The sequence below is a fragment of the Apium graveolens genome, chromosome 10 (genome assembly GCF_009905375.1).
Source record: "Apium graveolens cultivar Ventura chromosome 10, ASM990537v1, whole genome shotgun sequence".
Taxonomy (NCBI): Eukaryota; Viridiplantae; Streptophyta; class Magnoliopsida; order Apiales; family Apiaceae; genus Apium; species Apium graveolens.
Genome location: NC_133656.1, coordinates 70825328 through 70897416, shown reverse-complemented (window position 1 = coordinate 70897416; position 72089 = coordinate 70825328). Strand labels below are relative to the sequence as shown.

General features: G+C 34.3%; 2 protein-coding genes across 3 annotated transcripts; one reads left to right on the top strand and one right to left on the bottom strand.

Annotated features, from left to right (window-relative positions):
* Nucleotides 1-18530: 18530 nt before the first annotated feature.
* On the top strand, nucleotides 18531-19052 carry LOC141690649 (uncharacterized). Its single transcript, XM_074495430.1, has one exon. The coding sequence runs from the start codon at nucleotides 18531-18533 to the stop codon at nucleotides 19050-19052; it is 522 nt and encodes a 173-aa protein (XP_074351531.1).
* Nucleotides 19053-20443: 1391 nt separating this feature from the next.
* Nucleotides 20444-27826, bottom strand: LOC141692388 (oxysterol-binding protein-related protein 3C-like). Of its 2 annotated transcripts, XM_074497204.1 has the most exons (10): nucleotides 27522-27817; nucleotides 25820-25913; nucleotides 24361-24477; nucleotides 24205-24277; nucleotides 23990-24108; nucleotides 23706-23827; nucleotides 23130-23306; nucleotides 22612-22756; nucleotides 22228-22406; nucleotides 20444-21070 (listed from the first exon to the last, which is right to left on the bottom strand). In XM_074497204.1, exons 1-10 carry the CDS (start codon nucleotides 27617-27619, stop codon nucleotides 20824-20826), a joined length of 1371 nt encoding a protein of 456 aa, XP_074353305.1. In that variant the 5' UTR covers nucleotides 27620-27817; the 3' UTR covers nucleotides 20444-20823. The 2 variants fall into 2 exon arrangements, with proteins under 2 accessions (XP_074353305.1, XP_074353306.1); XM_074497205.1 differs by lacking the exon at nucleotides 22228-22406 and having other exon boundaries at nucleotides 20884-21070; nucleotides 27522-27826.
* Nucleotides 27827-72089: the final 44263 nt, after the last annotated feature.

The window sequence follows — 72089 nt, the reverse complement described above, 5'->3', positions numbered from 1 at the left end:
TTTTGCTTTGTTAAAAATAAATCATACTTGGATTGGATTACTTTAAGGGTTCACTTAATTGTTGCGTGTCAAGTGTAATTTGTTGATAATTATAATCACTAATCAAACTGCACCCGAAATTCTGGACAAAAAAAAATGGAGAGAGCTTCAGTGGAGAAGTTGCAAATTTCGTTATTAGAAAGCTTGCAAGACCTCGAACATAGCATTCAAGTGTAAGTCAAATGGTAAAAGCTATAATGAGCTTATGAATTTTAGGTACTTATAATGCAATATTAGTGTACAGTGTATTGCCATTGTTTATCTTTTGTATTTTAAAGAATATATCGCTAACCTATATCTACAAGAGATTGGAGGAGTATAATAATAGTTTGCATGATTACGCTGGAAAAAACTTGCTACTATTAATGAAACCCTTAAGCGGTCAGAAAAAGAAAAAACTAAATAAAGAATAATCTATTGTAGTGGAGAAATTGAGCAACTTAAGGAGTCACTATAATTTTTTGCAGGATTAACTTACTTCATTTAGAGTGAGTCCCTTTCTTGATCAACCCCCACCCAAAAATTAGAACAACTTATTCATTCTTAAGACATTTATATGTCATCATTGTGTATCGATTAACTAGGTTGACTTCTTTTTTTTACTAATTGATTACACACGCACATGCAGGAAGTCGAACTTCTGACCTCCCGCAAGGGGATAAAAGAGTTCAACCACTGCACCGACATTTTATTGGCTTAAGTAGGTTGACTTGGTGTCCATTAATTAAAGTTGATTTAGATTTTGGTTTGAATTTTATAAATATTATATACTTTTATGATTTAGTTTTATTTCGCTAAATTATGATTTAATTCTGTACTGGCTATCACTTCGTTTGTGTATTAACAACAAGTGTTCTTGGTATATAAAGAGTATGTAAACTAAGTTTGATTTTTAAAACTTTAGTCTAAAATCTAGATTCTTAACCTGATCAAGTGGTTGACATTAATTTCTTTAATCTATCCAGTGTCGACAGAAGTGAAGAGAATAATATGATGTATTGTGTTTGATATGTGCAGTTTGAAACGTAGTTGTATTTTTTTCTGGTTAGACGTACGCGAGGCTAAAATTAAATTTGACCTGCATTAGGGAATTTTGATTGATTGAGGCTTATTAAGTTGTGAGGTCTACTTAATTGTTTGAAATATACATACTCCAATGGCAATCATGAGTCAAATTTATACCAGTTTAAAATATATTGTATGCATTGCTAATGAATTAACAATAACCTATTACTAGCATTCACAAAGTAAGAAGTATGGTCATCATAAGCAGGAAAGCTTTGACTATTCAACAGATACTTGGCTGCCTGGTGCACATCTTGGAATTGATGAGAGCCTGCGCAACAAAGGATGGCTCATCACTGCTTGATAATTTGACTTTAGGGAGTTCACCTTTGGGATGGATTCAAAAGGTATCTCTGAATTTATTATGTCAATGGAGAATACATTTATACAATGAACGTAAATGGTTCAGTTTGGGTCAACAACCGGAGTAACGTAGTTGTAATTTGGTGCCTTGTGTTGTCAGATTGTGTAGATGGTGAAATGACATCTGGATTGTAAATTAAACAGTTTGATCAGCTAATTTACCAAAACCATAAATCTAGAAGAAATATTAACTTTTAATGAGTTTCATAATTTAATAAGATAATGAAATTAAGCTATGTAAGTATCCTACTCCGACTATAAAATAAAAAAAATTTTGATTGCAGAAGTTTGCTGCTTATAATGGGATTCTGATATTTAGCTCCAAGTACTTCCCATGTAGAATGTGTGATTGCAAATTAATGAAATTCGTTATACAAGTGGTATTTAAGTTTTGCTTTCCTCGAAATTAGTTGAAGACTAAATGTATGTTTTGCTTGCTTTTTTACATTTTGTATACCATCTTCGTGCCTTTATCTTTAGTATCCCTCAGTGCCATATTGCTATATATTTCTGATAGTGATGCTTTGACCTATTTATGAGAAATTATCTAATCTAATCATGAATTTAAAAATAAAGAATAAATACATGTACCATGGCTGTTTGAATTTTAAGTTTTAATGTCTCTATTTTTACGTAACTCATGTGTGAAAAAAAGTAAGTTAGTTAATGAAATGAAAATTGAGTTTTGTATTTTATTCATGATTTTTGGCTTCTTTTAACAGAGGGGAAACATGGAGAAATTGATGAATCATGTTTCTGCCGAGCAGTTATCTTCAAAGGATTCTAGAAGTCTATACTTGCTTGCTGCACATAAAAGCAAACTAAATACTCAAGCCCACAAAATTAGCTAGAAGGATCATTAAAGGAGCTGAATGTAAAAACCTTACCAAGCACTCAAAAGTATGATACATCCCATGCAAAAATCAAAAATATATTTCAAACAGAAATACGATTAGATAGAAAATATTTGTTAAACAACTTCACATTATTTTGGAGTTGATTTTGTAAAAGTATTTTAAATAATATTAAACTTATTAATATGGACAATGCTAGGTGTACAGAATGGTGTACAAAATTTTGTACATAATGCCATGTGGTGTATTTTAATTGAAATGGCCCCCATGCATTTATATCAACAAAACCAATTAAAACACCCCACATCAAATATCATGTCATTATGTACAAATATTTTGTACAAAATTCTGTACAACTAGCACTACTCATATAATATATATATAGTATATAATACATATACAGAAGAAGCAAGTGTACAATATCAAGTTGGTTTGATACAACTGGAACCTACTTGATCTATGCTAGTTTGATAGGTTAGTTCTATGTGAGCATATATTTTTTTCTTTGAAGATGTCATTTTTTTTAGCTTTTGGTTTGTTTAGTTGCTTTCAAATTTTTTGATTAAAATTAAATAAAGATATGACGACACCTTGATTAAATCTAGGATGATGAACTTAGTAGGTGTTGTTGGGAATATATTGTGAACTTGATGATTACATTAACAAAACACCTTAGTAGATTCAACTTAGTGAAAAATGTAGCACTCGACGGATGATCAGTTATAGTCCCGAAGGATGACTCAATATAGTCCCGATGGATGATGATTTGACATCCATCGAGTGAGTAGCTTATGTAACAGTAAGTCATGTAGCACATTTCTGCAAACATCTTTGTATGGATTCTGTAGTAGCATATAAGTCATGTTGACTTTAATTAGATATGCAGAATAGGTTGATTAATTGTAAATATAAGATGTCTTGTAATTCTGCATAAATGAAATGAAGTCAAGTGTCAAATAGCTACCCGACGGATGATCAACAAAGCTACCCGACGGATGATCAACAAGGCAACCCGACGGATGATAATCACGTACCCGACGGATGATCAATTCAAACATCTTTTGACAGTGACAACACAGTCACATGCGTCGAGTGTTTGCAAAAAGAATGTGGCAGCCTATTCAGCTGGGTTTTTGAGAACAAAGAAGCATTACCATTTCCATGATATTATGAAGATATTCAAAGATGCTGGAATAGAGTAGTGAAGCAGCATGGTATTAGACTTCATGGGTTTTGTTTTATTATCTTATCTTATTACTATGTAATCTTGGTGATATATAAACCAAGAGTAGCAAGTAGAATAACAACAAGACTAAGCAAATACATTCTCAGAGAAACAATTGTAAGCTGTATCCTGTAGCATTTCTCTGTAAGTTTAGTTGTTCATATTTGTAAGCAGCTGTGAGCTATTCAAGCTTCACAGGGTTCTTTTGATATATATATATATATATATCTGGTGGATACATTCAAATCCACCAAAAAGTTTTTAAAGACTTGTGTTTTTATTACTTATATTTTGATTTATCTAACTCTTCATTCTGCACTTTGCAAATCAAACACTTATATATTATCAAGTTAGAACTATTTTTCATTAATCTGAAAAAGTAGCCAGAATTACATTCAACCCCCCCCCCTTCTGTAATTCTTGTTGTATTGCTAGGGACTAACAATTGGTATTAGAGCAGGCTCTTGAAGCACAAAGAATTTAAAGATCACAATATACAACAAGATGAATAAGAAGGATATTGGAGTCAAGATTCCTTTTCTGGACAAAGATAATTACCATCACTGGAAGGTAAAGATGCATCTTCATTTACTTTCTCAAGATGAGGCCTATGTGGATTGCATAAAGAGAGGTCCTCATGTACCAATGAGAGCTGCAACTGGAAATGAGCCATCAGTTCCCAAGCCAAGGCATGAATGGTCAGATCCTGATATTGAACAAGTCAGGAAAGACAAGAAGGCCATGAATATTCTGTTCAATGGATTTGATGGTGACATGTTTGATAACATCATCAACTGCAAGACAGTCAAGAAAGTTTGGGATACCATTCAAATAATTTGTGATGGCACCGAACAAGTTAGAGAAAACAAGATGTAGTTACTAATTCAGAAATATGAACATTTCCACTGTGAAGAAGGTGAAACTCTCGCTGATATCTTTAGTAGATTTCAAAAGCTACTAAATGCTCTGAAGCTGCATGGAAGAGTCTACCAAACCAAAGACTCTAACCTCAAATTTCTGAGATCCCTTCCAAAAGAATGGAAACCAATGACAGTCTCCTTGAGAAATTCATAAGAATATAAGGAGTTTACACTAGAGAGACTGTATGGCATTCTAAAGACTTATGAGCTTGAAATAGAGAAAGATGAAAGAATGGAGAACGGGAGAAAGAAATGAGGTTCCATTGCACTAGTTGCTGAGTTAGAGAAAGAGAATGAGATGAAGATAGAAGCTGTTGAGTCTACTTCAAAGGTCTGTGAAAACAAGGGCAAGGGGCTGGTAGCAGAAAATGAAGATTCTTTGAGCCAAGATGATATGGATGATATTGATGAACATCTTGCATTTCTTTCCAGAAGATTTGCCAAGCTCAAGTTCAAGAAGAGCTTTAGAGCAGCTAAGCCAAATAGAAACATGGTGGATAAATCAAAATTCAAGTGTTTCAAATGTGGCTTAGCAGGGCACTTTACCAGTGAGTGTAGAAAGTCAGATTCCAGCAAAAAAAAGTTTGAGCCTGTGGATTATAAATAGAAGTATTTTGAGTTGCTCAAACAAAAGGAAAGGGCTTTTATTACACAAGAAAATGACTGGGCAACAGATGGTCTGGATGAGGATGAAGATATCAGCTATGTCAATCTAGCCCTAATGGCCAAGTCTGATGAAACAGAAACAAGTTCTTCAAGTAATCAGGTAATAACCACTAACCTTGCACATTTATCTAAAGTTGAGTGTAATGATGCAATAAATGACATGTCTACAGAATTATATCATTTGTGTGTTACACTTAAGTCCCTCACTAAGGAAAATGTTAAAATCAAAGAAAACACTTTGTTTTTAAGTGAGAGGAATAATGTGCTAGAGTCTCAGTTTATTGAATTTGAAAAATTGAGAATAGAATGTAAGATTGCTAAGGAGGAATTAACTGAGTCCTTGAAGAAAGAAGAGATTTTGAAGAAGTAGCTTGATCGTGAACAGAAGGTCATTAAGGCATGGAAATCATCTAGAGATGTCCATACTCAAATCACCAAAGTTCAAGGTATTGAGTCCTTCTGTGATGCAGCCTGGAAAAAGAGCAAAGAGAAGCTGGTATTGAGTCCTTCTGTGATGCAGCCTGGAAAAAGAGCAAAGAGAAGATGGAGTCCAATTTGGTTGAAGGATTGCTAACAGATGTAGACTCGACGGATGATGAGAGTCATCCGTCGGATAATCAAAAAGGTTATCCGTCGAGTGACATAATCCTCATCCGTCGGCTGTGAGAAAACCTGTGAGTAAAGCCAAACTTTCCAAGTTAAATGAAAAATATGGATCAGTTTCCAAAAACTTTATTTCAGGAGAATCTAGTCAAGTGAAGAAGGAGAAGAAAGTGAATGTTGGTCATTTGTCCATCAAGCAATTGAATGACAGACTAGAAAAGATTGAGGTTAAAACAGAGGCTAAAAAGAAAAATAATAGAAATGGGAAAGTAGGGATTAACAAACATAACAGCTACACACCTGATAAGTATGCTCCTAGAAAAATATGTGTTAAGTGTGGTAGTGTTAATCATCTGTCTGTTAATTGCAAACTTGCCATGCCTACTTCCATGACTGTACCACCTTCTTTACCCAACATGAGTGCTATGCCTTCTATGCCTTTGAATGCTATGTCTATACAGAATATAAATGCACAATTTTCTAATATGTCATTTGCACCTAATCCTCATTATGCTGCATTTAGTATGCCTCAAATTCCATTTAGCATGCCCTATTGGAATAACATGTTTGCAAATAGCATGTCATTTTCTGTTAATCAAAATGTGCATGATAATTCCGTTTTAATGAATGGTTTCAAAGGTCCAACTCAGATGACTAAGGATGAATCTAATATCCCCAAGTCAAATGAGATCAAACCTAAAAACAAAAGAAGAAAGATAACAAGGTAGGACCCAAGGAAACTTGGGTACCAAAATCAACTTGATTTGATTTTAATGTGTGCAGGGAAACAGAAAGAATCTGTGGTACTTGGATAGTGGTTGTTCAAGACACATGACTGGAGATTCTACCCTGCTCACAGAGTTCAAGGAAAGAGTTGGACCAAGTATTACTTTTGGAGATGATAGCAAGGGTTATACTATGGGATATGGCTTGATTTCAAAAGACAATGTCATTATTGAGGAGGTTGCCTTAGTTGATGGTCTCAAGCACAATTTGTTGAGTATTAGCCAGCTTTGTGATAAAGGCAATTCAGTAACCTTCAATACAGAAGCCTGTGTTATGACAAACAAGAGGAGCAACAAAGTGGTTCTCACTGGAGTGAGAAAAGGAAATGTGTACCTAGCTGATTTCAACTCATCAAATACAGAATCTGTTACTTGTCTTCTCAGTAAAGCAAGTCAAGATGAAAGTTGGCTATAGCACAAGAAGCTATCCCATCTGAACTTCAAGACCATGAATGAGCTTGTAAAGAAAGAACTGGTTAGAGCTATTCCTTAAGTGGAGTTTTCTAAGGATGGACTGTGTGATGTTTGCCAAAAGGGAAAGCAAATCAAAGCATCATTCAGAAAGAAGTTTGATTCAACAATTGAAGAACCTTTGCAACTGCTACACATGGATTTGTTTGGACCAGTCAATATGTTGTCCATCTCAAGGAAAAGATTTTGCCTAGTAATTGTAGATAATTTCTCAAAGTTCTCTTGGACATATTTCCTAAAGTCTAAAGATGAGGCTAGTGAAATCATCATCAATCACATAAGGCAAGTGAACAATCATCCTGATTTCAAAGTTAGAAGAATCAGGAGTGACAATGGAACTGAGTTCAAGAATTCTGTTATGAGAGTATTTTGTGAAGAGAATGGGATTATGTATGAGTTTTCAGCAGCAAGAACTCCACAACAAAATGGAGTAGTAGAAAGGAAGAACAGATCACTTATTGAAGCTGCAAGGACAATGCTTGAAGAATCAAAGTTACCAATATACTTCTGGGCTGAAGCTGTAAATACTGCATGCTACACTCAGAATATTTCTTTGGTTAATCAAGCAAATGTCTGACTCCCTACTAATTGTTCAAGAACAAGAAGCCAACTCTAAATTTTCTAGAGTTCAAACAAGTAGAGTAACTCAAGAAGAATGTCTATATAGCAGTTTCCTATCTAAGGAAGAACCAAAGAAGGTAGAAGAAGCTTTGTTGGATCCTGATTGGATTTTAGCTATGCAGGAGGAGCTAAACCAATTTGAAAGGAACAATGTTTGGAAGCTGGTATCCAAGCCTAAAGGAAAGAATCCAATAGACACCAAATGGGTATTCAGAAACAAGATGGATGAAAATGGCATAGTAGTCAGGAACAAAGCTAGATTGGTTGCTAAGGGCTATTGTCAACAAGAAGGAATAGATTTTGATGAAACCTTTGCTCCTGTTGCAAAATTTGAAGCCATCAGAATCTTCTTAGCCTATGCAGCCCATGCCAATTTCAAGGTCTATCAAATGGATGTCAAGAGTGCTTTTCTAAATGGAGATTTGGAGGAGGAAGTCTATGTCAGTCAGCCTCCTGGATTTGAAGATCCAAATCTACCTGATCATGTATACTATCTTTTAAAAGCACTTTATGGATTGAAGCAAACACCTAGAGCCTGGTATGACACTTTGTCAAAGTTTCTTTTAGAGAATCACTTCACTAGAGGTACCGTAGACAAAACTCTATTCTTTAGAAATGTTAATGGCTCTAGCATACTTGTTCAAATTTATGTAGATGATATTATTTTTGGCTCTACAGATGAAAAACTATGCAAAAAGTTTACCAAATTTATGCAAAGTAAGTATGAGATGAGCATGATGGGAGAACTAATTTACTTTCTTGGCTTGCAAGTTAAGCAAGTTAGTGATGGAATATTCATTAGTCAAACTAAATACATTTATGATCTTTTAAAGAAGTTTGAACTAATGGATTGCATATCTGCAAAAACTCCCATGGCCACTGTAACTAAACTTGAATTAAACACTACTGAAAAGTCTGTGGATATTTCAAGTTATAGAGGCATGGTTGGCTCACTTCTATACTTAACAGCTAGTAGGCCAGATATAATGTTTGCTACATGTCTTTGTGCTAGATTTCAGGCTGATCCTAGAGAATCTCATTTAATTGCTATTTAGAGAATTTTCAGATATCTCAAAGGTACACCAAAACTGGGCATTTGGTACCCTAGAGATTCTGGTTTTGATCTAACTGGTTATTCTGATGCAGATTATGCAGGTTGTAGAATTGATAGAAAAAAATTTCTAGGAAACAATCTTGTGTCCTGGTTCAGTAAAAAGCAAAATTCAGTTTCTACTTCTACAGCAGAAGCTGAATATATTGTTGATGGCAGTTGCTGTGCACAAATTTTATGGATGAAAAACCAATTGCTAGACTATGGTCTGCAAGTGGAAAGAATTTCTATTTTCTGTGATAACACAAGTGCAATTTCCATCACTGAAAATCCAGTACAGCATTCAAGAACAAAGCACATAGACATCAAGTACCACTTCATAAGGGAACATGTAATAAATGGTACTGTGAAACTATATTTTGTTCCAAGTGAAAAACAGCTTGCAGATATATTTACCAAGCCACTGGATGAATCTACCTTTTCAAGGTTGGTTAGTGAGTTAGGTATGCTTAATTACTCTTGAATCTTTTCAGATATTTTACAAGTTGTAATGCAGCCAGAAATTTAATTGATTTTTCAGTGTTGGATGAAATTTTGGCTAAGTCAAAATTTACATCCCGACGGATGATCATTATCCATCGAGTTTGATCATCCGTCGGAATACAATTTGTTAATAAAATCAATTATTTTTCTGGAATTGTTATAACTCGAAGGATAACTGATTTATCCTCATCCATCGAATTGTCTCATTCTTAGCCGTTAATTTTCTGAACATTATCCATCGAGTATACTTACAGTTTGTAAGCATAACACGACGGATAATTGATGGAATTTTTACAGTTTATCTTTTTAAATGGCTATTTTGGGCAATTTTTATTGGTCACTTTATTTTACTTTATTATTTTTGACAGTTAATTTTTAGATAGTATAAAAGCAAAATTCTTTTTCATTTCTTTTCTTTTATCATTCTCAATTCATCTGCTCTAACTTCTTTCTTTCTCAAAAGCAATTACCCTCTCTCTCTGCAACTTTTACTCTCTAACCATGGCACCAGTCGTCAAAATCATGTCTCAAACTGGCTTTATCTATGAGAAGAACAATTTCACGGCTCGAGTGAACAAGGGGATTCATCAGTCTGGCGACTACCACAAAATGATGGATTTTGTGCAAGGCTGTAAGCTCAAATATGCCATGCTGGAGTCTCCCACTATCTACTGTGAGGTTGTGGAGGAAATATGGACGACTGCAGTGTACAACTCAACTGACAAGACCATCACTTTCACTATTAAAGGTAAGGAATTTTGTGTTAATAATGACATTGTTATAGCATGCTTTAAGATTCCTGATAGTACTGTCACTACTCCACACACAGACACTGATATTGTTAACATGTTAAACTCCATGGGTTATGCATTCACCATCTCTAAATTAAGTGAAATTAGGAGATTGGGTCTTACGAAAGAATGGAGTTATCTGTGTGATGTAGTTACTAAAGTATTTTCTGGTAAAATTAGCAATTTTGATTCTGTTAATATCTCCATGCTCAACATGCTTTATAGTTTATATGCTAGTAACTGATAAATATTTCAATTTTAGTGATCTAGTCTTGTTTAAGTTGGGGTTTAAGTTAGGGGAGCTTAATAAGAGGGGTAAGAATGTTTATTATACTAGATTTTTAATGATGCTTGCTAACCACCTCTCTGAGGATATTGTGCTTGAGAACCCAACCAACAAGTTAGATTGTTGGGTTCAAGAAAGAAGAATTATTGCAGATCTCAATAGAGCAGATCATGGAGGCACCTCAGGTAAGTGGGGTAATTTCAACTGTCTATACTCTTCCAACCTCAACCATTTCTTTGTCGTCTAGTGTAGCAGTGGTATCTGTGTCAATGACCAGACAGATGCCTACCCAAGCTACCAAAACCAAAGTTTCAAAACCAAAGACAAAGAAAGCCCCTCTGGTGTCTCTCAAAAGATGCCAGTTGTAAAATCCACTAAACACAAAGAGGGGAGTGTGAAGGTGGGAAAGAAAGGTGAGGGACAGGGTGAAAATCAAAGAAGCCTTAAGGATAAGGATGGTGAGCATAGTGTACCCAAACCAAGCCACACCAATGTTTCCCAACAAACTGTGGCTGTTAATAAGGATAAAAGCTCAATTCTAGTTTCATCTTCCCAAAAGGATGTAACTATTGAAACAAGCTCTCAACCAGGAGCACAGAACAAAAGGGGTAGGGACACAAGTTCACCACAAACCTACACAAGAAAGAATAAATCTAAAACCCTTGGGGGATGCACAGGGTACACACACAGTGCAAAATGGAGCTAAAGACCCAGTCACTGCACCATCCCAAAGTTAAATTGATGTGGCTCCAACAAATATGGAGTCACAACCAAAATCTGTACAAATTGAAACACCTCAAACACCAGATTCTCCCACATAATCTTTGAATGTTGACATGATTCAAACATCACAACCAACTCTGTTGGAGAAGCCAAAAATCCATGCAAGTGAGTATCATCTTCTAGATGATTTGTTGGCTCACTTGCCATTTCTTTATGAGACATCTGTGCCAAAAATTTTATCAATTTGCACAGAGTCCACAATAGTCTCCACTCCAAACTCATTCATTTCTACTCATTCGATGGATATTGTTCATCCGTCGAGTAGTGATTGTATCCCTACGGATGTGCCTAACAGCAGTCATCCGTCGGATAGTCAAATTACTATCCCGATGGATATTTCCCATCCATCGGGTATCTCTGCACAACTCCAAAGTTCAACTTTAGTTACAAGTGCAGATGACTTAGTAATTGTGCAATCACTATTAGGATTGAGGGAATGTAGTGATATGAGTGAGAGTCTGGGTTGCTCCAAGGAAAAAGGAGAGGAAAAGAGTGATCTAATGCAGTCCATTTCTTCAGGACTGGCAAAAGTGAGTGTGAGGAGTCCCACCTTAGATGGTGAAGGTGAGGGTGTGAGGGTGGGGATCCAAGGTGAGACCTTGATGCAAGAAAAGAGAGATAATGAGAGAAATGCAGGTACAGGAGACATAAGGGTGGATGTCATTGTAAGTGAGTCTGAATGTCCAGGATGCATACAGGGAGGGACTATCTCAGCAAACTCAAGCTGTTATAGATTCTACCTCCTTGGATGCTGAGGCATTTACTCACCCTGTTCCAGCATACCAACTTCTAGCTGGACAGGGCAATGACAATGCAGAAAGGATGCTAAACTTGATGCACACCACACAGTCCATGCAAAGAGCTAAGGATGTCATCACAGATTTGCCTTTAACAACTGGTGATGTTGATTATGATACTGGTGGCTCAGAAGAATTCTTTGAAGGTGAGGGTGCAGATAGTGAAGAAGAGCCATTGGACATAGGGGGAGAAGTAGGCCCTAGTTCAAGATCAGGCATGCCATCTTGGGCATTTTCAAAGCAGTGTGATGAACATTATTTCAAGATAACACTCATCCAACTTATCATCCAAACACAGTATGCACTTCAATCATCCACAAATGCTAGCACAAAGAAGCTTCCGCAAGCACATCTTGCATCTCTCCAACTACAACAAATATCAGGCTACCAACAAAGTCAAAATGTCTCCCTCATCAAAAGTGAAGTTAATCAACTCAAGAAAGACATGTCTGACAAGTTGGAAGCTAGACTTCCAGAGACAACAATGATAGACATCAAAAGACAGCTCAGGAAAAACTCTGATCTTGCAACCAAGGTGGATTCCTTGGACAAAAGAATGGTTTCTATGGAAGCTTCTTTTACAGCAATCCATCTATACCAAGCACAACAAACAGACTTGCTTCAGAAACTGGTGGCTGCACAGACTTCCTCCTCTACTCAGCTTGATGATAACAAAAAGGGGGAGAAAGAGAGTTCTAGGAGTGAGGGGGAGCAAAGTGCTCAACATTCAAGTGAGTAAAGCAATTGTGCCAACAATTGCTTTCACAAAGCCACCAGCTAAAGATAGCATTGATCTAATTAATGAAGCAGCAGCCACTTTGAGAGCAGCTGAGAAGAAGCAGTTTAGTCCAATAAATTGGGAGAAAATTGATGAGGATATTCAAAAGAAGTTTGGTCTAGCAAAGAAGCCAGAAAAATCAGCCATTCATCACTCTCAAGTCAGGAAAATTTCTGTGAATGATATGAGCATGAACTATCTGGAAAGAGGCCATACATCCTGCATCAAATCTCCAAAGGTAGATCTAATCATGAAGCCAATGGTGAACTACCCAAAATCTTCACTAAAGAACCCTTTGGACACAGTGTATGAGACACCAAAGCCTGATGAGAAGAAACTGCTGTCAAGATCTATTGCATTCTACAAGGATCCAGCTGATTCAGCATTGAAAAGGAGAATTGCCAAAGTTTTCAGAAATGGTAAGGAAATTTGTGTGGTGGCTGGACACCCTCAATTTGCTGAAGCAAAAAGGGAAAAAAGGCAAGATTGAAGCAAGAAAAGAAGCAAGCTGCTCTAGATGCTAAAAAGCTCAAACAAAAGAAGGAGCAAGCTACTATCTTGGCCAAGTTGCAAGCTGTGAAACCCACACAACAAATTCCTGAACAACCATCTGAAACCACTGGATCTAAGGATCTAAAAATGCAAGAAGAATCACAACAGAAAAGAAGGTTTAGATACAAACTTCACTCCAAGAGAAAACTGAACTTTGATGAAGAAGGATTGGAAGATTAGTTTCTCAAGAAGTCTACTTCTACAACAACTCAAACATCCATGCCCTCTGTGGCACATGAAAAATTCAAGATAGATCCATATAAGAATTTCAATGGTGAACCTATCATTCCAAAGGATGAGCCAATAGACTGTGATAGTCTACCAATTCCTGAACTCAATCTACCTCATTTCATGAAGCCAAAGAAGACAAAGACCAGAGAAGTCAAGAAAGTGAAGCCCTCAACTCTCAGATCCAAGTCCCTAACCAAAGCTCAAACCAAGGTCAATAAGGGAGATATCATGTACATCTGTGACATCAAGGAATTCTCTGAACTAAACCTTTATCTAGATGAACTGGAAAAAGTTAGAGGGATTGATGCTTACAGGAATCTACCTGAAAGGTTAGTATTCAAGTACAAAGGAGGAAAAAAGATATCATGGCCACTTCATAGGATTCTTCAAGAGAGCCAATCTGTACTGATAAAAGTTTATTCATCCTTCAAAAAGTACTTTGGATTCAATGTGACAGCTAGAAGATTAGTTCTAAAGAAGATTGAAGAACTGAGGAGTATTAGAGCCAAAGATGCACTCCCAAAGACTTTAACTATTCCTTACATAGGGAGTAGAGTGCATCTAAGGCCCTACTGGCTGACGGAATTCATGGATGATAAGGGAGTTAAAAGATTCTTCAGATTAAAGGACCAGTTGAGCATCTCTAGTAATGAGACTCTTCTGGAAATGCAAGGAATGCTAGATCTTTCAGAATCTAATGAACTTGAATTCCACAAACAACTCCAAAATCAGATAGAAGAAAATAACAGGAAGCTTGGGAAGAAATCTAGAAAATCAAGGAAATAGATCAATATGCTCAGGTTAGAGGAGCACCTTGAAAATGACTGTGAGCAAACCTTTGTACACTTTGTCTTGTAAATTTTTCAGTAAATTTTGCAGCACTTTTTAGTTTTATCTACTACTTTTTAAATCTGTATTTTTAGAGTGTTTTGTTATCATCAAGTTTCTCTTAATTTATGGCTACAATTCTAGTAGACATAAATTGGGGGAGATTGTTGGGAATATGTTGTGAACTTGATGATTACATTAACAAAACACCTTAGTAGATTCAACTTAGTGAAAAATGTAGCACTCGACGGATGATCAGTTATAGTCCCGACAGATGACTCAATATAGTCCCGACGGATGATGATTTGATATTCATCGAGTGAGTAGCTCATGTAACAATAAGTCATGTAGCACATTTCTGCAAACATCTTTGTATAGATTCTGTAGTAGCATATAAGTCATGTTGACTTTAATTAGATATGCAGAATAGGTTGATTAATTATAAATATAAGATGTCTTGTAATTCTGCATAAATGAAATGAAGTCAAGTGTCAAATAGCTACCCGACGGATGATCAACAAAGCTTCCTGACGGATGATCAACAAGACAACCCGACGGATGATAATCACGTACCCGACGGATGATCAATTCAAACATCTGTTGACAGTGACAACACATTCACATGCGTCGAGTGTTTGCAAAAAGAATGTGACAGCCTATTTAGCTGGATTTTTGAGAACAAAGAAGCATTACCATTTCCATGATATTATGAAATTATTCAAAGATGCTGGAATAGAGTAGTGAAGCAGTATGGTATTAGACTTGATATGTTTTGTTTTATTATCTTGTCTTATTACTATGTAATCTTGGTGATATATAAACCAAGAGTAGCAAGTAGAACAACAACAAGACTAAGCAAATACATTCTCAGAGAAATAATTGTAAGTTGTATCCTGTAGCATTTCTCTGTAAGTTTAGTTGTTCATTATTGTAAGCAGTTGTGAGCTATTCAAGCTTCACAGGGTTCTCTTGATATATATATATATATATATATATATATATGGTACATACATTTAAATCCACCAGAAAGTTTTTAAAGACTTGTATTTTTATTACTTGTGTTTTGATTTATCTAAATCTCCATTCCGCACATTGCAAATCAAACACTTATATATTATCAAGTTAGAACCATTTTTCATTAATCTGAAAAAGTAGCTAGAATTACATTCAACCCCCTTCTGTAAGTTGTATTGTTAGGGACTAACAGGTTCCCTCAAAATTCAGTCATTATTCTTAACCATAATGTTCAGGATAACTGCACAATAGCCTCTAGGCTCCTCTTTTCTTTTCCCTTCGCATGTCTCTTCTCCGCTCATGCATAAGAGCAAGGTAAAACTCTATAGGAATTTTCTTTGTTGTCAAGATTTTAGAAAGTGATTACCTTAATATTTTTTTTGAGGAGTTTGCTAAACCTTACTTGCATTGTAACTTCAAGTTATTGATGATTTCACCTCTAAGACGTTCTGGAGATGCATGTTTATAATGACATGCCTTATTTGTTTAATCTGATTATCAAGCTTAGCAAAAGGCATCAAGTTCTATTTTTGGGGTTAGCATTGAGCATATGCACGTTGAGACTATGTTAATGATAAGTCAAATACAAATGCTTAAGTCAGCTAGGAGAGTTGTAAATCCTGTTTTCTTTTTTTAGGTTAGGTTGGAAGTATTGTCTCATGTTCCTATCCTATGTATGAGTACTCTAAGCCTCAGCCATGTTCATAGCTAACACTATTTTGTTGATTATCAAACAAAACGGTGTGCAACATGAAAGGTGTGGGTCACTATGAAAACATTTTTTTATACCTTTTTTGTCTTTTGCTTTCTTTGATTTTAACTTGCAGAATGAAAATGAATTGAAATTAATTAATTTGACATTCACCCTCTCCCGTGACACTTGAAATATGAATAAATTAAAATTCATTTTATAAGTTTTAATGCAATATGGTTCATTTTTGAATGAGAATTCTCTACTGGTTAAATGATTCTTACTTGTACTAACAATGCTCTACTTTGAGGTGAAGCAAGCTTTGTTTAGCATGCATCCAGATAAGTCCCCAGGACCTGATGGAATGAGTCCTAGGTTTTACCAGAAATTTTGGAAAACAGTCGGGGATGATGTTTATTTTTCAGTGCAACAGTTATTTCAAAAAGGCAAGTTTGAAAGCAATGTTACTGATACTACTATAGTTTTGATCCCCAAGAAACCTAATCCAGTGAATATGACAGAGCTCAGACCCATCTCATTATGTAATGTGATATACAAAATAGCCTCAAAAGTGCTTGCTGATCGTTTCAAAAAGGTCTTGAATGGGATTATATCTGAAACTCAAAGCGCATTTATCCTAGGCAGGTTAATAACAGATAATTTGATGTTGAGCTACGAGATAATGCATTACATGAAGAGGAAGGTGAAAGGCAAAAAAGAGTGGATGACACTTAAGCTCGACATGAGCAAAGCGTATGATAGGGTGGAGTGGGGTTTTTTGCGAGTCATGCTTAGAAAGTTGGAGTTTGATATGAAGTTGGTGAACTTATTTATGGAATGTGTGATTTCTGCAAGATACAGGATCAACCATGATGGCAAGGAATTCGGGGACATAGTACCAACAAGAGGCATACAACAGGGTGACCCCCTTTCTTCTTACCTATTCCTTATATGTATGGAAGGGCTTACAGTTCTTTTCCAAGATTATGAGCAAAAGAAGCTGATAAGGGGTATACAAGTGGCGAGGAATGCTCCTGTATTGAGTCACATGTTCTTTGCAGACGATACATACATCTATTGTCAAGCGACTGAGGAGAGTACTGATCATGTTCTCCAAATGCTCAAGGTTTTTGAGATAGCTTCAGGACAAAGAATAAATATTGACAAGTCATCTGTTTTCTTTAGCAGGAATACGAACACTGCTGTAAAGCAGAATATATGTCACCGGTTGAAATTTTCTGAAGCTAATGAAAATACATGATATTTGGGGCTTCCAAATATTATGGGAAGAAACAAGAGTGTTGTTTTGGGTTTTCTGAAAGAAAAGTTATCAGAACGTATTTAAGGCTGGGACAAAAGCTTTCTATCTAAAGGAGGAAAGGAGATTTTACTCAAAATGGTTGCACAGTCATTACCTAGCCACGCCATAAACATTTTTTTGTTACCAGAACAGTTGTGCACAGATATGGAGAGGCTAATGACGAAATTCTGGTGGAAATCATCGTCTAGAAGGATAAAACTATCACGTGGATGAGCTGGGATGGTATATGCAGAAAAAAATCACAGGGAGGTATGGATTTTCGTAAATTCAGAGATTTCAATGTCTCTCTTTTGGGTAAGCAAAATTGGAGATTAATCACCAATGAATCAAGTTTGGTCAGCAGGCTATATAAAGCTCGCTATTTCCCTAATAGTTCGTTTCTGGCTGCCAAAATTGGTAAAAATCCTAGCTACGTGTGGCGTAGCATTCTTGAAGCCCAAGACCTTCTTAAAGCTGGGGTTGTTCGTCGTGTAGGTCGGGGCGGATAATAGATATTCAGACTGATCCATGGTTTCCAGACATAAATAATCCTTTTATTCAAACTAGTAGTGAAGCACTTAATGGAAGGTCTGTATCGAGCTTAATGGTGACAAATCGTTTGGAATGGGATGTGGGCTTGATTAACGATATATTTGAAGCTAGAGACGCGAACTTGATTTTGTCAATTCCATTAGGACAGCACAGTTCTGATACGTGGTTTTGGAACAAGGAGAAGTTAGGGGGCTAAACAGTTAGAAGTGCTTATATTTCTATTCGAGCGAGCCGCCCAGACAATATTACTCAGGATGGAGAAGCTTTATGGAAGAAGGTATGGTCACTTAAGCTTCCACCTAAAGTGAAAAATTTTCTCTGGCAATCTTTGTCAGATTGTTTACCTACAAAGGACAATCTTTTACGTAAAAGGGTGGCAATCCTGAGTACCTGTCCTGTGTGTAATTTAGAGGATGAATCAATATTGCATATTCTTGTTAAATGTCAATTTGCAAGATTGTGTTGGGAGCGTGCAGGAATAATTGTAAACGATCAGGAGTTTTTCTGCTTAGCACAATGGTTAGGCAAAATTCTTGAAGTGTGTACGAGGACAGAAGCACAGATAGCCTGTATGTTATGCTGAGAATTGTGGAGAAACCGGAATGCAATTGTGTGGCATCAAAAAGGAGAAGAATTTGAAAGAGTAGTAGCCTCAGCAAAGCTCACTTTCAGTCACTGGTGGAGTGCTCATGACAAGTTGTATGACCATTTTCTCAGTTATATGACTCACAATGATGGCAAAGAGCACTGGGAATATCCAAGGAATGGAGACCTGAAAGTCAACACTGACGCTGCGATTTTTACAAATTCTAACAGATACAGTTTTTCCATGGTGGCTCGAGATCATCTAGGAGAGTTAGTTGAAGCCAAGTCCAGTTGCAAACAGGGTACAATTGATCCAGTTTTAGCAGAAGCGATAGGGATCAGGGAGGCGTTAAGTTGGGTGAAGGAACATGGGTGGTGCGGAACAGCAGTGGAGACGGACTGCCTTGCTATGGTTCAAGCAATTCGGTGTTCGAGTGTTACATTATCATATCTGGGTCGTGTCATAGATGAATGCAAGGGTCTATTAGCTCAGTTAAAGGAGAGAAATGTTACTCTCATGTTTGTAAAACGGTCTGCGAATAAGGTGGCTCACTACTTAGCGAGACACTCGAATTCTATAGCTGATCGTAGTTGGCGAATGGAGGATGTTAGCCCAGACTTTTATCGTGTAATGTTGGATGATTTGAAAGTTGAATAAATCGAGTTTCCCTTTGTGACAAAAAAAACAATGCTCTACTTCAAAATTTATTTTTCTAACTTTTTGAAATTGTAAAAAGATAATCTATATCTTTAGTCAATATCAGATTATGTTACTACAAATACATAATTCGAGAATGAGAGTGTAATAGTAAGAAACAAAATTGTTCTTAAATAGTTCAAATATCGCACAATAATTTTAGCAAATATGATATTTTACCTACTAATATTTATACGTTGAATCCATATAAAACGCTTAAATGTTTATATTTTTAATGACGTAAAGTATTAATATATTTTAAAATTAATGTATGATGGCCAATTATTACTTGATTGAACTTTAACATTTAAGTTCACAAGTCTTGGCGTAATTTTTTTGGAAACATTTAATTTATTCTGTTCAAATTGTAGAAATTAAGTTCTTACTATAACTTGAGAAAAAATATTTTTTTTAACTTATACATGTTAACCTGTCACTAGCTTAATATTGTCTCTTTCAATTGTAATACATGTTATCATAAAATATAAAATTATTATAAATTATTATTTTAAAAATGATTACTACTTATATGCGGAATGATATTCAAATAATAATAAAATTAAAATTGGTATGATATATGAATCAAAATTCATGTGTACCCCGTCTGTCTAGATTTAGTATTTAAATCTATTTTTTTCAATTCTACAAGTTAAATTTTAGTGGTTTTCACATTTTTTTTAAATTATGGCAATATATTTTTAACTGGCATTTTACCATTATAGCATAATATGATACTTCCTCTGTCCCAGTGAATTTTCTACATCACTTTTTGGCACGTTTTTCAATTCTCCTTTAAAGTATATTTTCATTAAATTTTTTTTAAAAAAATCTGTATAAAAGTTTATGTTTAAACCTTTACTCAAATAAAAAATTAAAAAAAAAACATTATGAAACTATATTTTATAGAAGTCTCGAAATGCGTGCAAATAATAAACGTATCGAAATTAACGGGACGGAGAAAGTATATAGGTTCAAATATAGTAAATTTAACGATTATATCATTATATAAATATATACACGCATAATCTAGCTAATATTATAAATTTGTAATACAGAAGCCTAAAATTAAAAATATTTTTTCCACGTTAATTTTGTATATTAATAAAGATTCCCGGGTACAAAGCACGGGCAAGATTATCGGTTATAGCTAGGCCTCCCAACTTTTCGTTGTGAGTAGACTATGAATGTCACCTTTAGAATGAGATTACAATTCCGAAGAAAACTACATAACCTTTTAATTTTTCTTGCTAAGCAAATGTATATAAATAAAATAAAAGAAAACATCTGAGTAAAAGAGGCACACCCCGATAAAAAGTGGAACATGCTAACAGACAAACAACTGAACACTCACGGAAGATTCATTTGGAAATACTAAATATTCTTCCATATAATTTTTACATATCGTATTAGTAATGTAACATCAACATCTACGTTTTTATGGTGACGATCAACGGCTTAATGGCTATATTATGCCACTTTCAGAATGCAGCAACTAAACTCCTACAACTACTCTTTCTCAATTTTAAACCGTCCTGAACAACGACATAGTAGTGTCTGCAATGTCTAACCACGTTACATGAGATTAAAAACTGGGCTGCAACACAATCACTGTTAATCTGTTTTTTTAACTGGGTACCAGAACACATTACTCTATTTATGTACAACTGGCAAGTTTACAAAGAAAACTTCATACACATCAAGCATAATTTATCTAATCACAGCCCATGATATGTCATTCTGTACCTAAATTTCCATACTGCCATGGGTTGAACTCTATTGATGTGACATCCTCGGCGACATGGCTATCCGAACTATTTACAGCTGCTCGATGTTCAGCGTATTTACCATTGTACTTATACACTTCCAAGTCTCCCCAAGGTGTTTGAGCAATTTCATCACTTTGATCAAACCATCTTGGCTTAAAATGTTCACCTTTTGCTTCCCGCATCCTCTTTTCTGCCCTCTGCTTCTCCTCCAAACTGAGAAGCAATGAAAATTTTGCAAATCTTAGTATACAGTGTAATGAGCAGAAAAATGATCAGCCTCTTTAAAAATTTGTAAATGTTACTACTGTCTTTAGAAGGCTAATTATTCCTTTAACGGCTACAAAGCTACAAATATTGCTATAAAAGCCAAATATCAAACTACCACGAGTTAAATGCTGTCTACTGGTGACACATATGAGACAATATTTGGGACATGATAAGTACTCAATCTTTGTTGAAAAGTAGTACACACCCTAATCAAGACATCTTCAACATTTTACTGCAGATTCTACCTAAATTTTGATCTAGGTCCATTTTGATACTTCATTCTACCAGCAATTGATGTGGCATTGCGCACTTGTATTCCTTCTTCAAGTATCAAAGTAATTCCCAAACTTCACATCTAAATAAATCTGAACAAAGCTGTATTCAGCTGATTGCTTAGATCCCATTATTCTACAAGCATTTTATGCTGTGCTAATTGTTTCCATCATTGGGTCTGTTAAAAACTTGCTGTTTTAATGTTCATAATATTACATAAAAGGATTTTATTTGATCACTAGCTGTAATATTAACCGTGATACATCATCATTTTTTGGGTATTGTCTGACCTTGAACCCTTGACCTCTTGTTACCAACGGTGAGGGGAATCCAACAGACTAGAATGCTAGGGATATCTATTAAATTTTCTTGTTTGACCTTTATTGGCCTTCACAAACTAGTAATGTAATCCATGGTTCTCCAAGAAGAATAGTGAGATTACAAGTCCAATATGCTGTTTATATAGACTAGAAGAGAAACATATGGACATCTGCAAGGGTTATTGGGTCGAGAGAGAGAGAGGATCACTGAACTCACTACACCATATACCTATAAACTAATCTATGTATCTTCAGTAATGGCATGCACTCAGAACCTCACTGGTAATTCTTTTTCATCTCTACAACTTGATTAGTCCTATTAAACAAAGTCATGCAGCATTATAGCAGTTATAGGCTAAGCAACGGACAACCAAAGACTCTTAATTCATATTTAAATGCATTTATTTGTTTAAACACAAAGAATGTTCATGTGAATGCATAGGAGCGTTAAAGTTCACCTGCATTAGTGTGTGTGTAAGTGTGTGAGGGAGGTGTGGGGGGGGAGATAACCTGCTCTTCTCTGCACCAGCTTTAGATAGGTCACCCTTTTCAAGGGCATATCTATCAGGACGTATGCGAGAATCTGAAGCCAAAAACCCTTTAGGGGCTGTTTCGAAGCTATTTATTTTATGCGCAAAGTATGTATATCCAAATTTATCATCAGCAGGGATGTCTGCTACTCTCCACACCTGTATATTTTTAACAATCATACCATGCGGCAAATACCAGTGTCATTACGTAAAAGAAATGTTATATTAAGTCGACTGTTCCAAATATTTATCATCACCATCTTCGAGATAGGCTTTCTATGTTTTTATCTTATCGTATTGAAATAGCTAATACGAATTCATATACTAGAACCATCTAAAAGATAAAATATTTGAAAGTTTTTACCTCTTTCAGTTCTGTGTCTGGAAGTGGTTCCCCTTCCATATCGCATGGTTGATAACTCATGGATGCATTATATTTACCGGTCATCAATATTTTAGGTTCTTCATCAGCATTATACACATACCCATCAACTTCATATCGACCAGCACTGGGCACCAACAACAATCATTGAATAGCATTAAAAGATGTTGAGGGAGACCAACAAATAAAATATTAGTTCACAACCATGTGCACAAAATTGTGAATGCACTTGTTAAAGAGAGATTAATTTCTAAACTAACACCGCCTGAATCTCGTACAAAGTGAACACATTAAACTATTTATCTAATATACCCCAATTATTTCTTTTGAGCAATTGAAATAGTTAATTACGATTACGGAATGTAACATGCAAATATGACTGCAAACACGGCATGGGTTGTCTCCGCAAGCGGGGGAGGGGGGAAGTAGACATTAAATCATGAGTTTTCATGGGAAATAACTTATCAACATAGTAGGATTCAAAAAAATTAGAAACATACCCAAACCAGCCACACGGTTGAAAATAGAGTACAACTTTGTCTCCGGTAGTCATATTTGTCATAACCATCTCTCCCGGTGAATCTATCCATGTTCGTCCAAATATCAAGTTGTTGACTTTCGTAGGAGGTGGAACTAAATCAAGGACTACACCATCTCTTTTAAGTGATACACGTGTCCTACAAGAAAACAAATTTTAAATTACACATATTCTGTTCACAACTTACTGCAACGATAATTCAGAGCTATATGGCCTATGGGTTTATAAATATTTTAAAGTATCTCCCAAAGAGCTAATAGACAGAAGAGGATGGGAAATGTACATTAAAACTCGAACAACTGCATAGATACGTAAGAAATTATTGTTACTATTAGCAGACTTGGTCAATTTGAAATCTGCATAATTGAAAATAAAAAACAACTTCCCTGCTGCTTTGCTCTTTTACCCCATTATTTAAAAATTTAAACAATAGTGATAAAAAGAGATATAATGCCAATTTTCAACTGTTGTAATCCAGAAAAGAATAGCAACATATTATCTATAGTAGCACGTGTGAATAAGAAAATATTAAACTGACCTTCCAAGTGGATATACATCTACTGAATTGCCCAATAGCTTAGTTTTCAACTTTGAAGTTATATCATATGTAAAATGCTTATTTTCAGCATGGCCCGCACTCATTGGAGGATGATGACACACCTGTAAGGTTTTAAAATTTAATAAATTACAAGTAAAAAAATTAATGACCAATAGTTCTTTACAACAAATATCAAAACACTGTCAAAATTAATTAGGAATCAGAGAAATAGTGCTCTCCAAGTCATTTGTTTCAAAGATGGGATATCTGTCACATTAGCCAACCTGTTCAGCAATGAATGTAATGTCATTGTGATTGACCAGTTCATAAGTCTCTCCAAGTATAGGATTAAAAGGTTTCCAGGTGCGTTGGTAAGCAAAGTATACAGAGATTGCCCATGATGCTGAAAACAAATGATATTAGATGTCTTATAAGTATTATACATGTGTTACATAGTTGTAAATTCATCATGAAACTACTAGTCCTAAATTATACTCACATGCATAAACCAATCGCATGTACGGATCTTCACATTCATCTGCTTGGTCTAGTAGATGACAGTATTCCATTAGCTGTCTCAAAAATGCGACAGATTGCAAGTGTCATAACACGAACAATCAACAAAAGAATAATATACAGATAAATTATTACAAACCTCTGCCATTTTCTGAATCATTGTCATTGGCTCAAATATCATGACAGGAAGAGTGACCATAGAGGTTATATCTGACCCAATATAATTTTGCATCATTTTCCAATAACTTTCGCGTTCCTGTAAAAGAGTTATATCAAATTCTTAGAAAAGAAAGAAGAAATGACCTTAGGTATCAAGTTAAACACTCATAGCAAGTAAATAGGTCATCTAGATTGTTGCAGATATTTACTTTTAAGCAACTCCAATTCACCTGTCCTTTTCAGGAATAAAGTAAAGGCAGGAGTAAGAAAAACATAGATCGAAGAAAGACAGTTCTGAATCTGCCTACGTACAGAACCAGCTAGTCAGGTTTCCAGTGTATGATCATACAGTCCTACCAGTGACTGTATACTACAGGTTTCACGCCTTTCTACTAAACTGGTTTTCAAATATAGTTTAATTACAAGACGATGAAACCACATGCTTATATGAATGGATTCTACCACTAAATAAGCAACAGTTTGCTTGAGCTAGTGCTCGATTCCAGATAGCATACTCAGGCAAGGTGTTTAATAAATAGGTACAAATCCAAGATTATTTTTAAGAGTCCTAAGCGAGTCACACAAAGATATATATTACCTCTACAGAAGGTAAATTTAATAGCATGCTACAGATGTTTCATGCTAAAATTTAGACGCTACTTAGTATTAAAGCAAATACTAGTCCACCTTTATTTCAATTAAAAACCAGTAGATAGCTGGACTTTATTCATTTATTTAATTAGACAGCTTCTCTATAGACAGCTAAAGAGATAATCCAAATAATGGAAAAACAAAAAAAGAAAGAAAAAGACAAGACGCGGGGAAATGAAACATTCTGAAAGGCCGGATATTCAAATCCCCACCACAGGTATCATTAAATAATATAAATCCTAGTTTCTTCTGAAGACTGATTACATAAAAAATTACTTTGTTCCCATCAATAAACTTACTTGTAAATATGGATAATTCCGATTACTTATTCCAAGTTATTAGTCACTGCAACTTGTTAAATATTACTATACGCAAAATTTCATTCAACTTACCTCGAAGATATTCCTACACGCAAGTACAGGTATTGCCCAATCTATGTAAATTATAAATTCAACAGCTGAATGCTGATACTCTATCAGTAGTATTATTTTGTCCCCACAATTTATCAGACTCAGACTATCCATCCTGCCTACAAAGTCTTATTTCTTGTAGCTCAAACAGATGGTCTGAGTGACTTTAATCTTTGGGCCATTCGACCAGGTAATAGCAAAATAATCGGGGTCCTAAAAATGAAACCAATCTAAATTTACATCTGGCGTCATGAAATATATTAGTACCACATGGTAAGTTTTGTATTGGTGCTAATTATATCTAAATGATAAGGCTTAAGGCTATTAACATAAAAGATAAGAAGATATTACTAGCATCGGAACAGTATGACAGCCTACCTCTTGCTTCCATCTTCCTCTCTGAGCTTCTTCTTCTGCATCTTCTTTCCCGCCTTCTGGATTTATAACCTCCACCCCTTCATAACCAAGTAACCTAGAGATATAAAACAGGAAGAGGGTGAACAGGAAGTAGTTGTCAGTTTAGTACATCTTAATCTTAAAACAGTAGTTCCTCAAAAACCAATAAATTGTAAGCATGTTAAAAACCATAGAATTTTCATGAACTTCTCAGGAATTTGTCAAAAGAAAGCCATCTTACAGGTCCTTGATCAACCCAAAACATCTATAAGCTACTTTGTGAAAGATTGTTGAAGCTATCAAGATTCCAATACAGTTAGCACCAAATGTAAAGAAACAATTTATCAGCACAAGAGTGTAGTATTCTAATACTGCATATCAAAGATGTTGAGATATTACATATTAACAGAACTCTTAATCTAGTACTGCTTATCGAAGATGTTAGATAATTATGTCTTTCAAGTTGTTAGAATATACCATTAAGCCATTCACATATTATTAGTTCAAACTGAAAAAAAAAATTATAACCTGTATCTGTGAATAAAAGTCTAGTCTAGACTTATGTCTTTTCACTTGGTAAGCATACTTATGAAGGCCAACTGAACCTAGAAGAGGTAACAATACGCTCAAAAAAGCACTCCGTAGAAATGAAAAGAACAAGCTTGTATATCCAACAACTTATTAGGTCAATATCATCTTCTACTTAGGAAGTCAAAATTCCTAATACTTATCAATACAGATTAAACAGTTCATATACACTTTCACTAAAATTAATACCAACAAAAAATAACAAACCTGCACTTTAATTTATTTTAACATTGATAAATTCAAAGGTTAAAATGCGCTACAATATAGTTCTACAATTAAAATAAACAATCGATTGCAATTTCACATCAAAATGTAATAAATCACAAGGACATAGAATTAGCTTCCTCGTTTATTCGATTTTAATTCTATTGAATATCACTGGATTTTTTAAGTTTAATTGGTGATAAATGAAAATTTTGGATTCTTCCGGAACCTATTGTTACAATATTAGGATTTAAAAGAAATGCTGGCACTCAGGAATTTATTAATTTTTTATAATGTTATATTCGAACGGATTTTATAATATACATTCAAATTTGGTGGTATCCATTAAGAAATCAACTATAAAAATGATGGATTTTGTATTATTTAAATAATAACTTGTTTATAACACCAGCATCAAATCTAAGCCCGGATCGAAAATCCAGGTCTACCCGAGATAATGACTTGGGCAATCAACAACCCCCCCCCCCCAAATGCCCCTAAAAATCATGTTGTCCGTGTGTGAGGTAGTCGAACTTAGATTGTGAGGTAGTCTGAACAAAGAACAGGTTTCGATACTACAAAAAAATACACTGATAGCCTTAACAGACATCTGGAATCTACTGATCTACCTATCAGATTTTGATGCTTGTGAGATTCATTAGAGGCAAATTAAGCCCACCTCTACATACAAAAACATAATACTAATGTACACAATTAGTATAATCCATGGACTAATAATAACTACAAAAAGTCAAACAAATTCACCACTTAATCTAACATATGACCCATGTCACAAACACACATAAAAACAAACACACAAAGAATCAACAAAATAAATGATACCAAACACGAAACATTCAAGTATACATACAAATAACATATATCTACATACCCGTTAACAGATCTTCCCATAGCAATCCCAAATCTTGAAAAACTAGAACTCATAGCTGACAAGAACCCGCTGCTCACTTTCTTCTCTGGACTACCCATCCTTCTTTTTCTTGATTTTCAGCTAAATTTACAAGTATCAATATATAATAAAAATCAAGAACAATAATAAACTTTGAATTTATTTTTGAGAATTTAAATTTTGGAAAAACAGAGGAAATGGAAAGTTGGGGAGTGTGTGTTTGATCGGGTCACAGTGTTGCACGTTTGTAGCTACGAGTGTGGCTTTTATTTTCTCTCCACAAATGCTGTTTCACTTGTACATGCACGTGTATTTTTGGTTTCATCGCAATAATATGATTCTGGATACGTACTTGGCCTGTATACACACGTTTCTCTCGAAGGATGTACAAAAAAAATTTGTAAAAGCGTTTTTTCGACTTTCAAAAAAACCCTTCCCTTTGTTGGTAATTGGATTATTGGAAAATAACAGTTTCTTCTTTTCTTTATTCAATCAAACACAAATTGAGTCATTTTAATAGATTTGAAAGTACAAGTTGATCTTTTTATTTTAAAAAATTACATAAATGCCGTTCATATCTAATTTTTGCTAAAAATAAGTAGCAATTATGTAAAGATAAAGAATCGAACCCCTAACCTCCAATTTATTTGTGAAATCTATGTCACTACTAGGGCTGAGCAAAAAATGAAAAAAAAAAACGAAACTGAAACCGTTAAAAACCAAAAAAAACTGAATTGCTTAAATCTGAACCGAAACCGAAACCGGAAAATTAAAAACCGGAAAATTAAAAACCGGAACCGGTTTGCGGTTTCGATTATACGTTGCAACTGAACCGAGAAAACCCGAAACCGCGAATTATTAAAATTGATAAATAAATAATATATTTATATAATATAAATTTCTAAAATTAATACATACATCTATACTATACTATTATAAGCGAAACATGGTTTCGTTTGGTCGGTCCGTTAACACCTTCCTAAAATGTATATTAACACCTTCCAAAATAAAGTTTAAACAAATATAATTTAGTTAAAAAAATTAAATCATGTATCTGATATAACTACAAATTCTGTGAATTATTATCCAACTTGATTTCTAATTGCACCCAACTTCTTTCTTATCTCTTTTGTAGGGAAATAAAATCTTCCAATTTTTTTTATAATTCAAATTATAATATAACAAAATAATTAATAAATCAAGAAAAAAATAAAAAAATAATATTCTAAAAAACAATACCAAATCATCCACATACACCATTGCTATTCAAAACTCCCACTTTTCAATAATCTCTGCACATGCAACCTAAAGTAGGAGGACATTTTAAGATTTTAACTATCTAAATTTTGAATCATTCAATAATATAATACATACAAGATAATACGTAAATATTTTAACTTCATTAATTTCAATAATATATAATTATTATCTTTTATAAATTATTAAAAAAATTAAATCATGTATCTGATATAACTACAAATTCTATGGATTACTATCCAATTTGATTTCTAATCGCACCGAGCTTCTTTCTTATCTCTTTTGTAGGGAAATGAAAACCTTCCAATTCTTTTTATAATTCACATTACAATATAACAAAATAATTAATAAATCAAGAAAAAATAATATTATAAAAACAATACCAAATCATCCACATACACCACTACTATTCAAAACTCCCACTTTTCAATAGTTTATGCACTTGGGCGAAGCGACCCAAAGTAGGAGGACATTTTAAGATTTTAACTATCTAAATTTTGAATCATTCAATAATATAATAGATACAAGATAGTACATAAATATTTTAACTTCATTAATCTCAGTAATATATAATTATTATCTTTTATAAATTATTGAAAAAAAATAAATCATGTATCTAATATAACTACAAACTCTATAAATCATTATCCAACTTAAATTATAATCGCACTCAACTTCTTTCTTATCTTTTTTCTAGGAAAACAAAAACCTTCCAAAATTAATTTTAATAATTCAAATTATAATATAAAAAATAATTAATAAACCATGAAAAAATTTAAAAAAAAATACAAAAAAAATACCAAATCATAATCTGGATTAAAGGTGGTAGTCGAAGAAGTTTTGTAAGATCAAAATTTAAAAATGAATTTCAGGGACTAAGAGAGGCAATGCAAGTAAGTAACTCGGTGTTACCCTCTTTATTCCATCTCTCGGGATATTATATCAATCACTTGAAAAACAATTTTGAACAAAAGATATATACATGGAAGACTCAAAATAGATTAGTTATAAATTGACTAAAACAAAAAAGATACATAAATAATGAAAGTAAATAACTAACCCCACAAAATATCTCAACAGATGAAATTATGTAACAATTTGTCCTTCACGCCTTGAACGACCACGAATCGATATTATGTCATCCCATATTAGGTACTTCAATAGAGTTCTTAACACAAAAATTCTTAACATCTTCTAAAAATTTGTCCCATTTATCTTCTCTTAATGACCGTAGTTCCATTTTCATAACTCGAACCATAGTCATAGCATTTATAATATTTTGAGTGTTTTGTTTTAAAGTTTAACTATCTAAATTTTGAATCATTTGATATAATACATACAAAATAATATGTAAATATTTAACTTCGTTAATCTCAATAATATATAATTAATAATATATAATTACCGTATTTTATAAGTTATTTTTAGAATGTAATAAAATTATAAATGGATAACTAGTCCGTGCATCGCACGGATTATATGCTAGTACATATATAATTATATATGATAAACTGAACTAATAAAATTGATGAATCACCAAGACAACAAAAGCATTAGTTTCGAAAAAGGCTTTTATCAGTTTCGGAAGACAATGTTAATGGTCAGTTCAGTGTCATGACATTTGCCTACTGGTAGTCATAGGCTTCATACAAAGAACCTGAGCTGATCTCTTGAATTTGTATGTTATATATGTTAGGCCTCAATGATACTATAGAAGGGGGTTGAATATAGTATCTACAATCAATTCGATTATAAACACAAGTATGTAACAGAAAACAAGTTTATTAAATATATCAAACTCTGTTATAGTAGGTTTAATCTACTCTCTCAGTGATGTATGATATCACTAAGAGCTGCTAGGGTTACAATGAATAATCTTCTCGTGAATGATAACACTTATAGTGTAAATCCTAATATGTGTTTATATACTACACAGTTACAAGATATCTCTTAATTGATATGATATATTTTGTTTCCTAAAATACATCAACCAGAGATTATCTACTGTAGTCCTTTAGCTGTATAACTCTCCAATCATATCTTCTTTTGTTTAATCCAGATCCTCTCCTGTAAATCAACCGCTTTTCATCCCTAAAGTGTATCCGCACTTAAGTTCTGATGCAAGTCCTGATGGCTTAAGTTCTGATAACTTCCTGTCTTCAGTAAGTTCTGATTTCCAGTTAAATTCTGATAGTGAGTTCTGAAACTAAACGAATCAGATTAGACATGACATCACAAATATATCTAACAATCTCCCCCAACTTGTATATTATAAAAATATACAAGTTTATAGATTTGATGATGTCAAAAACATTTAAGTACAAATACAATGAGAGTTTATATGCACAACTAAATACAACTTACAATACATGCAGCTTTTACCAGATTCACTGAATCAGCCTGAATCCATAATGATTCCTTACAAAGTCTGATACCAGCTTGGTCTCTGCATTTCTTTTAACTTCAAGTAACTGAGCTTTGACTTGTTGTAGTTCTTCATCTTTAGTATCACCAATCTGATATATGGCAGCTCTGAGTGCAGAAATTGGATTTCTTTCAAGTCCATCTCCCAGTCTAATTACCCTTGGATGTGTAGAATCTTCATTATAGCATAACCATCTTCCATTTAGAATTACTTCTACCTTAGCAGAATTCTTCCTCATAGGAATTTCTCTTCCATCATCCTCAGTCATCATTGGAGTATACTCTGTCATTATTGCACCAGAAATTCTGAGTAAATCTCTTATTACCTTCAGAATATATTCTGACCATTTCCTGGTAACATCAGAATTTACCTCCAGTAGATAATGAATATATTGGAGCTCTTTGACAGATTTCTTCAGCACATCAGATTCAGATAATCTATAAGTTCTGCCATCAATCAGAAATAAGATCAATTTCTCTTTTACTTCATAATCATCATGAGTATCCATCACTACTTGAGCAAAAAACACTTTGTCAAGGTGCTTCTGTGTGATCTCTTCAAATGGCTTGTCAGTCAATGTGAATGGATCTCTAATATCAACTTCTATCCTAGTCTGGAATTTCTCTCTATCGGAACCTAATCCAGAAGTGTCTCTAGCTTGCTTGGCTTTTACCCCAAATGCTACAAGTTGATTCAACATCTGATTTGTCTTAGGCTGAACTGGAGTAGACTTGTTCCATAACAGCTTCTTCTTGTCTTTTAATGTTAAGCTGTCTATGTCAACTTGAGCAGTGTCAGAGGTTGATGTCTTGATGAATTGGTCAGGATTTGCAGTTTCATCTGTAGCTTGTTGTTCTGAAATATCTTCAGGATTTATTAAATTTTGAACTTCTTCACTCTGAACAACTTGAGTTATGTCAGAGATTGTCTTAGATTCTTCTGTCATCCTTTTTATCTTCAGAGTTTCAACTGTTTCATCTTCAGCAGCAGTATCATCAAAGACTTGAACCATTTTGCACACAGGATCCATCAGAATTTGAGGAATCTTCATCTTCTATTTCTTGACTGTCTCCCCAACTTTTCCTTTTCCCTTGTCTTTGGGATCAGTAGTAGTTTGAGATCTAGTCCTTGATCTAGGAATCTATGTGGCAGTTCTCTTATCAAAATCCCCTTTTCTTTTGGCCTTGGTGGCTTTTTAGCATCAGAAGCTTTTGACTTGGATTTGCTCTTCTTAGCTGCAAATTTAGCTTCTTCTTCCCTTAATTCCTCTAAATCCACTCCTGGATTATCCTTAAGGAATAGTCTCTTGGCCAATTCTTCATCAATAGATTGAATTTTGGGATCTTCGTAAAAGAATGTTGCTTTATTTCCTTTGTATTTCAAAGTCTGCAAAAACTTCTGTGACTCTTGGCTTCCAACTTGGACTATCACATCAGAAGTAGTTGTCAGAACTTGATCATCAGTATTTGAAGTATCAGCATTTGTGATCAACAAAGGAACATCTTGATCTATTGGCTTCTTTTCTTCCTTATTCCTCCCTTGCGTAGAAAATCTATCAGAGTTCTTGCTATCAGACATTCTCTGATGAGAACTTGTCTATTGAGTGGGAATTCTGCTCAGCTGCTTCCCTTGACTTTGACCTCTACTCTTTTCAGAGTTTCCCTGGTCATCTCCATGATCATCCTTTTTCTTCAGTGTTTGGCTTGGTAAGCATTTGGACTTAACTACCTTCTCCCCCTTTTTGGCATCATCTGTCAGGAGTAGAGAAAGAAGGAGTTCCACTGAAGATTGGATCTCATTTAACTGAGTTTGTTGAGCAGCTTGATTTTGTAATACCTCATCAAGTTGGGTCTGCTGTTTGTCTTGAACAAGCTCAATAACATCCACTTTTTCTTGAATTGGTCTAATAAACCTCTTCTTGTCTAGTTTGAGCATCATGTCTAGCTTATCAGCTATTTCCTGAAGTTTATCAACCTTTGCATGAGTCTTGGAGTGTTGACCTTGTAGAGTTCTTGTACTGAGAGCAGTGACCTTTAGTTGATGCTTGAAGTCAGAACTTGTCAGCAACTCATCAGCTTTTGAGACATGTACTGTCAGAACATGTGGGCTGGGAATAAAATCAGTATCATTCCATTTATGCAGCCACTCAACCCCTCTAAAGGTTTCCTCCCATGGAACTGGAGCAGCCTCTTCCTCAAACTGGAATAATGCCTCATTTCCTGTAGGCACTGGATTATTTACTGGAGCTGACTCTCCAAAACTTGCTAGAATCTCCTCATCTTCAGATAACACCAAGATGTGTGTGGCTGTAGGAGACTCTGAATCAACTTTGTCTAAATTCTGATCTTCAGTTTCAAGATCAAGAATTGGTGTTGTTGGTATCTCAGCCTGTAAAATTGGAGAAGTAACAAGAGTTGGCTTTTTTGTAGTTGGAACTTCCAGATATAGAACAGTAGGTATATTCAAATTATGAATATCTATTTCAGGACTTGTCTCTTATTCTTCAACATCATCTGTAGCTTTGATTGGAGAGTGAGGTGGAGAAATCACAGATTCTTGTACATGTTCTGATCTGTGGACTTCAGGAATTTCAGATTCCTGAATCAGAATTTCTTCAGCTGCTGGCAGGGCTTCAATCACAATAGGTTCTGATGAGATCAGAGATTCCTGATCCCCTTCCTCAGCATCTTCAGTATCCTCAGATTGAGTTTGTGCAATATGCACATCTGCTATCACCTTCTTCGATTTTGATTTTCTAGATGGAGGAGTGACATGATCTATATCAGAAGGTGAAGACCTCTTTCTTTTCTGAATGCCAGAAGCTTCAGCTGCTTTCTCCTTTTGAATATATATATAATTAGTAAACTGAATACATATATGTATATATATGTATATATATATTAAGGGAATATATATTCATGTATATATAATACATGAATCCTATACATCTACTCCCTCTAATCTCTTGTAGGTCAAACTGAAAATATGGTCCACAAGATTTCTGATGCAGGAACCTGGACCTGTTCTTCCTCATCTGATTCATCTCTCAAAATCAGCCTTCTCTTTCTCCTTGGTGAAGATTGAGGAACAAATTTAGCTCTTGAGTTTTTGGGTCTGGAAGATGTGTCAGATTTTACAACTGGCACCTTTTGAGAAGTACCAGAGGTTGGTTTGGTTTTGGATTTGGGTCTAGAATATGAAGTGCTGACAACAGGTGCTGATGTTGGTGGTTGTGAGGTAGAATGTGGTTGTTGAGTATTAGATGGTTGTGATGGTGCTACATCAGGGAATATGGTTGTGTAAGTGTCTGGGATAGTGTTTACTAAGAACTTTTTGACAGATTGGGGTATTTGGAGAGGTCTTAGTACTTCCTTCTTGTTATCAGCAGATAACAAGTCAGTAAATGCCCTTTTATGTAACTTAAAAGGTTCCATTAGGTCACTGAACACTTGTGACTTATCAGAACAACAATAACTTTAAATTAATTGACATAACCTAGCAAAATATACTACATTTGCATATTCCTTCATTCTGTCACTAATATAGCCTAACACAGCAGTTGCATAATCAAAATGAGTCTGATTAATAAGTGCATACCCTATTTGTTGACTCATGATTGGAATGGCATCGAAATTGGAGCATTTGTTAGCAAAAGTCTTTATGATGCAATCAAAGAAGAAGCTACATTCCCTCCTGATGTAAGGCCTCTTCAACTGTCCTAGCTTGGACAAGCTTTTCTCATATCCCAAGCTTGCCATCTTGTTCTGAAGAACAGATTCTCCAGGTCCTGAGTTGTAAGTGCAGTTTTCAGGCAGATGAAGAGCCTGCCTCACTGTAGTAACAGTTACCAGATACTCATCTTCTCCTGATGAGAAGATGATGCTTGGAGATCTAGTTTCACCTCCATCATCATAAATTCCAGTCTTCCAGAACTCCAGCACTTGTTTACCAGAGATTGCTTGAGGTTGGGTCAGAGCATACCCAATCTCACTGTGAGCCACGAAATCCTGAACAAAGTGAAGTTCTGAAGGAGCTTCATCCTTGTTCAAGATATTAGAGTAGTTGTTTGGGACAAACTTAGCTCCATTAAAAATAACATCCTTTGGTGCCATTTCTGTTGAAAAATCTAGTGAAAATTTTGTATTTGTAAAGTGTTTGATAAAATGCCTGTAAGAGAACGTCAGAAAATAAGAGAGTAAGAAAATAAGAGAGAGAGAGAGAGAGAGAGAGAGAGAGAGAGAGAATAAAGTAAAAGAGTGGGTAAAAGATTGTATAATATTTTATCTCTGATATTTATACTCTGCACATGGTAACATCTCTTTTGAAGTTTTTACACTTGACAGCGTGTAATCAGTCAAAACATAAATAGTGGGCACGGTAAACATGCAGTAATTATTGCACACCTGCACATACCAAAACCAACACGCAACCCACTAATAAATGATTATGACTGTTTTTATCTCACCTAATTATGTTTCTGAGAAATATAACCGTTACAGTAAATACCAAAAATAAGTCAAGTAAATAAATAATGCCATACAAGCATCAAGATTTGCATCAGAACTTGACTATTATCAGAATTTAACAGTCATCAGAACATGGCTTCTGTACTCAAAAAGTGAATGACTATTTTTGTGTTTCTTCACACAAATACTGACTGGTTTCTTCAGAGTTTAATCATCATAACATAATCAGAACTTGTCCTTAGAATTTATGTAAACAATACTTAACTGTTTATCAGAAACAACTTAATCACCACAGTAATTTTCATCATTCATATGAAGTGATAGTGTGTGTATGTGCAAATGATCAGATAAAGATTAAAGTCTGATAAACTTTAGTATATCTTAAAAATAAGGCATAACTAAGAAAAATGCTTAAAATATGCCTTGAATTGTGAAGTCTACTGTAGAATAAAGTTATGCAAGAATTCACCTCAACTGTTTGTGCTTATTTTATGCATCTTTTGAAATTCTTTTGACAAGGGCTTCTCAGTTTAAATGAGTTACAACTTCCATGAGAATTAATGATGTTATAAGAATATTTCTCTAGTAATTAGAGAATGTGAAAAGTCACCAAGAAAAAATTTGCTTTTCTAATGCATATAACTTAATACCAGCAATGCACTTGGATCTTCCATTTCACATAATTACTCTATATCTTAAAGGAGTACCTGATTTTAAATTTTTCTTTTCTTTTATTTTCTTTAAATAAGTGGGGCTTATCAAGCATGTAGTTCATCCTTAAGATTTACTGACATCAGAATTTGACATATGAGAAGCAATAATCTAGTTTGTGACTTAGTAATATGATACAGGAAGTAAATTTGACTAAGATCAAAATCAGAATTTACTTGTGTTATTGATTTCCACATAAATAACTAATTCAAACATGGGATACATAGTTTGTTAAAGACTACAAAGCTAGCATCTAACAAGATAATCCTAATTGGATTGAATAGTCACAGAACATTCAAAACACTTTCAGAGTTTATAGAATCACATCAGATAATAAGCAGTGTTTAATATGTTACAATTTAAGCACAGATTACATTGAGATAAGAAAATCTGTAAACACTGATCATAAAGTCTGATGTATGAGAACAAAAACTAAACAGATTTTGAGAAAGAACCTGAAACCATTCCAAGTTCATTTACCAGTCTTGTAAAAGTAGCTCCACATAGTCGTTTTGTGAAGACATCTGCTAGTTGTTGATCTGTTGGAAAAAAATGCAATTCCACTATACCTTCCATCACATGTTCCCTTACGAAATAGTACCATATGCAGATGTGCTTTGTCATTGAGTGTTGAACTGGATTTCCTGTCATAGTAATAGCACTTTGATTATCACAGTAAATTGGTATTTTAGAAAATTCTAACTTATAGTCCAGTAACTGATTCTTCATCCAAAGAATCTGTGCACAACAGCTTCCTGCAACAATATATTCTGCTTCTGCAGTTGATGTGGAAATTGATTTCTGTTTCTTGCTAAACCAAGAAACCAATCTGCCTCCAAGAAATTGACAGCTTTCACTAGTGCTTTTCCTGTCTATTTTGCATCCTGTAAAATCTGCATCTGAGTAACCTATTAGCTTAAAATCTGATTCTCTAGGATACCACAATCCTAGATCAGCTGTACCCTTGAAATACTTGAAAATTCTTTTCACAGCTATTAGATGAGGTTCTCTTGGATCAGCCTGAAATCTTGCACAAAGACATGTAGCATACATGATATCTGGTCTACTTGCAGTTAAATAGAGTAAAGAGCCAATCATACCTCCGTACTTAGTAATATCTATTGATGCTCCAGTATCTTTATTTAACTTGGTGGCAGTGGCCATGAGAGTTGATGCAGTAGAATTATCTTGCATTCTAAATTTCTTGAGTAGATTGCTGGTGTACTTGGATTGACTGATAAAAGTAACTTCTTCAGTTTGTTTGACTTGAAGTCCCAGAAAATAACTCAACTCTCCCATCATACTCATTTGATATCTTGACTGCATTAACTTGGAAAATCTTTCACAAAGTTTTGTATTTGTAGAGCCAAAGATCATATCATCAACATATATTTGTATCAAAAGTAAGTCCTTTCCATGGTTGAGGTAGAATAGTCTTGTCAATTGTGCCTCTGTGAAATCCACTTTCCAGAAGGAATTGAGCTAAAGTCTCATACCATGCTTTTGGAGCTTGCTTAAGGCCATAAAGTGTTTTGTCAAGCCTGTAGACATGATTTGGAAATTTTGGATCTATAAAGCCTGAAGGTTGTTCAACATATACCTCTTCTGAAGGGTTTTTAGCACATAAACGCAACGAAAATGTAAATTTAAATCTTAAAAAAAATGAAACCCTCCGCAGGATCCTTGCAAAAAATAATATTTAATTCGTAGTTCAGTATGTTTACCTTAAGAAGCTTTACGTTAATGGAAAGATGTAGGTCTTTAATAGCGATCCAAGAACGATGAACGGAAATCCCTAGCAGCTGCTCCTCAAGTGTGAAGCACTCCATCAGTATCCACCAAGAGTACAATGTGATGGAGGAGGAAGAGGTTGAGAGAATTAGTTGCCTCCCTCTTGTTCTACTTTAGAATTAGGGTTAATTATTTGGGGTTGAGGCAAATAGGGTTTATAATAGTATATTTATAGGCAAAATTTTCCATAAAATATTATTCTTATTAACCCTTTAATTGATTATTCTTATTAACCAATTAACTAATAATTAAAACACCTTTTAATCATTAATCCATTTTCTAAACACTTTAGAAAAATAATTCTCTCACTTGATTTAATTTCCAAAATTAAATTCTTAATTAATAATATTAAGAACTTTTCTTAATTAATTTATAATTAATTAAATCTCAGTTAATCAATTATTAAATCTGCTAATTAATTATTTATTTCATAAATAAATAATTATCAGCCATTATTAATTAATTCCTCCACATTAAATCATTCTCTTTTATGGTATGACCCTGTAGGTTCAATATTAATCCGGTAGTAGAAATAAATAATAATAAAACTATTTTATCATTATTTATATAAATTCTCTAATTCATTAAATATGATTAATTAATAAATTAATCATATTTATTCAACATCGTGAGGGATACTTCTCAGCATATCGCGACTATCCGGATAATATGAATTCACTGCTTAGAATACCAAGAACCTATTCAGTGAGTAGTTACCGTACAATCAATTTCATCTACCCTGCAATGTCACGATTAAATACAAGGCATGAAACTTGTGTCAAGCCTATCTTATTTAATCATTTGCTTTCCCATTCACTATGCTTAGTTCTATTTAATGTAAATTAGAAACTCCTATTTAATTTCATTCACTCTGGCCAGAGATTCCTGAACTAGCATAAGTGGATCAGCATTAAACATTCTCTTCCTTCACTGGAAGGGATAGATCCTTTATTGATCATACACTATCTTCGTGTACAAATTCCTATACCCAGTAGAGCCCTTATAATTGTCCCTGGAGACTAAGAACTAAACCAAAGCATAGTTCAGTGTACACAAGATGACTATGATGACCTCAAGTCTAAGGATACTTGTACAACTATCACTATGTGAACAACTGCTGACACGTGAGTGAACTCCATCAGTTGTTCAGCTGTGTGAGTCATGTTCAGTGAACTTATTCTATAATAAGCACCTACATACTAGCTATAGTGTCACCACACAAATGTCTATGAGAACAGATATCCTTCATAATGAAGCAAGCATAGTATGTACCGATCTTTGCGGATTACTAATTACCAGTTAGTAATCCTATGACCAGGAAATATTTAAGTTTAGAGTTATCATCTTTTAGGTCTCATTATTATGATCTCATCATAATTCATAAAAAGCTTTACTCTAAACTATGGTATATCTTATTTAAACACTTAAATAGATAAAGCCCACAATAAAACCAAAACAAGTCTTTTATTAATATCAATGAAATCAAAACAGATTACATAAAAGTTATTCTTAAATCATCATACATGATTGGACTTAGGACACATCTTTTTCAATCTCCCACCTGTACTAAAGCCAATCACTCTGGTATCTAATACCCATCTTGTCTTTATGACGATCAAAGTGACTTTGAGGAAGTGGCTTTGTGAGTGGGTCTGCTACGTTGTTATGCGTGTAAACTCTCTTGACGTCTCCTCTTTCAATACAATACAAGAAATGTTACCACGCTCCCACCAACCTTTTTGTAGACACATGGTTCAGCTATGTTTTTGATAAAACCAAACTCTTTGATTGTCTCATCAAAACAGATGTTCAATCTACGAGAAGCTTGCTTTAAACCATATATGGTTCGCAGCAGCTTACACACTAGGTGTTCATTTCCCTTGGAAAGAAAACCCTCTGGCTGTGTCATATACACTTCCTCTTCAAGTTTCCCATTGAGGAAGGCCATTTTCACGTCCATTTTCCAGATCTCATAGTCGTAGTAAGCAGCAATCACAAGCAAAATCCGAATTGATTTTAACAGGGCTACAGGAAAAAAAGTTTCATCAAAGTCAATCCCTTGCCTTTGTCTGAATCCTTTTGCCACGAGCCTGGCCTTATAGGTCTCCTCCTGCCCATCTGCTCCAATCTTTCTTTTGTATACCCACTTGCACCCAATAGGCTTAACACCTTCAGGCACCTCAACCAGAGTCCATACTTGGTTGGTATACATAGATTTTATTTTGGATTTCATGGCACTATGCCATTTCTCTGAGTCAACACTACTCATAGCCTCATTATAGGTCACAAGGTCGTCATCATCAATGATTGACAACTCATTGTCATTCTCAATGACAAGGCCATAATACCTCTCAGGTTGGCGATACACTCTCCTTGACCTACGAATGGGCTGTTCCATAGAAGGTTGTTCAGTCTGAACATGTGTTTCCACTTGATCCGTAGTAGTTTGTGCTTCTTGAACTTCATCAAGTTCAATTACCTATTCAAGCAATTGGTGACATCAACTCCTTAGTAAAAGATGTGTTTATATCTCCTGAACTTTCAACGAGTCTTATTTCAGTTGGACAATTGATTGATAATAACTGTGATGTGCATTTTTCTCGTGATGGTTGTGTTGTGCAGGATCAGGTATCGGGGATGATCCTTGCGAAAGGGCCTAAAGTTGGACGATTGTTTCCTTTGCACTTTCCTATTTCTAATGTTGTTTCTTTGGCTTGTACTAGTGTGAATAAACATGGTGAAATATGGCATAGACGTCTAGGACATCCTAATTCTCATGCTTTGTCTCATCTTGTGAAATCTGGTTTATTGGGCGATAAAGATCAATTTTCTTCTGATTTGTCTTTTGATTGTTCAACATGTAAACTTGGTAAAAGCAAATCTCTTTCTTTTCCTTCTCATGGTAGTCATGCTATAAGGTGTTTTGATTTGATCTATACTGATGTATGGGGCATCACTCCTCTCATATCACATGCAAAGTATAAGTATTTTTGTTACCTTCATTGACGACTATAGTAGGTTTACTTGGGTTTATTTTCTTCATTCAAAATCCGAAGTATTCTCTATTTTTAAGAAATTTGTTGCTCATGTTGAAAATCAGTTTTCAACAAACATTAAAGTCTTAAGATCTGATCCTGGGGGTGAATACATGTCCCATGCATTCCATGATTTTCTTCAACAAAAAAGAATAATTTCTCAAAGATCTTGTCCTTATACACCTCAGCAAAATGGGGTTGCTGAACGTAAAAATCGTCATTTATTAGATGTTGCAAGAACTTTATTGCTTGAATCATCTGTTCCTACAAAATTTTGGGTTGAAGCCTTAAGTACAACAACTTATTTGATCAATCGAATTCCTTCTAGTGTGTTGGCTTTTGAATCTCCATATTTTCGTCTTCATGGTAATCATCCTGAATACCTTGGCATGCATACTTTTGGTTGTGTTTGTTTTGTGCACTTGCCATCTCATGAACGTCATAAACTATCTGCTCTGATACCATATCAAAGTTGGATTCAATGACCTTACCTCTGTATTTCTGTTCAGTTATATACACAAAAGATACATACATTATGGCACAATTATAGCCTAACTATATGCTAAGTATCAGCTAATTACTATATCTAATTACTGCCTAAATGTATTCTTAGAATCTGCTAATTACTGTCCCTGATTACAGCCTGATCAAAACTACTAATAAAATCAGTTTATTATCCCTAATTTCATTACTGAATCTGTTGGTTAGCATCTCCTAAATAAATATTATGATATCCTGAATAATGTAATCAGCTGTAATCCACTAACACCAAGAAGGTAGCATGTCTGGAGAAAAACACCCGATGATCGGTGTAAAAGTAATACCCTAAAGTCTCTTTATGATATCCCACAAGATTACATTTTACGAATCGAGATTCCAGCTTATCTGGGTCAACTTTCTTGACATAAGCTGGACATCCCCAAATCTTAACGTGTTTAAGACTCGGTTTCCTTTCTTTTCATATCTCATATGGAGTTTGAGGAATAGATTTGGAAGGCACCTTATTCAGTAAATATGCTAAGGTTTCCAATACATAACCCCACAGGAATACTAGAAGATTCGCATAGCTCATCATGGACCGAACCATGTCTAACAAAGTTCGATTTCTCCTTTCAGATATCCCATTCAACTGTGGAGTATATGGAGGAGTCCACTGGGAGACTATACCATTTTCTTTGAGATAAGCTAGAAACTCTCCATTCAAGTATTCACCACCTCGATCTGATCGAAGAGTTATAATACTATGTTTGGTTTGTTTCTCCACTTCATACTTATATTCTTTGAACTTTTCAAAGGTTTCAGACTTGTGTTTCATCAAATACACATATCTGAATCTAGATCGATAATCTATGAAAGCAATGAAGTATGAAAATCCACCCATGGCTTGCGTAGACATTGGTCCACATACATCTGTGTGTACCAATCCTAGCAAATCTGCAGCCCTCTCTCCATGTCCACTAAATGGAGATTTGGTCATTTTACCCAATAAACAAGACTCGCATGTAGGATATGATTCAAAATTAAAGGGGTCAAGTAACCCTTCCTTATGCAATGTCCGCAGTCTATTTTCACTAATATGACCAAGTTCGCAGTGCCACAAGAAAGTGAGATTTTCATCATCCCTTTTTCTTTTATTAGTATGTTTAATTTTTAGTAAATTATGCTCTACATCACATACATACAGACCATTGTTTAAAATATCACTTCCATAAAGAACGTTATCTCTAAGAATTGAACATTTATTATTCTGAATAACAAACGAAAATCAAGCCAAGTCTAACATGGAATAGAAATAATATTCCTCACAATCGAGGGAACAAAATAACAATTATTTAGAACAATAGTCTTGCCCGTAGGCATATGTAAATGAAATGATCCTACAGCTTCAGCAGCAACTCTTGCTCCATTTCCCATCCGTAGAATCACCTCCTCTTCTTCAAGAGTCCTACTTCTCCTTAGTCCCTACAACGAATTGCAAATATGAGAACCACAGGTGGTATCTAATACCCAAGTAGAAATTTGACTTAGTGACATATTAACTTCGATCATGAATATACCTGAATCAGAAGCGGTAGTCTCACTACCCTTCTTCTTCTTCAATTCTACAAGGTAAACCTTGCAGTTCCTCTTCCAGTGCCCCGCCTTGTTACAGTGAAAGCAAACAGCTTTGCTCTTGGGGTCTTCGGCTTTTGGTGGAACCGGCTTTTTCTCACCTACTTTCTTCTTCTTGGAAGGGTTCTTCTTCCTTTTCTTAGGATTGGAACCTTCGCCAATTAGAAGAACAGAACTCTTCTTAGGGGGAAAATTCGATTTCGCAGTCTTCAACATGTTGTGGAGTTCAGGCAGGCTGACATCCAGCTTATTCATGTGAAAGTTCACAACAAACTTCGAGAACGAACTCGGAAGTGATTGCAAGACCAAGTCTTGGCTCAGCTCCCCATCCATGGCAAAACCAAGTTGTCCAAAACGTTCAATCACATTGATCATCTTAAGTACATGGTCATTCATAGATGATCCCTCAGATATCCTACAACCATATAGTTCCTTCGATATCTCATATCGAGTTGTCCTCCCTGCCACATCATACAACTCTTGTAGATGCATAAGGATAGTGTGAGCATCCATATGCTCATGTTGCTTCTGTAGCTCAATGTTCATGGAAGCTAGCATGATGCATTGAGCAATATTTGCATCATCTATCCACTTACGATACACAACATGTTCATCATTATATGCATCGTTAGCAGGTTTAGTAGGCTTAGGTGAGTCAAGCACATATTCCAGCTTCTCAACCCTGAGAACAATTCTCAAGTTTCGAAGCCAGTCAGCAAAATTAGGACCAGTCAACTTGTGAGCATCTAGTATACTCCAGAGTGATAGTGCAGAAGACATAACGAATATAGTAAATCTGTAAATGATGAACACATAACAACACTTAGCAAATATTCAATTTCATTTTAAAACACTATATGAATCGGGTCTTTATTCATAAGTGGCTCCCACTAGTTTATTTAATTTATACAACCCCTAAGTGAAAATTAAGCATTCATAATGCTAGTGAGAATAGGGATCCTACATTCCATCACACAACCTCGGCTGTAGTACGAAACGTCATGTGATGTTCAATAGGCAGACAACTCTTGTCAATTACATCTTATGTTATTCCCTAATAAAACTTTAGCCTCTTGAATAATTGAGTCACGACTGTAGCACGACAAACTCAATATTCTAAGTCAAGTCTAACCCAACATTTCGTACAATTGAATCAGTCTCCAACGGCCCACGGCTGTAGCACGTAACGACCTTTAGATTCTAATTCAATGTACACATCTTTATGTAATAGACAAGTATTTCTTATTTTGAAATCAAAGCCCTCGGCTGTAGCACGAAACGACAATGATTTAAAAATAAGAATTACTTTCTACCATGTTGGAAGGCTTTGACCGACACAAGCCCGTTGTGTCATTGGCCAATTACTACTTGATATTATTTAATTTTAGAGGGATTATATTATGTTACAATTATAATCATATTATAAAGAGATTCTTCCTTTTAAATTAAATATTTCAAATCAATAATCGATAATCAGATGATTCCCAGATCGGGGGGAGCATTATCAAAAGGCGTCACTTAATACCCCTTTCTTACAGATAGAAATCTGCTTTTGACAGAATCATCCTTTCTCTCAATATTGAAAATTCATATTTAATTACGTGTTTCATAAACACAAGAATCTCATGATTGTATTCATAATATTATTGTTAAGGCAAGAAACGATTCCTATTCTAGATTTTCTAGAGCACGCCTTATATTGATTTAAGTTCACCTAAATCTATCATCGCATGGTAAACATAGGCATATATCTCATATATAAAATTAAATAAACAAGTAAATGTAAAGTGCAATAAAGTAAATGTGTTTGGTTATGGTCTTATCCTATGTGATCTTTATCAAGCTCATGATAAAGATCAAGGTCAATCTAATATGGTGATGGAAATAAATACAACTACTTATTACATAAGTCTTCTTCTTTGTTTAGACTTCTTGTATGCCTCGTCTTCTTCTTTGTATCATCTCCATTGGATAGCCTTCTTGAGTCTTCAATTACATTACATGATTGAAAGTAAAACTAATCTAATGAACTTACAAGAATAACTCGAGTTATATTCGAGATTTATGATTACAAAGATTGACGACATGCAAATCGTATTTAAAACCAAAACCAAAACCATTACACTAAGGTCGAAAGGCCATAACCATCCACCATGCTCATACAACACATAAAAGTATGTTAAAACACATAATCTGATATTAACATATCATATTATCCATGATCTAATCATAAAAAAAATATGACAAAAATCAGAAAAATCAGAATCAAATCAGAAAAACAAGAATCACTGTTTACGGGCAGAAACGACGTCAAACGCCTTACAAACGAGTCGTTGATAGCAATAGCTATCAGTTTTGTTCAGACGCTCGTTTACCTATGGAATAGGGTATTCGTTTGTGTAAATCGGACACCAGACCCAGATTTCAGCAAATTTGCAGCAGCCAATTCAGAATCCGTATCTAATATGATTCTCATAATTAGAACAAACATAAATCATGTATATATCAGTATATATACAGATTACATAATCATCTTATGATTATACAACTCACATGAATATCATATATTCAAAACCATACATATATAAGCATATTATATCAACATCAAATCATGGCGAATAACGTACATGCTCATATATCGAAAACAGTTAAACACATAAACGAATTAAAAACTTTTCGCAAGTAGCTCTGATACCATTGAAGGGTTTTTAGCACATAAATGCAACGAAAACGTAAATTTAAATCTTAAAAAAACCCGAAACCCTCCGCAGGATCCATGCGAAAAATAATATTTAATTCGTAGTTCAGTATGTTTACCTTCAGAAACTTTACGTTAATGGAAAGATGGAGGTCTTTAATAGCGATCCAAGAACGATGAACGGAAATCCCTGACAGCTGCTTCTCAAGTGTGAAGCACTCCACCGATATCCACCAAGAGTATAATGTGATGGAGGAGGAAGTGGTTGAGAGAACTAGTTGCCTCCCTCTTGTTCTACTTAAGAATTAGGGTTAATTATTTGGGGTTGAGGCAAATCGGGTTTATAATAGTATATTTATAGGCAAAATTTTCAGCTGAAAATTTTCCATAAAATATTATTATTTTTAACCTTTTAATTGATTATTCTTATTAACCAATTAACTAATAATTAAAATACCTTTTAATCATTAATCCCTTTTCTAAACACTTTAGAAAAATAATTCTCTCACTTGATTTAATTTCCAAAATTAAATTCTTAATTAATAATATTAAGAACTTTTCTTAATTAATTTATAATTAATTAAATCTCAGTTAATCAATTATTAAATCTGCTAATTAATTATTTATTTCACAAATAAATAATTACCAGCCATTATTAATTAATTTCTCCGCCATTAAATCATTCTCTTTTATGGTGTGACCCTGTAGGTTCAATATTAAGCCGGTAGTAGATATAAATAATAATAAAACTATTTTATCATTATTTATATAAATTCTCTAATTCATTAAATATGATTAATTAATAAATTAATCATATTTATTCTACATCGTGAGGGATACTTCTCAGCATATCACGACTATCCGGATAATACGAATTCACTGCTTAGAATACCAAGAACCTATTCAGTGAGTAGTTACCGTACAATCAATTCCTTCTACCCTGCAATGTCATGATTAAATACAAGGCATGAAACTTGTATCAAGCCTATCTTATTTAATTATTTGCTTTCCCATTCACTATGCTTAGTTTTATTTAATGTAAATTAGAAACTCCTTTCTAATTTCATTCACTCTGCCCAGAGATTCCTGAACTAGCATAAGTGGATCAGCATTGAACATTCTTTTCCTTCACTGGAAGGGGTAGATCCTTTATTGATCATACACTATCTTTGTGTACAAATTCTTATACCCAGTAGAGCCCTTATAATTGTCCCTGGAGACTAAGAACTAAACCAAAGCATAGTTCAGTGTACACAAGATGACTATGATGACCTCAAGTCTAAGGATACTTGTACAACTATCACTATGTGAACAACTGTTGATACGTGAGTGAACTCCATCAGTTGTTCAGCTGTGTGAGTTATGTTCAGTGAACTTATTCTATAATAAGCACCTACATACTAGCTATAGTGTCCATACAAATGTCTATGAGAACAGACATCCTTCATAATGAAGCAAGCATAGTATGTACCGATCTTTGCGGATTACTAATTACCAGTTAGTAATCCTACGACCAGGAAATATTTAAGTTTAGAGTTATCATCTTTTAGGTCTCATTATTATGATCTCATCATAATCCATAAAAAGCTTTACTCTAAACTATGGTATATCTTATTTAAACACTTAAATAGATAAAGCCCGCAATAAAACCAAAACAAGTCTTTTATTAATATCAATGAAATCAAAACAGATTACATAAAAGTTATTCCTAAATCATCATACATGATTGGACTTATGACACATCTCTTTCATCTTCTTCCAATTCTCCATTGAGAAAAGCACTTTTCACATCCATTTGAAAGACATTAAACTTCTTGTGAGCAGCATAAGCCAAAAAGATTCTTATGGCTTCCAATCTAGCAACTGGAGCAAATGTTTCATCATAGTCAATACCCTCATGTTGAGAGTAACCTTTAGCAACCAGCCTTGCTTTGTTTCTTGTAATTATGCCATCACTGACAGTTTTATTTCTGAACACCCATTTTGTACCAAAAATTGATTTGTCCTTTGGTCTTGGTACTAGGGTCCAGACTTTATTTCTTTCAAATTCATTTAACTCTTCCTGCATTGCTTGCACCCAGTCAACATCTTGAAGAGCTTCTTCCACTTTCTTTGGTTCAGTCTGAGATAGAAAGGAATGATAGAGACATTAATTTGTTGTTGTTATTCTAGTTCTGACACCTGCTTTAGGATCTCCAATTATTAAGTCAGGTGTGTGTGATTTAGTCCACTTCCTTACAGATGGAAGTTGATCTCTAGAACTGAATCCTCCCCATGATCCATGTTGTCTCCATCAGCATTTTCTGATGCTCCCCCTAAAGTTATGCTCTTTGAGATTCCAGAATTTGAGTTGGATCCTTCAGGAATTGAAGAATTAGAGTTTCCAGAATTGTCAGAATTTGGCTCATCCGAACTTGATGAATAAGAACTTGAAGAGCCAGTGACTGGTTCTGATGCTTCTTGAGAGTCTTGAGATGTGGTATGATCATCAGCTTGCTCCCCTTGAACATGTGCATTTTCCTTTGGAGCAGTTACCACAGTTTCAATGACATCAGAATTTAACCCGTCAGAACTTGCAAGATCAGGATTTAGACTGTCAGGATTTAGACTGTCAGGATTTATAGAATCAAAATTTAAAACTTCATTCTCAAATCTCAGCTGATCATGATCATTGAAATCTTCAAGTCCAGTAATCTTTTTATCATCAAAAGATACATTGATAGATTCCATGACAACCCTTGTTCTTAAATTGTACACTCTGAAGGCTTTTGTGGAAAGTGGATATCCAACAAAAATTCCTTCATCAGCTTTTAGATCAAATTTTGACAGCTGTTCAGGATGAGTCTTAAGAACAAAACACTTACATCCAAATACATGAAAGTATTTCAGATTTGGCTTCTTTTTCTTCACCATCTCATATGGTATTTTTCCATGCTTGTTTATGAGTGTAGCATTCTTTGTAAAACAAGCAGTCTGCACAGCTTCAGCCCAAAAATAGGTTGGTAGCTTTGCTTCATCAAGCATAGTTCGTGTAGCTTCAATCAGAGTCCTGTTCTTTCTTTCTACAACTCCATTCTGCTGTGGAGTTCCGGGTGCAGAAAATTCCTGCTTTATTCCTTGCTCTTTACAGAACTCTTCCATGATTGAATTCTTAAACTCAGTGCCATTATCACTTCTTATTATTTTAACAGAATCTTTGACTAACTTATCCAGCTGTCTGACATGATCAGTTAGAGTAGATGCAGTTTCATTCTTCTTGTGCAAGAAATACACCCAAGTGTATCTTGTGAACTCATCCACTATAACCATAGCATATTTCTTCTTTGCAATAGAAATGACATTGACTGGACCAAATAGATCAACATGTAGTAACTGATAAGGCTCAAGAATTGAGGATTCAGTTTTCCTCTTGAATGAAGATTTTCTTTGTTTTGCTTTTTGACATAAATCACAAAGACCATTAGGAGCAAATATTGATTTTGGCAGTCCTCTCACAAGATCTTTCTTTACTAGCTCATTTATGTTGTTAAAATTTAAATGAGAGAGTCTCTTGTGCCAATTCCAGCTTTCTTCAATTGATGTTCTTCTTAACAGACATATTACAGAACCTCTAGAATTTGTTGAAAGTCTGGCTTCATATATGTTGCCATGTCTATAACCTTTCAGAACCACTTTGCCTGTAGAATTACTTACAACTTCATAGTGTTCTTCAAAGAAATCCACATAATAACCTCTGTCACAGATTTGACTCACACTTAGCAGATTGTGTTTAGTCCTGAGACAAGAGCTACTGTTTCAATTATGACATTCCCAAGATTAATATTGCCATATCCCAGAGTCTTTCCCATGTTGCCATCTCCATAAGAAACTCCTGGGCCAGCTTTCTCCACAAAGTCTGATAACAGGGCTTTATTTCCAGTCATATGTCCTTAACATCCACTGTCCAGAACCAGGATGTTTTTCCTGTTGCCCTGCAATCACAAAGATCACTATTGATTAGTTTTAAGGACCCAGACTTGCTTGGATCCTTTGGCCTTGTTAAGTTTGTTAGCATTTACAGCGGATTTAGTTTCAGAGTTTATGCTAACATGCTTTTTATCAGAATTTATATTAGACTTTGTATCAGAATTTACACTAGAAGGAATTACACTAACTTTCTTTAAAGAAGGTTTTATTTCATAATAATCATAGTACAAACTATGATATTCCTTACAAGTATAAATAGAATGCCATAAACTACCACAATGAAAATAAGGATTTTGTGGTTTAAACCTAACAGACCGACTCTTAACTCCTGATCTATGAGGTAAAGAGTTTATATCTTTATTTTTCCTGCAAAAAGAAGCAAGATGGTTAGAGTTTCCATAATTATAGCATTTCTTTCTAGGAGCATTAGGAGAAGGCATATAATTATTACTTTTATTCACACCTTCCTTTCCATTCCTATTTTTCCTAGCTTCCTTTACCTTGTTCACATTTTTAATCTCTTTCAGCTTATACTTAAGCTGCTTCTTTGTCATTAAGCCAATGTTTACCAAAGCTGGTTTATCCTGTTTTAATTTATCAGAAGTTGACTTTTCTTTGACTTCTGTTTTAGAGTCTTTCATCTCCTTAGAATCAGACACAACAATTTTTGCAACAAATTTAACAGGATTTACCTTTGGCTTTTCAGTCTGTTTGATAGCAATTGGCTTAATTGGAAAAGTCCATTTCTCACTTTTACCATCTTTATAACCTAACCCCTCTTTCCAGTTTCCACTACTTAGAATATTCTGAGTTGTTCTGCTTGAGTTAGTCCAAGTCCTGATGATTTCTCTTTCTTTTTCTAATTTAGTTTTTAGATAATCATTCTGTTTAAGCAATTCATTCTTAACATATACAGCATTATCTCTCTCTGTCTGAATAGTGTTCATCTTGACTAACTCTTCTTCAAGATAGCTATTTATGTTTTTGTACTTTAGATTTTCATATTTTAATCTTTCATTCTCTAAAGTCTGATCTCTATAGCTAATATAAATATTTTTTAGAAATAATCTCAACCCAGTAATATCTTCTGTATCAAAAGCAAGAGTTGATAGAGGTACCTTTAGTTTAGCAGCATCAGAACTGCTATCAGCATTTGCCATTAAGGCATAGTTCACCTCTTCTTCTGATTCTGAAGTGTCTGCCCAGTTTTTCTTCTTTGTGATAAGTGCCTGGCCTTTATCACCTTTTCCTTTCTTGCAATCAGGAGAGATGTGGCCTCTTTCACCACAATTGTAGCATTTGACATTTGAGTTGTCTCCTCTGTCAGACTTTCCTCCTTTGCCTTCAGTCTTTCTGAACCCTTTCTTGTCAGAACTTCCACCTTTCCTGGAAAACTTCTTACCCTTTCTGAATTTTTTGTAGGCTATCTTTGTGATACCTTTCACCATAAGAGAACACAGTTGCATCATCTCTGCATCAACATCCACTTCAGATAAATTTTTAGGTTATGAATCATCATCATCAGAATCTGATAACTCTGAATCAGACTGTATGATGAGAGCCTTTCCTTTTGCCTTCCTAGAGACAATTGGCTTTTCTTCAGTCTTTAAGGCAACTGTCTTAGACTTCCCTCCATGCCTCTTCTTTCTTTGCTCCATCTTAAGTTCATGAGTCTTGAGAATCCCATAGATTTCATCAAGATACATATCAGCAAGTTCATAGTTATCTCTTATTGTAGTATCCCACTTTTCAGGAAGAGCTAGTAGGAATTTCAGATTTGAATCTTCTGGATCATATTCCTTATCCGCTAGTGACAGATCATTCAACAACTTTGTGAATCTGTCATATGTATCAGTTAGTGACTCATCAGATTTTGAGTCAAAGTGCTCATGTTAGGTCCCAATATGTTTGTAGAAGGGGGGTTGAATACAAACTATACCATTTAATCGAATAAAATGTGGAATAAAAAAGTGAAGCAAAATTCAAGTTAAATAAAACTATTATAAAACTTGAAAGGTGTTACAACAACAGTATCGTTTACAAGGGATTAATCTCAAATAAATTATTCCAAATCTAGAATAAATTTGACATGAACTTTTTCTATTTTTGAAATAAAAAGGATCAAATGCTAAAAGCAATTTGAGATTAAGTTCTAGGGATTTTGATCCGCTAGATAGTTACACAAGAACAAGAGAAGGATTTCTAGTGGTTTAGATTTAACAATAAATACTAGAAATTAATGTCCTGAGAAATTGCAATAAGTTCTCTGCTTTTGTTCTGTGTTCTTCAGCTGGTTTGATATTCAATGCTACTGTTAACAATCAGCTTCTGTTGTTTTATATTAAAACAACCCACTTGATTTAACTGGCAAGACAATCAGTTGAGCTCAGCAAGACAATCCCAACAGCTGGTAGAACTTTCGGTAAGACTATTGATTGTACTAGCAAGATAATCACCACAGCTGGTAAGACTTCTAGTAAGACAATTTAAATGAACTGGCATGACTTTCGGTATGACTATTGATTGTCATACCGATTGTCATACTAATACAAAAGATTGTCTTGCTGAATTAATTTTGAATTTCTGAAAATGCATAATATTAATTCAGAATTATTTAATCAATTAATCCAATTAATCAATAAATTAATCTTTGCAGATATAATTTATTTTCTTAATTAAATTATATGACTTAATTAATTAATAGAAAATTAATACTATTCTTGAACAGCAACCACTCTTCTGACAATCTTCTGAAAATCATGAATCCATTTCACCACTTCAATGTTGACACTCGATGTACTGTCTGGTTCATGAATGACTAACTTCTGTGATGTTTCTTCATGTCTTGATTTTCTTCAGATTAAATCCCTGTAATTAATTGATACCCTGACGAGATCTCTGTCACTTGATTAAATCCACAATCTTGATTTATATCATTGAGGCTTGATCAATTTCTTGAGTTTCTTCCAGTAAATTAAGTCCTCAAGTCTGTAGATGAACAATGTTACTTAATCCTTTGACATATGTTACTTTGAGAGATCTCTCTGACGATAGAACCACTATTTACTTGTTACATCCTTATTTGAGTTAAGTTAAATCCTCGAATAAACAAATAGGCTATGACATATGCCTTTCAATCTCCCCCTATTTGTTTGTTAGACAATAACAACAAATACCTAGAAGATAACTCAACTAACAAATAAGAAAAAGATATAAACAGTAATGCAAAGTAAATAGCAGAAAAGTTCTGGATTATATTTAACATTTTCCAGATTCCAAAAGAAATTTACAAGTGAATACAAGATAGATGTTCCTCTAGACTGAACATATGACTACATTTGTCTATCTTGATTCATAAAGCTCTAAGGATATTACATTAAGTTTTGAGCTAATTGAATTCAGTTGTCTTCCCTTCCGAATTCACCTTCTTCCAAATCTTGAAGCAACTCCTTGTCAAAGACACGATCCTTTTCTGAAGTGAAGCTGGCTGGTCTGACTGGTTGAACTCCAACTGACTTTAGCTTATTCTTGAACTGATTGTACCTTTTAATATTCTTTTCACAATTAGCTTGAATCAGATCAGCAGCTTGAGTTTTCAACATGGATGAGTATCCGACAGTTCTTAAGTGATGTTCCATCTAAACAAGATGCTTAGCAGAGTAGTCTTTAAGAGATTGTGCATCGAGATGGCAGATTTGAAGACAATCAGACTTAAAGAATCTTACCTGATGAAGATTGTTGACCACTTGAGGACTAGCCCTGCTGGCAAACTCTTTGAGCCTTTCTCAAAGAACTTCATTCAATTCTGAGCTTCTTTTTACTTTGTTGAGTAGAACCCAAATCTCAGATAAAGAACGATTCTCAAACAAGTGAAGTGATACTTTGAAAGATCCTTCATTATGACAATATACAAAGATGCTCATTTCATTTAAAGATCTGTCAAAGGCAGCTGTAATCCTTGAGACTTCAGTCTTGATAGCATTCATGTACACGTCATTGTTTGGATTAGAGATTTCCAACTTGTCAAGAAGGTGTAGAAACTGCCTATCATTGTTTGTGCTCAGCTGAAGCATATCAAGTACTCTCCTAGCTTCATCCCATTTTCACCAATCTTCAGTTTGACATCTCTTCTCCTTTCTTTAGCTTTAATGTCATGAAGACGTTGCTTTTCAAGAGTTTCTGTTCGTTGTCTTTCCTCATGTCAATGATCTGGGATATCTTTTTAAGTTCAGCTTCTTTTCTCTTCAACTCTGACTGCTGCTGCTGAAACTCTTTCTCAAAAACAGGATCCACTTGAGCTTCCTCCTCCCATTCTTCAAAATCACTTTCCTCCTCAGCTTCAAATAAACCATCTTTATCTTTCAAGACTGGTTCAGTGGGAATGTCAAAAATATCAAAGTCATCCTGTTCTCCACTATAGTAGACATCATCTGCCTTCCTTGTGTCTCCAGCAGAAGAATCTTTTTCTTTACCCTTTTCACTTCTCCCTTGCTTCTCCCCCTTAGTTGATGAATCCTCTACAGATTTTCCTCTAGACCCTCAATGACCTCCATTACCTCCAGAGCCTGAGCCTCCACCAGACGGCCCTTCAAAGAAGGTTCTTTGCTCTTCATTAGGGCAGTGAGAATTTTTAATCATAAAATACAAGTGCTTCATCCCTTCATTGAGATGTTCCATGCCCGTCTCTATCTTTAGGAATCTGGAGGAGTCCAGTGAATGGTTCATTTCAACCAGGTCTTCAAGAGAATTCATTCTAGTATGAAGAGAGCAGAAGTTTGCAATATCATCTGCTGATAAAGTTGGAGATTCCTGAATGGAATTAAGCTTTGGTATCACAGAGGTCTTGAAATCTGAGATATCATTCCTAATGAATGCCAGCTGATTGTTGACAGAGGTGGAAGAAGAAGACCGTTCAACCACTTGTGCTTTGAATGTTTGAGCCTCAGCCTGACTTTTTGCAAGTTATTCTTTCAGAGCAGCAATTTGAGGTAACAGATTTTCAGTGTTTGTGTGTACGCTCACCTGAATATCTCTCATGCTTGGTTCACTCAACTCACGTGCTTGTGTTTCTCTCAATATAAGTGCTCGTGAGGAGCCATCCTATTGCTGATCTTCTGTACCTGCAATTGAAATCACCCTAGCCTCTTCAAGAGAGGTCAGTGGTGGTGCAATGGGAATTCGCGAGTCCCGATCCTCAGTCAAATATATCTTTTCATGTGAAATAGATGTCTGAATTGCTTCAGGGATAGATTGACCGAGTTGCCCTCCACTTTCTCCAGATAAATCTGCCAGTGGAGAATCCCGTGAGGGAGCCAGAGGTATTGGATCTGGGAGGGGAGAAAATGACTCTATTAGAGGTGGCTGAGAGTCAGATTTTCCCTCAAAAGCATGTGACTGCTCTTCTGTCGTAACTATGACAGGCACTTTAACCGACTCAATGTGCACTCCTCTCTGTATGTCCTGAGTATCATCTATTGGTCTGTATGCTTCCATTGTGAGTAATGGAAGTGTGCTTGACTCAGTACAAGATGCCATGGCCCTATGGCGAATTTCAATAGATTCATCCTGTTGAGAGAATGTCTCTAGTAACTGTTCATTGGCCATATCAAAGTCCATGTCCTGTTGGAAGGACACGGATGGGCTTTCAGATGCCTCAGTAAGTGTTTTTCTTTTCTTGGGAGGAGGCAGAGCTGAGGGTTCATTCACATCCAACAATATACTACTTCTTACTAACCTTCTCGGTAACATTTTAGACAGTGGGGGAGAGGTGAGACAGGTTGAGACTCTGTGTTTGGCTCTATGACCTGGGATTGAAGCTGCGGTTCTACAACTTCATGGTCAGCCCTATCAACCACTGGGGGTCTTTCAACAGAAGTTGGAATGGTGTGAGAGTGAGGAATTATTACCTGTAGTGGAAGAGCATCTGATGTTTGAGCCTGGGTGGCTTGAACCACTGGAGATTGAGGTTGTTGTTCATGATCGGGATAATTGAAAATTGGTAAAGGAATGAAGGTGGCCATGAAAGCAGATACAAGTACTGGAACTTGCATGAATTTGAAGGAAGTGTCTTGGCGTGTGTAGATCTTTTTGCTTACGGGAGGGGGTTCAACTACTGATGAGTTAGCAAAAAGAGCCTTATGCTCAGGTGTGAGAAGATGTTCTGCTATAAGCATGAGAAAGCGAGCGTAATAGCAAGAAACCCTAAGATTTATGGAATGATCACGCTTAGCTGAAATGAGACGCCTCAGGAGAATGGGTAAAAGTAATTTGCCAACATTGATCCTTTGATTGAAAACAACTGCAAGACCAATATACTACAGAGTGGAAGTGATGTTGTGAAAATTTGATTTAGTGCAGTTGGCAAACACTTTGGAAAGAGTATCAAAGAAAATGTCCCATTCATAAACCAAATTGGATTTAGAAAGCTTGGTTAAATTAATCACCCCCGATAGTGAATGGCATGAAAAAGTTTGAAATCTCATTTTCAGAGGGTAAATTACAGAAATTGTCCATTGGAAAATTTAACGCTCGAATGATGACTGTTTCATCAACTACATACTGTGTGTTTGCCACGGTGAATGAAAAAGATTTTGAATCATCGGCCATAATAGAGGTTGTGCAAATCAGTCTAAGAAGATCGACATTTAATAGCACATTTGATTTAATAGCAGAGCTAACAATCGAATGGTCATTTAAAAATCTAATCCACGGCTTAAATTTTTCCACATCACACTTTTCTGGATTAAAATAATCAACATGATTATGCGAGACAATTTGGAAATTGAGAGCCATTAAAAATATAATAAAACGCACACTTTCAGAATTTTAAGAATTAAATTAAGAAAATTCGAATTAAAAAAATTAATAATTCGAATTAAATCAATTATATCCGAAATACTTAGAAAGAAATGTATCTCGTTAATGTTCTTAACTCACAAAATCAGATTTGCAAACTTACAAGACACAAAACCAAATTAAAATAAAGAAATAATAAAAAAAACTGATTCTGAAGAGAAAAAACAACGAAGTGAAAATAGAAAAAATGGGCAGCACTTCCTCACTGTATGTATACACACGTATATGTATATATCACAGTTAAGTGTGTTGAGTAAAAACTCGAGCAAGAAGATAACAATGGTGACTGATTTGATCGAAGAGAGAGAGAAAGACACGACTGTTGAAAATGATTTAAAACAAAATACAATCACAAAAATTATTAAGTAGGACAACTGGTATGACAATCGAGGATAGTCATACCGATTGTCTTCCCGATTGTCATACCAGGCAACCGGTTGGAATTTAAAAAGGAAAAAGATAACTGGTATGACAATCTGATAGTCATACCGATTGTCATACCAGTATAAAATAATATGAAGTTAAACAGAATATACTAGAAAGACAATCGATAGTCATACCGATTGTCATTCTAGTACAAAAATAAAAAGAAATATATATATATATAATATAAATTTTATAACTGGCAAGACTATTGATAGTCATACCGATTGTCTTGCCAGTATAAAATTAAACTGAAAATAAAATTAAACACATATACACTGGAATGACTTTCTGCAAGACAATTTCAATTGTCTTACCGATTGTCATTGCAGTAATAAACCAAATATAAACAGAATTTACACTTACACAAAATATTTACAAAATTAAAATACTTAGAAATAATTATATTTTATTCCAAAAACAGATTTCTGTTGAATTTTAGCAAACAAAATTCATAGAAAAATATTTTTAGAGAAAATAAATTATTCTGAGATATTAAAATTAACAAGTAGAATAAATAAAGAAGATAAGATAATAAAACTTACATAGAAATAAGCAAGAAAAATGATAAATATGATAAAATAAATTTGCAAATGAATTTTTCATTCATGAAAAATTCATTTGTAAATTCATTCAAGAACAGATCTCAGATATTAACTAGTTTAATCACTAAAGCTATTCAACATACCCAATTTACCAACTAATCTGGTAAATGTGGATTCATCAAGTGGTTTAGTGAAAATATCTGCTATTTGTTCTTCTGTCGGAACAAAAAATAGTTCAACAGTACCATTCATGACGTGCTCTCTAATAAAATGATACCTGATGTCAATGTGCTTGGTCCTTGTGTGCTGCACAGGGTTGTTGGTGATGGCTATTGCACTTGTATTGTCACATAAAATAGGGATTTTGTTCAATACAGAGCCATAGTCCCGTAGCTGATTCCTAATCCACAAGATCTGAGCACAGCAGCTTCCAGCAGCAATATATTCAGCCTCGACCGTTGAATTAGAAACTGTTTGCTGTTTCTTGCTGTACCATGAGACTAGTCTGCTACCTAGGAATTGACAACTCCCTGAGGTGCTTTTCCTATCAACAACACTTCCTGCATAATCTGAATCTGTATATCCAACAAGGTTAAAACCAGATTCTTTAGGGTACCAAATACCTAGATTTGGTGTTCCCTTAAGATATCTCAAGATTTGTTTAACAACAACGAGATGAATATCTCTAGGATCCGCTTGGAACCTTGCACATAAGCATGTAGCATACATAATATCTGGTCTACTTACAGTAAGATAGAGTAAGGAGCCAATCATACCTCTGTAGCTTGTGACATCTACCTTAATGGAGTTTTCACATGGTCCAAGCTTGACAGCTGTAGTTGACGGAGTCCTTGCTGATGCAGAATCCTCTAGATTGTACTTTTTGAGGAGTTCCTTGAGATACTTGGATTGACAAATAAAAGTTCCATCTAACCTTTGATTTACTTGTAATCCAAGAAAGAACTTCAGCTCTCTCATCATGCTCATTTCAAATTTGATGTGCATTAACTTAGCAAATCTCTTACAGAGATTATCATTAGTAGACCCAAATATTATATCATCCACATAGACTTGGACTAATATAGTAATTTTCTTATGCTTTTTAGAAAAGAGAGTTTTATCTATGACACCTCTTATAAAGCTATTTTCAATAAGAAATTCAGAGAGAGTGTCATACCATTTTCTAGGAGACTGTTTGAGACCATAGATAGCCTTAAAAAGAAAGTAGACAAAATCAAAATGATCTGGATCTTCAAAACCAGGAGGTTGTTCTACATACACCTCTTCATCCAGCTTTCCATTCAGAAAGGCACTCTTGACATCCATTTGATAAACTTTAAAGTTCGAGAATGCTGTGAATGCCAGAAATATCCTGATGGCCTCTAGTCTAGCTACTGGAGCATAGGTTTCATCATAATCAATGCCTTCAGCTTGAGAATACCCTTTAACTACCAATCTTTCTTTGTTTCTTGTAACCACACCATCTTCATCTAGTTTATTCCTGAATACTCACCGAGTACCAACAGCTTTCTTGTGTGTAGGTCTAGGTACCAGTTTCCAAACTTGTTGATGTTCAAACTGATTGAGTTCATCTTGCATAGCAATCACCCAATCTGGATCAGTCAGTGCTTCTTCAATCTTCTTAGGTTCCATCTCAGAAAGAAATCATGAGAACAGACATTCATTTTGAGTAGCACGTCTACATCTGACTCCAACATCTGGATCACCAATAATCAACTCAAAAGGATGAGCTTTATTCCAGACAGTCTGTCTTGGAAGATTTGATCTTGATGATTCACCTCGAAACACATTGGGATGTTGTGTCCTACTAGTTGATCCTTCAGCATCTCCCCCTGAGTTGTTGTCAGGTTGACTTGATGATTCTTCGTCAGTAGCAGTGGTATCTCCATTGTTGCCAATGTTTCCATCACCATTACCTTGAGTATCATCATGATTAACAGGTTCTTCACCAGCAACAACCTCAGGTTCTTGATCATGTTCTGATTTTGAATCTGATATATCATCAAACTTCAGTTTCTCAGAAGGATCTTCAGTTTGGATACTAGGGAGTTTAGTGTCATCAAATGTAACATTGACACTTTCAGTTAATTTATGTTGATCAATGATATACACCCTGTATGATCTTCTTCCATATCCAACAAAAATACCCTCATATGCCTTTGCCTCGAATTTACCACGACGATCATCTTCATCCTTGAGCACGAAACATGTGGCACCAAATACATGAAAGTATTTGATAGAAGGTTTTTGTTCATTCATAATCTCATAAGGAGTCTTCATGAAGTCTTTGTTGATTAGAGTTCGATTCTGAGTATAACATGCAATATTGAAAGCTTCAGCCCAAAAGTACATTGGAAGACCTGATTCACTTAACATAGTTCTTGCAGCTTCAATCAATGTACGATTCTTCCTTTCTACCACTCCATTTTGCTGAGGGGTTCTAGGAGCTGAAAATTATCTGGTAATCCCTTTGTCTGTACAGAATTCATTGAGAAGTGAATTCTTAAATTCTGTTCCATTATCTGACCTTATTGCTCTAACAGGGACATTAGAATCTAACTCGGTCAACTTGATATGATCAATCACAACTTGTGGTGTTTCATCCTTAGAGTGAAGGAATAAAACCCAAGTATACTTGGAATAGTCATCAACTATCACAAGACATTAACACTTTTTTGACATCGAAAGAACATTAACTGGTCCAAATAAATCCATGTGCAATAATTGAAGAACACTAGTTATGGAGGATGTGTCAGTGCCTTTGTGACTTGCTTTCTTTGAATTTCCTTTCTGGAAAGCCTCACACAGTCCTTCTGGGGAGAATTCCAGCTGAGGCAGACCTCTGACCAGTTCTCTCTTGACAAGAGAATTCATTGATTTGAAATTGAGATGGGAAAGTCTCTTGTGCCATAGCCAACTCTCATCTGAAGATGCCTTTGCATAGAAACAATTGACTTCAGGATTACTTCCAGAGTTCATGTCAGCTACAGACAGATTTCCTTTCCAGATTCCCATCAAGGAGGGTTTTTCACTTTTCTTGTGCAGAATCTGACACTTCAGCTTGTCGAATAAAACATTGTAGCCGTTGTCACTGAACTGACTAATACTAAGCAGATTATGTTCAAGTCCTTGCACAACATACACATTTTCAATGATAACATTATCAGCTTGCAAACAGCCATATCCCTCAGTTAGACCTTTGATGTTATCTCCAAAGGTAACCACTGGGCCAGCTTTCTCAACCACATTTGATAGCAGGACTCTATCTCCGGTTATATGTCTCGATGATCCGCTGTCAAGAATCCACACTACCGGTTCTTTCTGTTTAATGCCCTGCAATACAAATGGATTAGACCTTCTTCGGAACCCAAACTTGGTTGGGTTCGGCATACTTGTAGAATTGGCCTTTATCAGGCAAAACAACATTCTTAACTTTTATGTTCTCAACTTTCTCAACGACTGGACATTTGACCTTGTAAACAGCCTTGACAAATTTCTGTTTAGGCTTAAGCACAAATGTCTCCTTTCTAGCTTTAGGAGGACTAGCAGTCTTAGACCTATTATGCTTCTTATTATTCACATGCTGACGAGGAGTAGTCTTATCACTAGAAACGTGCTTATCATTAAAATAAGCAACCATCAAATTAAAAGCACAAGACATGCAATTAGTAACACCACATACTTTATGAGAGGAATTAGCAACAGGCAAATTATGCATGGTAGGTATGGCATTTTTTTTATCCAACTCAGGTGTGTCTGAGTTAGTCTTAGTTGCTTTCACAACTTTGACTGGAACTTTCGACACACTTGACTTGGAAACAACCTTCTCATTAGCAAGATCTTCAGCACGTATTTCTTCTTGAATAATAAAAGAGGTCTCATCAAATGGTTCAGCAATTGATTTTTTATATAGGGGTTTATCAACACCCTTAAGCACATGTGGTACTTCCCTACCTTTAGCACAAACATGAGGAGGGGATTTTATGCCTAATTCTCCAATAGTAACATTATAATCATAACCTACTCCAGATGTTTGATTAATAGCTTACTTATTGTAGAACTCTTTAGCCTTAGAGCAAGAATTAAAGTAAGCTTTGACCTAGTCTCAAGACCGGTGATCTTGTCTTTGAGAATAGTTTCGAGTTGTCTATAACAGTCAACTCTATTCTCTAGAAAAGATACTTGTTCTTTTAATTTATCTTGATTAATGTGCACAAGTCTTAATTCATTGACCTCTTTCTCAAGGTCTTTGATTTGTTGAGTTAACATTTCATTATCACGACGAGCACAATCTAAGGAGCCTCCTAGATGATAGACTAATTCAGCATCAGTAAATTTTACCTCTTTTCTTGACGATGAGGTGTTTGCATCACTAGCCATAAGAGCAAGATTCCCAACTTCTTCATCTTCACTGTCAGTATCATCCCAGCTTCTTCCCTTTGCCAGGTAAGCCCTTTCAAATTTACTCTTCTGATTAGAATCATAAGAGTTCTTCCTAACTTGTTTTGGCTTCCTGCATTCTGTGGCAAAGTGTCCCAACTCATTGCAGTTAAAGCATCGAATGGTGCTTCGATCAACCATCTCTGTTTTGTATTCACCGCTGCTGGTGTTAGAGGATGAAGATCCACCTTTCTGGAATCTGTTGTAGTTAGACTTGTACTTGAACTTGGGATTCCTCTTGAATCTGACATTGGAGAATCTCTTGACAATCAGGGCCATTGACTCATCTTCCAATTGCTCCAGTTCTTCCAAGGAGTAAAAATCATCTCCTGGTTGATTTGTAGTAGGAGGATCAAATTTTGCTACTATCACATTTTCTTCAGCCTTGGAAGACTGTACAATTCTCTCTGACTGTTGATTGTTGTTGTTGTGGTTGTTGTTGTTGTTCTTCAGCTACTAGAGCAGTAGACGTACTGACCACTCTTCCTTTCCCGTAGACTTCCTTCTGCTGAATCTGCTCCAACTCATAGGTTTTTAGCACACTATGGAGCCTTTCCAAAGAAATCTCATTCAGATCTCCCGCTTCTCTTATGGCAGTGATTTTATGTTCAAGATGAGTTGGCAATGTTAAAAGGAACTTTTTGTTGACCTCCCTGATTGAATAATATTTTCCATTTATGTTCAGGTTGTTGATCAATGCATTGTACCTCTCAAACACTTTAGTAATTCCTTCTCCTGGATTGGATTTAAAATGTTCATACTCCGAGGTTAGGATCTCTAACTTGTTCTCTCGAACTTCCTCTGTGCCTTCATTAATCACCTCAATAGTTTCCCAGATGTGTTTGGTATTTTTACAGTTCATCACATGTCTGTTCATCAAGGGATCAAGGGAATCAACTAAAATTAATTGAAGGCTGGCATCCAAGGAGGTTTCTTCTTTTTCAGCAGGAGAAAAATCCTCAGGGTCTTTTACATAGGTTCTAGCTTTGGTAATTACAACATCATCTTCTATAACCTCTGGTTCAATAACCATTGGAATTTTTGGACCCTTCTTTAACAAGTCCAGATATTTGGGATTTGCAACTTGTAAAAACAAGAGCATCTTCGTCTTCCACATAATATAATTTTCTTTATTGAACAGTGGAATTTTAACGGTTCCAACTTTTTGTGTAGTCATTATGAATTTTTGAGTAAATAAAAATTCAAGGAGTGGAAGAATCACAAAAGTCTAGGATCTTGATTTGTTCATTAATCAGAAGGCTCTAATACCAATTGTTAGGTCCCAATATATTTGTAGAAGGGGGGTTGAATACAAACTATACCGTTTAATCGAATAAAATGCGGAATAAAAAAGTGAAACAAAATTCAAGTTAAATAAAACTATTATTAAACTTGAAAGGTGTTACAACAACGGTATCGTTTATAAGGGATTAATCTCAAATAAATTATTCCAAATCTAGAATAAATTCGACATGAACTTTTTCTATTTTTGAAATAAAAAGGATCAAATGCTAAAAGCAATTTGAAATTAAGTTCTAGGGATTTTGATCCGCTAGATAGTTACACAAGAACAAGAGAAGAATTTCTAGTGGTTTAGATTTAACAATAAATACTAGAAATTAATGTCCTGAGAAATTGCAATAAGTTCTCTACTTTTGTTCTGTGTTGTTCAGTTGGTTTGATATTCAATGCTACTGTTAACAATCAGCTTCTGTTGTTTTATATTAAAACAACCCACTTGATTTAACTGGCAAGACAATCAGTTGAGCTCAGCAAGACAATCCCAACAGCTGGTAGAACTTTCGGTAGGACTATTGATTGTACTAGCAAGACAATCACCACAGCTGGTAAGACTTCCAGTAAGACAATTTAAATGAACTGGCATGACTTTCGGTATGACTATTGATTGTCATACCGATTGTCATACTAATACAAAAGATTGTCTTGCTGAATTAATTTTGAATTTCTGAAAATGCATAATATTAATTCAGAATTAATTAATCAATTAATCCAATTAATCAATAAATTAATCTTTGCAGATATAATTTATTTTCTTAAATAAATTATACGACTTAATTAATTAATAGAGAATTAATACTATTCTTGAATAACAACCACTCTTCTGACAATCTTCTGAAAATCATGAATCCATTTCACCACTTCAATGTTGACACTCGATGTACTGTCTGGTTCATGAATGACTAAATTCTGTGATGTTTCTTCATGTCTTGATTTTCTTCAGATTAAATCCCTGTAATTAATTGATACCCTGACAAGATCTCTGTCACTTGATTAAATCCACAATCTTGATTTATATCACTGAGGCTTGATCAATTTCTTGAGCTTCTTCCAGTGAATTAAGTCCTCAAGTCTGTAGATGAACAATGTTACTTAATCCTTTGACATATGTTACTTTGAGAGATCTCTCTGACGATAGAAACACTATTTACTTGTTACATCCTTATTTGAGTTGAGTTAAATCCTCGAATAAACAAATAGGCTATGACACATGCCTTTCAGCTCATACTCCTGTGTGAGTATTGTCTTCCTGTTCTTTTTGATGGCATTGATTTCTTGACATCTCACTTCCAATGCATCCCAGATTTCTTTTACAGTCTTGCATCCAATCACCCTGTTTGACATGACATTGTCAAGTGCACTATGAAGCAAGTGTCTTACTTTTGCATCCTTGCCTAGTGAAGAGATGTCTTCATTGGTGAGTTCTCTCTTTTCTTTGGGAATAATCTTATGTGGCTCATTCCCAACTGTAACAGAAAGCTTTATGGGCTTGTGTGGACCATCATATATTATGTCTAAATATTCTGGATCTGTAGTTTCCAGAAATATGGCCATCTTTACACTCCATACAGGGTACTCAGACACCCTGAGCATAGGAACCCTGATGGTTTCATATCTACTGGTGTTTTGAATGGGTTGAATCTTTGCAGGTTCATGAGGGTCTTGTGTTTTTGATTGATCAGACATGATTGATTGTTTATTTGGATCTTAATTGTTTGTAAGCTTAACAGATTGGCTCTTATATCACTTGTTAGGCCTCAATGATAATATCTACAATCAATTTGATTATAAACACAAGTATATAACAGAAAACAAGTTTATTCAATATATCAAACTCTGTTACAGTAGGTTTAATCTACTCTTTCAGTGATGTATGATATCACTAAAAGCTGCTAGGGTTATAATGAATAATCTTCTCGTGAATGATAACACTTATAGTGTAAACCCTAATCTGTGTTTATATACTACACAGTTACAAGATATCTCCTAATTGATATGATATGTTATGTTATGTTTCCTAAAATACATTAATCAGAGATTATCTACTGTAGTACTTTAGCTGTATAACTCTCCAAGCATATCTTCTTTTGTTTAATCCAGATCCTCTCCTGTAAATCAGCCGTTTTTCATCCCTGAAGTGTATCCGCACTTAAGTTCTGATGTAAGTCCTGATGGCTTAAGTTTTGATAACTTCCTGTCTTTAGTAAGTTCTGATTTCCAGTTAAGTTCTGATAGTAAGTTCTGAAACTAAACAAATCAGATTAGACATGACATTACAAATATATCTAACAATATATTCGGTACATGATTGTGAGAGCAAAATATTCATCAAAACTAAACACATATGATGTTACGCGTAAATTTCCATAAATTTGCATCATTACATACTAAAAGTTTTTGCAAACTGATTTTGAGAAAATCAGTTGAGTCAGTAGTCTGATTGCCTATTGTAAAACAGGTTCTATTAATTGCAGGAACTAATACAACAGTTGTAACCATGGAGTGGGTTGCTGTGCTGTTCCTGCTTCTATCAAAAGCAACAAATATATTTTAATTAGATGTTGAATGTTGAGTTATGATTTTACTGAAAACAGATGTAAAGCTATTTTATTGAAAACTTTGTAATTTTTTTATTTGGCAACAAATGTAACTTTTAATTTGTTTACTTAAAAATTCTAGTAATCATATTTGTATTGTTAATTTTGAGTAATGCAGTTTTAAAATCGAAACCGATCCGATTAAAACCGAATCGAGGTTTTTGAAACCGAAACCACAACCGACTCGGTTGCGGTTTCAATTTTGGCCAAAAACCGCCCCGAATCGCGCTCTACCCTAGTCACTACCATTATGCTACATAGATCATTGAGTTTACTTTAAAATTCTTATTAGATAAATCACATCATTTTTTTTATCATATTCCCTTTTAATAATTTTTTTTCTAAGTGATTACACCCGCCAGGAATTAAACTTCTATCAAACTCCTGACCTCCCGCAAGGGGGTACACGAACTCAACCACTGCAGCAGCACTTTGTTGACTTTTTTTTTTAATTTTACTTTTGAGTAAATAAAATGTTGCTTTATATTATATATGTTACTCCATTTTTTTAGTTCCTGCAGTTTTACTTATAATTATGTATTCAATCATCTTGATAATTTTTATTGCACTTAACTTTTTACGATTTAATGGATATTAATTATATTTTTATTTTTTGTATAATAATATTTTTCTTATTATATTTTTGAATTAATCAAATATTGTCAGAAATATAAAATGTTATAGAATCGAACACCCTTGTGCTTAAGTTTGGGATCATTTTTTTTTCATTTTCAGGTTTGAGTTTAGTACCGCTTTATTAGAAAATACGTCAATCTCATGTATTAGAATTCAGGTTTAAATCGAATACGAGTCAGTATCACTTCATAGTTTGTGATCCATCCAACCTGGGCCGAGTATGATCAAATAGTATATAAGATCATTTTTACTTACACTACTTAGATAAACAGTAATCATAATTTTTGAGTTTTCCGTTAGCTAGCAATAGCTACGAAAAATATAAAAAAACATGCATACTATTTATGAATAAATATGGTAAACTAATTGATAAAAAAAACTATAATCTAATACTAATTAAAATTTAATTTACAACGAATGTTTCGCGATCAACATGATAAACATATGTAAAGTGCTTAGTCCTTATATGAAGCTTTTTTATCGTATGTAACCTGAACCAAGGTAAACCGCATTTAAGCGACACGCTCTAACTCAGGAGGCATAACCATAAAATCTCCTCCTGTGGGATTCGAACCTGTGACCAAGAGGATAGTTATCCCATCTTTAACTAACTGAGCCAACCCTTGTGGGCCCTTATATGAAGCTTTATGTAATACTTAAATCGGGTATTTCACTAAAGAATTAGTTATAAAATTCATTTTTTATTATATCATACAATTACATCATATAATTTTAAGATTTTTTTTAAAAAAATATATGAGTCAAATTAGATATATTTGGTCGCCCAATTGTTTAGAATTAAGGCGATTAAAATGTATAGGTAGTCTAAAGAAATATATCTATTCATTTAAACAATACGTATTTTGTAAATTGAATAGTTTTTTTCGTCAATACGTTTTATAGAATGTACTTTCTAAATATACGAGGTTTTCGATATTGTCAGTAAAATAGTGATATTTGTGAAATATGATATACAAAATAATATTATTTAATGTAATATTTTACATGTCCTGCATATATTTTAAGAAAAGTAATAATAATAACAACATATATATCAATGTAGAGTAAAGTTCTATGGAGTCCACCTTTTAATTGGAGTCCTCGGAGTCCATATATGTTCTGCAAGTAAAATATAGCTTAAAATATTGCAAAACATTTTATTTTTCGAAAAACATCACTATTCTATTAAAAATCTTGTAGATTGCATACATTTTACAAGCAGGACATTGCAAAAATATATTATTCTACAAAATATGTTTAATTTGCAGAACATAAATGTTCATGTTGCAGAACATATTGCAGAACATATATATTTTACTGTAAATATATGAGATTTGAATGATTTTGTTGAAGTTATGCTATTTGTGTAACATGTTTTGCAAAATAACACGTTTTACAATATATTTTATTTGCAGAACGTAGATGGACTCCGAGGACTCTGACAAAAAGGTGGACTCCATAGAACTCAGCCCATATCATGTAATAATGTGGATACAAGACAGAAGCACGAGATGCAGCTGTTACAAATTCTATAGAGTGCACTTGTATGTAAAAGTAAAAATGACACTAAACAACTAAACAAAAATGCGTGATTAATGAGCTGTTGTAATATTTTCTCAAAAGAGTTACACGCATTAATTGCAAAAGCTATAAAAGTTACTAGTATTGTAACACTACTCAACTAAAGTGGTAAAATGACATAGTAGTTTATATATAAATTAACCCTAGAAAAAACCTAATTGAATTAAAGATTGTATCATGTATGTCTATATACGTAAGACATGATCCATGCATAAATTTATGTGATTTTATAATATATTTTAAGGTTTAATCTTACGTGCACGACCAATTTTATATTTTTTATAAATATACCATCATTACGTTAAAATCACATCAATTTATAAATGTTCTTGATATACACAGGCGATTATACGGAAATAATTATTTTATTATACTCAAATATTAAATTTAATAAAGTTAATCTCATGTGGTAAGAAATGAATTATTTTAGCAATTAAAAAATATTTTTATGTGATTTTTATAGTACATATATTTATCCAAATTATATAAAACTTAATCAAATTAATAAAAAAAATGTTTGTCAAAACAATATGCAATCTCTAAAAAAAGTATAATATTAATAAAATAAAATATTGTAACTCCCATAAAATTAAGTAACTATCTTTATCGTGATTTATGATTAGATCATAAGTGCATGAATTAGTTTATTTCTTAAAGTTTAAGGCATAAGAATCACGAGTGTAAACATCGATTAATTTATAAGGTTTACAGTTATCGAGAGCTACAAAAATTGTTATCTTTCAAATAATATTATATATTTATCTCTATTGAATATATTTATCCTCTATTGTGTATATCTTTTAAATTCTAAAGTGAGAGTATTACCAATTAATAGTCAACAATTTGGATATTAATTTTTTGGTGTCGTTAAATATTTTGTGGGAATTTAAATGAGTATTCATAAATTATTTATTTAGTTAATCATTTTCTCGGGAAGAGTGAACCGCATTGTTATAATTGTTTATGTTATTTCAAGAGACTTTTCATATTAAAATTTATATAGGATGTCAAAGGTTAGTTTGGATATAACTATTTGATATTTTTCTCCTGAATTAGCATATATATATATTTGTTTGACCGAATCAAGTAATAAAATAATAATATGATTTTGATATGAAATATTATTTCTATAAGTTGGTTCACTATTATACGATTGTTTCATCGAGAGTATTGTGAAATTTACTTAATCAATGTCTTTATTATCTCGAAAATTATTGTTTACTTAAATATTTGTACATTTACAAATATTTTATTTATTGCATTTATATAATTATGTGTTAGTGAGATATTAAATATATTCTCTATTACTAAATATATATTTTATTTTTGGCATTATTTATTGAATAAATGTTATTATTATTATTTTTAAAAAATTTGAATAAATATTATATTTTGTTTTTATATTCGAATTAATATTATTTATTATTATTATTATTATTTTAAAATCAAAAAGGGTATTTTCAAAAGATATAATTTGTTTTAGAATTTTTTACTATGAGGATAGTTGTATTTTTATTATTAAATTTATTAAAGGGAGTGGCAAATAAATATTAGATTATTCATGATTTTAGTAATATAATAAAGTATAGGTATTTCTAGAGAAAACTAGAAGTTTCTAAATTATTTTTTTAACCAAAATTAAACTTAGTTAGTTGATTAGTTAGTTAACACTCACTCTTATATAATTCCTATTCTACTCCCAAATTTTCATTCATCGAGTCCATTAGCGCAAAGAACTATAGATAATTATATATAAATATAAAACAGGGGAAGTTGTGAGTGAGTGATCAATTAGTGAATTGTGCACAAAAACAAGGTGCAAGTGGGTTCTTGGTGGAAAATTTAGAGGATTAAGAAGGGTATCAAAAGGAGCATAATTTGGGTGTTGATCAATTTCTCTAATATTAGCAAGGTAATGATTTTATGATCATTCTTTTAATTAGTAAGTATCTAAGTCCCTTAAGTTATATATAAGGTGATATTTGTGATTTTTGTGATTAATTTTTAGATTATAAGTGATACGATATGATTTATATTCCTTTATTAGATAAACCTGATTAATTAGTATGTAAATGATCGTTATTTAATCATAAATAGTAATAAAAATTTATGTTGGGCTTTTGTTTTATTTATGGGCCATAAATGGGTTGAGCCCATTGTCTGTAATTAGGGTTTATATAAAATTTGGGGATTTTTATTTTATTATTGAAATTGGATAATTGATCGAGGGTTTTTGATGGTTGAGATGTAAGAATTAATTTGTGGGAGATGAATTATTGATTGTGAATCGGTGTAGACAAAACCACCGCAACAGCGGTGGTGGTATTGGCGGTGGTAGTGAGTAATTGTCGGAAAATGAAATGAAAGGAGGGGAATTTTTGATGTATGATTATGGGAGTGTGTTTGATGTGCTGTGTGTTGTGTGTGATGTGTGTTGTGTTGTGTATATGTCCTGTTGATAAGTGGTATTTTATACCACTTAGAACGTCTTATAATAGCTTGAATTGGTGTCTTGAAATCAAGTATTTTGTGTATTTGATGCGTTTTCCTAGTGTCTGTGCATTTCAGGGTATTAGTTGCATTTCGGGAGAGAATTCATCAATAATAAGCCTTGGCATGTGTTTAGCATTGCAAGTGGGAAGATAGGAGCAGATTGCAGCGAAGAAACGGAGCAGAAACAGAGTATTTTCCAGAAGGGGTCTGAGCGCCCGCTCAGCTCTGCTGAGCGGCCGCGCAGGAAGCTGAGCGCCCGCTCAGGAATGCTGAGCGGCCGCGCAGGGTCGTAATTTCAGAATAAATATTTTAGACTCCTATTTCTGTTTGGCTTCCAACTTCTGAGTTATCTGGGTTTTATGGGACTCCTATATAAGTAGATTTCAGAGACTTTTCAAAAAGGTTGGATCGTTGTATTAATCAAGGAGCGAAGGAGATAAGGAAGAAGACCGTTTTAGCACACCACAACGAAGAGGAAGCATAATTTCTTGTGATTCTTTATTTCGTTGTAACGTTGGATGCTAGTTTTCTTTACTTTGAACCTATTTACTCTTGTGACGTACTCTGGTTTAATATAAGTAGTTTAGTTATTATTCTCTTGTGTTTATTTATCATGTTTTCATATGAACCCATGATGATGATGAGTGATATCATGGGCTAATCGTGATCATGGGATCGTAACAGATTTACTATGGAGTTCTTTAGTTAGTTGTTTAATACCTTAGTGTGTGATGATTGTATGATATCTAGTATTGGTTGTGCATATTCGTCTTATGTGCGTCGCGAACATATAAGATAGGGTGTTAATCTCTTGTGAAGTGACGTCGGATCTTGAGATTTAGAACTTGCCATGCTAGCATAGGTTCATGTATGAGTATGCATGATTAGTGGGTAACTCTAACTGTTTTATTCGCCCTGTGTAATCAAAAGGAATAACTTGTGCTTAAATCGTTATGTTGTCAATTTCTGTAGACATATAGGGACTCAACATAATTGATGCCTATTCAAATTCTATCTTAATTGTGGATGTTTGGTAGAATGGTATTAGTACAATGAAAGTTGACTTTTATCAGTTTCGTGTTATTCGATTAATATCATCACTGTTGCATGCTAAGGGTAATAACAATAGCTATTGAAGGAAGTAGTAATGAAGTTGTGATCTCATGAGTGTTTTAATATTGTTAGTTAAGTGTTAATTA

Coding starts and splice junctions, on each gene's coding strand:
- LOC141690649 (XM_074495430.1), top strand. CDS start 18,531: ATGACTCACAATGATGGCAAAGAGCACTGGGAATATCCAAGGAATGGA.
- LOC141692388 (XM_074497204.1), bottom strand. CDS start 27,619: ATGGGTAGTCCAGAGAAGAAAGTGAGCAGCGGGTTCTTGTCAGCTATG. Junction 24,109..24,204: donor CATGCGATTGGTTTATGCAT/GTGAGTATAATT, acceptor ATTTGTTTTCAG/CATCATGGGCAATCTCTGTA. Junction 22,757..23,129: donor CAACCGTGTGGCTGGTTTGG/GTATGTTTCTAA, acceptor GTTGGTGCCCAG/TGCTGGTCGATATGAAGTTG.